The following is a 72,089-nucleotide window of genomic DNA, read 5'->3' on the forward strand; positions in this document are numbered from 1 at the left end:
CTACCATACCATTTTCGGACGTTCCGGATCTGATTTTCTACTTATTTTTATCAAATAAGGACTCTTTAAACATGTTTTGAAACTTTTATATTTATATGTCTTTTTATAACATGTTTAAAATCACTTAATCTTGTAAAATGGAACTGGGCTACTACATTCTCCCCCTACTTAAGATATTTTGTCCTCGAACAATCTTAAGTATTGAATGCAGTAAAATATTGAATAAAAATATTTTATCCAAAATGATTCATTTTACAAGTTACAATCTGAAAATACAACAATTCAAAATAGCTCTGGATAATCTGTACGCATATGACTCTCAAGTTCCCAAGTGGCCTCCTCAATGCCAATATATATTTATATCTATCTCATAAATTGAGATAACACCTGAAATGAGAATACTGATTATCCTGCCATGGATAATAACTTCTTTGCTGAATTTTGACTTGCGCTACTAGTTGAAAAAAACTGTTTCATCCTTATTTGGAATGTCCTAAAACCAATACAACCTAGAAAATCCATTGAATCGATCTCGTCGAATCTAACATATCAATGATCTAAAGCATCCAATAGACATTTCGGAAAATTGGTGACAACAATCCCGCAGGACCAGATAACCTTAGATCTCAGCTGCTATCCTTTTTCCATGTCTGAACACTTGATGTTATCCTGTTAGTATCCATTAAAATTCAAACGCTTGATAGATCAATTTCTGATACTGAAGTCCCAGAATTACTGCAAATCATTCCTGAGAACTAAATATCAGAGTACTATACTCATCTTATCAGTCTACTAAAAAGTGAACAATTTCAATTCATTCTTTATGCAAAAGAATATTTAGCTCCCCATCACGGGCTATAACATTTGTATTTACCTCAGACAAATAGTTGCAAATAGTCACTGGGCACCAAACTTGTACCAATTTAACTAACCATTTCAAAACATACATGAACACCTAAGTGCTCATCTTTCCACTATCCAAATGAATTCTTATATTGTCGTATCCATGCTGTAACTTAGCAGGCTCATGACATCGGTCAATTACTAACTAGATAAATTATCTTCAAATTATTACACAGAAACTTACCTAAGTAAACTCATCACTTAGAATTTCCTGTTCATCTCGTAATCAAGATCCTGATCACTAATTATACCTCTAATAGAATCAGACAAAACCCTCCTGGTTCTCCCCCAGTATCATGTGCGAGAACTACCCGTCTAGAATATTCACTTGTCAAGGAATCCTTTCCAAGACTATTCTGACAACGGAAACTAAAATCTGTATCTCTGATAAAGTCAGACGACAACGTTCAAATCTCTTGGCACTAATCCAGTACCAATATCAAATTCATAAAAAAACATTCATTTTGATAATTATACCCTTTGCTATAACTGTGCAAAATATCAAGACTCAGGTAGCCTCCCGCAATAGCCTATCTGGAATAAACTTCCCAGAAAACACTGGCGTAGGTCGCGCTTCCTATCTCGTTTTGAACAACCCAGCACACTCCTCAGCACCTGGTATAATCTATCACTGAATCTATGATGAAAATCCAGCATCAATAACCAATGACCCTGACACCGAATCTCTGAGGAAACAATTCAAATCTGGCACTATATCAAACCACTGACTTTTTGAATCATAGGAAAAAGCCTAGAACTGATCATCTGAAAACTAGCACAACTCTAACCCCTGGTTATGCAAATATCTATCATACTAAAATGCCTACGATCATCATGGAAATGGTGATGAAAACCCGACAATGCTCTCGATTGTCCTGATCACCCCAGCGTCCACCCACGCTACTATGGCTACTTTCATCACCAAGTCCCGCCATCTATACGATGATCAAAATGTAAAACCCAATTCCAACAATCTAGATCCCAATATTACTATGCATGCTCTGATACCATAAATGTAGTGACCCGCGCTGTGATCGCCTACTAATCAGAAGCTTAAGCATGCATTTAACTTAAATAATAAATCATTAGAATTAACAGCGGAAAAGCATAAATAAATCCCCAAATAAAAATACAACCAAATCGAATGTCTAAATGTAATAAACCAATTACATTAGAAAGAAAAGCCTAGACAAAGCCCTGCTGGTCATCAATCGTCTAAGCTCTCCTGGAACCAACCGCCTCATCCAGCCGCAGACCTGCCCCATGGAATAGGGTGTCTAGATACAACAAGTACGGGACATGAGCATGATAAGCTCAGTATGAGAGTATGAGTATACAATATTATATGTGCATGTATGCAAGTAAACTATGTACCAAGACACGAGGTCAAGAATATCTGATCAAGAACAAACTTGGGTCCTGGTAAGTGCCACGCTGATCCGTCGCTACAGGAGGTGACCAACATACTCAGAATCCCTGATGGTGACCTAACACAAGTACACGTGTCCAACCAAATATCAGTGACCTAACACGATATCTGTGTCCAACTGATTTTGGTTACCTAACACGTGTCTCTGTGTCAAACCATCTACATACAGGATAAATATCCCAATACCAGATATCGCAAGGATATAGGTTCAATATGCTCATTTATGCAACATACAGTCATGACATGTTGTATATATAAAGGCATATAAAACATGCAATCACATAATCCATGCAAACACATAATACATGCATACTCAATCTGGATTTCTCGAATAATACTTCCGTACCTTACTAAGGCAGATCCTAGAAGCTCTCATCTAGGTCCAAGCCTACCATGCAACGCTACAACATAAATAACCATGCATTACCTAGCATGCCAAACATCACCTACTAGGCTCTAAAATCCTTAATTAAATTATAACCTACTCCCTATTTACTATAGGGAACCAAAGTCATACCTTCGTCCATCGTTAGCCCGCTGATGACACATGCTCCAGAGCCTGGGCATAGCCTAGCTACGACCCCTGGACGTCTCGCCAAAGCTCTGCCGCCTAGCTGCTACTGCAGACACTGTCCGCTATAAAAATATACTATTTCCTACTCCAACTCTTAAAGAAAGAGTCCTGAAGCCCTTAAATAGAGCGATTACCGGGAGAGGAGAGGAAAAACTGCACTTCAAAATAAGGAATTCGGACCCCTATTTATAGGCGGAGGTCGGACGGTCAGAACTGGGTTCGGACGGTCCGAACTGCCACTTGTCCGAGACTTTTTGACACCTGGGCTCTGCTGAGTTCGGATGGTCCGAACTCGGGTTCGGACGGCCCAAAGTGGTTTGGAGGGCCCGAAGTGTTTCGGAGGGCCCGAAGTGGTCCGGGTGCTCCGAACTGTTTTGGTCCTTCTGAACACATTTGTTGACCCTTGGGGCCTACCCTACCATTTTCGGACGTTTTGGATCTAATTTTCTACTTATTTTTACCAAATAAGGAATCCTTAAACATGTTTTGACACTTTTAAAATTATATGTCTTTTTCTAACATGTTTAAAATCACTTAATCTTGTAAAATGGAACCGGGCTACTACATTTGTTGATTGAACTCTTTTTATTAATTGAATTATGGTTTAATGCATTGTGTTTTATATATACATTCATCTCGAGCCTAAATCTTTGATTTTAGTGGGATGTACGGCCTTTTAGTTTAGATGTTTTGGAACTATATTCGAGTGGCTTGGGTTGTAGAAGTTCACCTAGTGTGAGCATACTCCTTATAGTCGCACCAAATTCTAGAGGATGGAGATACGTGACACCACTTTGATCGAGAGAGTCGGTGAGTTGTTACGTGATCTCATCCTTGGGATCCCAATAGAATAATAGAAATTCCTTCGATTATCAGAGTTGATATCCCGGTTTTAAAGACATGCGTTACATTCGTATTAACATTGAATATGTTGTCTTTATATCAAGTTATTGATATATTTTTTGTTATTGCATGTTATGTTGCTTTTACTGGGAATATCATTTTCACCGGAGTTATCCGTTTGTTGCTTTGTTTTGTATGTGTACTTGGCAACAGGTGGGACAAGATCGAGTCAGAGGAGACTTGGTTAGCATCGAGATCGAGGGATAAAAGTGGGAATGCGGTTTAGGAACTATTAGTATGTTGAACTTTTGTTGTATTTGAAAGCATGTTTAGAATCCGAACTTTGTTTGGAATTATGTTGTATCAAATAATGGAATTTGAGGTTGTATGTTGATGATGCATGTTTATACCTCACCTTGTATTGAATGGATTTCGAGTTGGATTTTGGATTATAGACTAAAGGCTGGATTTTTATTTCATAACTAGTCTTGATCGAGCGGGGGTTTGAGCTCGCTCGAGAGAGCGTAGTATTGTATGCGAGGCAGAGCTTTTCTTGATTGAGCCTGGTTTTCGTGCGCTCGAGCGAGGACTTTTTTAAATTTCGGACAGAGTTTTGCTCGCTCGAGCGGGCATTTTCCACCGCTCGAGCGAGGCACTGTTCAAATGATTTTTGTTTATTTACTGTTTTTCTATCTTGGCTCTCGTTTGTTAATTGAATGGGTTATTCTTGATTAGATGTTTAGAATCGAGGTCTCAGATTAAGTGGTATCAGAGCGATAAGTTCTTGGTTTTGAACTAGAAGTGAGCGGGGTAGATCGAGTCCGCTTGTATTGGCTTCTCGCATGTGATTGAGTTATTTAATTGATTATTTGAATTCCATGCTAGCATGCTTTATTATTTGAGAATTATTTGAATTACATGATTATGTGATTTAATTTATAAAGCATGGACTACTTGAGATATAACTGTATTTTATTCTCGACTTGTATCCGAATTCCTAAGAGGTTGAAGGGCACCAAATTGTAGAAATTGAGATATCTTATGTCCTAACCCTTTGATTATCATATGGGTCCTTGAAACAACCCGAACTCAACTTTTAAATTAAACTAAATAAAATACGAATTTTCAAAAATTTTCAACATGACCTCTCTATTTATATTACAACCCACCTGTCACAGACACAGTCAAAAATAAAACGACCAACAATACTAAATAATTCAGACAGAGAAACGAACGAAGACCTGAGAAGAAGATACGACAATTCAACCATCAAAATAATTAACACTTTGATATTTCCATGCCCAAAGACAATCAATGAATCTTTACGTTTACATTAATCCAAGAAACAGAATAAAAGACTATGAAATGTTAAAATAAACTTTTGCGGAAGACTAGCATAGGTCGGAGGGATGTGCCGTGCCCGCATCGCAGTCCGCTCGATAGTCTTGCCCCTCAATCTCTATGAAATACTCCTCACCTGAAAACAATAAGTGTAGTGAGTTTAAAAGACTCAGCAAGAATATGGGGGGGGGGGGGATAACGAGTACTATGTAAATACAAACAAAAGCAGATTAAAAATAAATTGATAATAAAATACTTTGTGCCCTTAATTTGAATAAAATAGACTTCTAAAATGAGAGAACATGAATATAACATATGCATAGCTAAGTCATAAATAATCAATGTAACTGCCTATACTGAACTGAAACATAGTTATATAATTTCTGTGAACTGTAACTGTGAAATTAGATCCTTGATTGTGACTCTGTGATTTCGATCATGATCATGGGTGCAGTGCACTATGCCGCAAGGAGGTCAAGATAAAACCCAACTCAATCTTGCCCTGAATTGGTAAGGGAAGCCAAGATACCTCTCAGCCCCACACGAACACATGCTAAGGTAAGGAAACCCATAATGATTTGGTAAGAGAGGCCAAAACTTCTCTCAGCCCCACACAAACACATGCTAAGGTAAGGAAACCCATAAATGTAGTCACAATCATCTCACTTCGTTCAAAATATTTTCTTTCCTTTTTGAATATGGGACTTATCATGCATATTTAAATATGACGTACATGTAAATGTTAATCAATAATCATGCATATGACTCACACATGGATGATCGGGATGGTGATTTAGGAACTAAACCAAAGGATGAATATTTAACCAATGAATGTAGATCTTAAGACAAATTGGAGGAACGTCCGTAAAATCCATAACTCGCCTAATTCTTATTTAAAATGAGTACCGCTTGAAACCACTACACCACGACACTTAGAACTAAGTAGGGAGGTCATCCTCGGGATTTATTTCCTAAGGGATCATTTTTCAAAAGAACAATTTCCGGGCAGCAGCCCCTTAGCCTCAAATATATTTCTGCGTCTTAACAACTAAAAAATCTAAACTCGACCTAAACTTAACCGAAATGATTCCCGCTTGAACCAAACTATCACCAACATCCTAGGCTAGTTCCAGACCCGAGCCCTCGGCCAAAACCCAAGTTTAACCCCTGTTTAAAAAGTAGTTTCCGGACAGCAACCACATCGCACTTAAATTCTGCACCTATCCATTTCAATGTATAAAACTCGACCAAGACTTAACCAAATTAATTTCCGCTTTCACCGACATATTCCCGACAACTAATACAAACTCCAGAATCGAGACCATAACCAAACTTTGATTTTAACCCAGCCTTAGCCCTAAATTTCCGGGCAGCCCACAGCTTTACTAAAATTCTGCTCCAATCCTAGCTTTTACTCAACCAACACTTAGCTATTTGACTCCCAATTTCCAAGATAATAAACTTAGGACCAAGACCATCCTTCAACCTTATTTCCAGCCCCCACAACTCACCTTGAATCACCTTAAAGCTAGCTCGAAGGCAGCCCACAGCCCCCTACTAAAACCGAGCCCCTTACTCCCAAAATTGAATACATCTCCCATCAAACCTACAAGCCAACTTCAACCATCCTAGAAGCTACCACGTGAACTACATATCACCTGTGGTAGCCCCTAAATCACCAAAACAGTCCACCAGTCAACACAACACACAAAATTCCAAAAAATGCCAACCAAGAGGATTTCTGAAATTTTGAGCAGCTGCCAACACGCTTACATTTGCATTTCAAAGCATTAAAATCATTCATTCCTCACATATGAACGTGCTTAGATCGGCTTAACATTCAAAAAAATCCCAGAAACTCACACGTGAAAATCGAACAGAAGCAGGGCACACACATTTATAAGATTTTCGAAAATGAGCTATTCAACATCTAATACCAATCAAAGCATTCAATAATAATCTATAAGTTAAGGAACGAAACCATAATCTTGCCTAATTTACAGAAAAAACGAAGGGTAGGAGCTCGCTTGAGCTGAATTCGAAACAAGGAGGAATGGGGTTGCACGTCGCACGAGCTGAAGTCGAGCTGCCTAGGGTAGACCAGCTTGATCAGCCCGCCGCAGGGGCGTTTTGCCGGAGACAAGTGGTGGCTGGTGGCGGTCGAGCTTGAAGAAGAGAAGATAGAAGCCGACGGGTGTGCTATGGAGATGAAGGGGAAAATATGGAATCGTTTATGTGAGTGTGTGTTTTAGGCGAGATGTGTGTGTGTAAAGAGTGAGATTTTGGGTGAAAATGAGAGTGTAAAGTTTTGGAGGCTAGGGTTAGATTTAAGTTTAAGGATAAGGTTAAGTGTGTATGTATAGGTGTATCTATAGGAAATGTGAGTGTATGAATTTTAGGAAAATGTGCTACACACTTTTAAGAAATGCTAGACCAAACTTAGCAAGTAAGACTATGAATTAAAATGCACTAAATAAAACACAAGCTTGAAAATTCTAAGAATTAAACACTTTAAATATTTCGATGTCACGGCAACTAGTAAAATATTTAAATATCAAGCAAAGCGATTTAAAATAATTTAAACAAACGAGACTAACGTTTAAAAGCAATTTAAATAAATACACAAGAGAAAATGAAAAATCTTTAAAATGATTTGGACAATTAAAAAGGATTTAAATAAATATGCTAGACATTTAAAATAATTTAAAATAACTGATCACTAAACTAAGGCTATTTAAAATAAATAAGTTGGACACTCGAAATTATTTAAACAAATAAACTACACAGTTAAAATCATTTAAAAGGATAAACTAAACAATTAAAATTAAAATCATTTAAATATTCAAGCTTAAACCTTTAAAATATTTAAAACAATTAAATCGCACAATAAAAGCATTTAGACAAATAAACTTAAACAAATGAAAACATTAGTTAAATAGTCAATAAAACAAAATCATTTGAATAAATAATAAAATATTCTATTAACACATAATTCACATAAAGAATTTAAATCAAATAAACTTAAAAATAAAAATCCTAATATTTATTAAATTTAATGCATGCGATTTAGTAAGTTGGATTTTAGGCGTCACAATTCCTCCCCCCCCTTAAATGGAATTTCGTCCTCGAAATTCAAGATTCACTAATTATGCTCGGGTACCTTAGACCAGATCAACACTAAGTTTTCCAACTTTGTAGCTACAATAGTTGGCCCAAATCAGCTTTCGTTGCACACTCTGATGATTACTGATATATATCATCAAGGACCTGACTAACTTTCATTCCATTATAAAAGTTACAATTCTTATATCTTCCTAAGTGGTCTTATCCTCAAGGAAATTTTATCACTCCTCAAATTTACTTCCGATCTTAATTTACAAATTCAGAAACGTCATCTTACTACAACTGATAAGTTCTCCATCCTAAAAATTCTTAGATCTTTAAGTTATGGCACAACTTACATCATGCTAACCTTATATTCTACGCCGGAATTTCCAAGCAACAGAGCCCATATAAACAATAAATAATTTATTTCGACCTCGACCATAACTTAAAAACTTTCTAACAACAAGGCTATGCTTAATGTTTATTTACCAATTAAACTTAACTCATATAATATACAACTTGAATTCTTAAGAAATTCACAAGTTCACAAAATACCTAGCAAGTAACACTAAACTTTTCTAAATAGGATAGCTAAATGACTATTTAATTCTAACTCCTTAGTGTTAGAACACGCGTTCTCTGATCACACGGATGTGATACCCGGAGCAGCGGAAGTTTAAAAAAAAAAAATTTTCGATATGAAACGATTCCATATCGTGGGTATCAAATCCTAACGATTAAAATCTTGCAAGTAAAAATATAAATTCACAATTAAATATTTTTACCTCTTCAAGCTAAGGCTTGATTATGGACTCCAACAGAATTTAATCTGCTTTTCTTGTAAATCCCGGGAACCGATGACTATCACGATCAACCTCCGGAATTAAGTACACGAATAGAAAACTAAAACCCTCTGATTGATTGCACTAGAAATCAATCAGATGTTTATCGAAGAGAATAAATAGATTTGATCTGTCAATTCAGAATGTAATTTTTCACAAAAATTACAGACTGAATTATCTCAAAAAGGAGCAGAGGAATTTGAAAATTCCCCTTGAAATATTATGCAGTATTTTCGAAAATTTCAAGAGTGAATGCTATGTAATTTTCAAACACTACACATGTATTTATAGATAATTTATAAACTAGATTAAGTTATAATTATATTAGGACACTAACTTCTTAGGGCCCACAATCCATAACTTAAGCCCAATAAGCCAAGCCTGTTATTATAGAAATTAATATAAAATTCATCGTGACTCCGATTGATAAACTGATTTTACCAATGTGCACAGAAACCATTTCTGCATCTTTTAAAGTCAAGATAATTTTTCTGAATCCGAATTCAGTGATTTCCAAAAATGTCCATCTCTATGTCATTTTAGGAAATTCCACTCCCTTTTAGTTAAGAAGTCCAACTTCTCTTTCATTAAATTTAACTCTTTAAATTTAACTATCTCAACGGGGTTTAGTAATTCATTACTTGTGTGACCCTCAATGGTTCAGGGATACAGCTAGCCGTGGGCTCACAACTCCTTGTGACTCGGAACAACAATTTCCGACTTACCCATCGAATCATGGTAAGAGCGCCTAGCAACATCGCCCCATGATTCCCTAGGTATCACTGATAGTGCCTGCAAGAACCAGTAGATTTTGGTTGGCGTACAGTACGGTCCCTTCATCCATATATCCCGATCGAATCAACAACCATTGGTGCATCGAGAGTCGTTCGAGATTCGATAACTATGCAATACATCTTGGAGATCAAATAGTGACATCGCATGTGTTACTAGGAAAACCGAGTAACCTAAAACATATCATGTACTTTGGCTAGAGATTCGTCACACTAATATCTCCTCAGATCGCATAGGATATCCACACTCGCAAGTATGTGATGAATCCTTGACAACAAAGCATCGACTCCTATATGTGTGGTAACTATACCCAATCCCGACACCTGATGACCCCAATAGAGTCGGTAAACGAGTCAAAGTATAGTACTAGCATATAGAGTCTCAATTATGTTTCAAGTAGTAAGTACTAATGGTGTACAACCAAAACCGTGGACTTATCCACTCAAATAATAATAACCACTTAGAAAGTCCGAATAGGGTAGTTCGATCATTCATCATATGAATATCCATTTGCATGCTTTGAACATCTCCATGTCCATTACCAATGAAACGTGGTACTTGGCATCACAAATGCTAGTCTCAATCTTGAGCGATCTTTATCCTTATTAGCGGATGGCTCAATTGACTAGGAACTATTTAGAATATACAGTGACTATAAGATGTGTTTCATAATAGTGATCTCTCTTTATTCACTATCTCATCTTACTTACACTATAGTATTGTTGGAAAACGGTGTTCAGATCAATTAGAATTGATACCCGGTGCAGCGGAAGTTTAAAAATTTATTTTATTAATATGGAACGATTCCATATCTGGGTATCAAAACTTTTATGATTAAATTGTGTAAGTAAAGTAAATAATCACAATTAAATATTTTACCTTAAAATCTCGAAGCGAGATTATGGACACCAACAGAATTTAATCTGCTCTTGTTGTATATCCCCGGAACTGATGAACGAACGTTTCTTCAATCAGGTCCACGAATAGAAAACAAAACCCTCTGATTGACTGCACTAGAAATCAATCAGAAGTTTGCGTAGAGAATAAACAGATATGATCTGTTAATTCAGATTGTAATTTTTCATAAAAATCACAAGCCGAATTTTCTCCGAAAGGGACAGAGGATTTCGAAAATCCCCTTCAAATATTTAGAGTGTAATTTCGAAAATTATAAGACACAATGTATTTGATTTTCGAACCCAACACCTCTATTTATAGATAATTTCTAGTTATAATTGTATCAGGACTCTAACTCCTTAAAGCCCACAATCCATAACTTAAGCCCAACAAGCCAAGCCCGTTGTTATGGAAATTAATATAAAATTCATCGTGACTCCGATTGATAAACTGATTTCACCAATGTGCACAGAAGCCATTTCTGCATCTTTTAGAGTCAAGATAATTTTTTTGAATCCGAATTCAGTGATTTCCAAAAATGCTCATCCCTATGTCATTTTAGGAAATCTCACTCCCTTTAGCTAAGAAGTCCAACTTCTCTTTCATTAAATTTAACTATCTCTATGGGGTTTTAGCAATCCATTACTTGTGTAACCCTCAATGGTTCAGGAATACAGCTAGCCGTGGGCTCACAACTCCTTGTGAATCAAAACAACAATTTCCGACTTACCCATCGAATCATGGTAAGAGCGCCTAGCAACATCGCCCCATGATTCCCTAGGTATTACTGATAGTGCCTGCAAGAACCAGTAGATTTTGGTTAGCGTACAGTACGGTCCCTTCATCCATATATCCCGATCGAATCAACAATCATTGGTATATCGAGAGTTGTTCGAGATTCGATAACTATGCATTACATCTTGGAGATCAAATAGTGACATCGCATGTGTTACTAGGATAACCAATTAACCTAAAACACATCATGTACTCTGGCCAGAGATTCGTCACACTAATATCTTCTCAGATCGCATAGGATATCCACACTCGCAAGTATGTGGTGAATCCTTGACAACAAAGCATCGACTCCTATATGTGTCGTAACTATACCCAATCCCGACACCTGATGACCCCAATAGAGTCGGTAAACGAGTCAAAGTACAGTACTAGCATATAGAGTCTCAATGATGTTTTAAGTAATAAGGACTAATGGTGTACAACCAAAACCGCGGACTTTATCCACTCGATAAGTGATAACCACTTGGAAAGTCCGAATAGGGTAGTTCGATCATTCATCATATGAATATCCATTTGCATGCTTTGAACATATCTATGTTCCATACCAATGAAACGTGGTACTCAGCATCGCAAATGCTAGTCTCAATCTCGAGCGATCCTTATCCCTTTTTGCGGACGGCTCAATTGACTAGGAACAGTTTAGAATATACAGTGACTATAAGATGTGTTTCATGATAGCCATCCCCATGTGCTACCACATCGTACATACACTATAGTATATTCAAGGTCTTTATCAAAACAACAATATTATATCATAATATAACAATATGAAGAAAGATAAAGTCAATACCATTATAAAAGTGTAAATTATATTAAACAAAAGATTGTTTTACATAGATTCATAAAAGCCCTTAGCCACAAGTTGGCTAACCGGGCACCCAGTCTTTCAATCTCCCACTTGCCCTAAAAGCCAACTAGTCATACTACGTAATCCCATTTCTTCGCGATGTTTGTCAAACAATGGTCCTGGTAAGGGCTTAGTAAGCGGATCAGCGATATTGTCTGTAGAGGCCACTCTCTCGACACTGATGTCTCCTCTTTCCACAATCTCCCGGATGATGTGGTATTTCCTCAGTACGTGTTTGGACTTCTGATGAGACCTTGGCTCCTTTTCCTGAGCAACGACACCCGTGTTGTCACAGTACACCGGGACTGGACCAACAGCTTCAGGAATTACACCCAACTCTTGGATGAATTTCCTTATCCAAACCGCCTTTTTAGCAGCAGCTGATGCTGCAATGTATTCTGCCTCAGTGGTGGAATCCGCTGTGGTGTCCTTCTTGGAACTCTTCCAAGATACAGCACCACAATTGAGCACGAATACAAATCCAGAGGTTGATTTCGAGTCATCCACGTCACATTGGAAGCTAGAGTCGGTATAGCCTTCCAACTTCAATTCTCTCCCTCCATAACCAATGAATAAATTCTTAGTCCTTCGCAAGTACTTAAGAATATCCTTCACGTCTTTCCAATGCATTTGACCGGGATTGGCTTGGTATCTGCTCGTGACGCTCAGAGCATAGGCCACATCTGATCTGGTAGATATTATCACATACATGATACTACCTATGGCTGACGCATATGACACGTGTGTCATCTTCTCTATCTCTTCGTCAGTCTAGGGACACATAGACTTGGATAGAGAAACTCCATGACACATAGGTATATGTCCTCTCTTGGACTCATCCATAGAAAAACTTTTCAATATGGTGTCGATGTAGGTTGATTGAGTGAGTCCTATCATTCTTTTAGATCTATCTCTATAGATCTGAATTCCTAGAATATAGGATGCCTCACCTAAATCCTTCATCGAGAATCTACCTGATAACCATATCTTTGTTGACTGCAACATCCCTACATCATTCCCCATGAGTAGGATGTCATCAACATAAAGTACTAAGAATGTTACCGCATTCTTAACTACTTTCTTGTACACGCATGGTTCCTCCGGGTTCTTGATGAAACCAAAATCCTTTATTGTTTCATCAAATTTCTGGTTCCAACTTCTTGATGCTTGTTTGAGACCATAGATTGATCTCTGAAGCTTGCATACCTTATGCTCGCTTCCCATGGATGTGTATCCCTCAGGCTGCGTCATATAGATCTCTTCCTTAATGTTTCCATTAAGAAATGCAGTCTTTACATCCATTTGCCATATCTCATAGTCATACCATGCTGCTATGGCAATAAAGGATTCTTATGGACTTGAACATTGCGACTAGTGAAAAGGTTTCATCATAGTCAACTCCTTGTCTTTGAGTATAACCTTTTGCCACCAATCGTGCCTTGTAGGTCAATACCTTTCCATCAGGCCCAAGCTTTCTCTTGTAGATCCATTTGCACCCAATTGGAACAATTCCATCGGGAGGATCTACTAAAGACCAAACTTGGTTAGAATGCATCGAGTCTATTTCCGATTGCATAGCTTCAAGACATAAATTTGAATCCGCATCAGAAATTGCTTCCTTGAAGTTTCTTGGATCACATCCAATGTCGGGTTCACTTTGATCCCCTTCAAGAAGAAGACCATATCTAATAGGAGGCCTAGAAGTCCTCTCGGATCTCCTAGTAGTAGGCGTTTCTTGTGATGATTCTTGAGGTGTAGGATCGCTATTTTGTATCTCGGGTTCTTCTCGAATTTCTTCGAGTTCCATCATCTTGCCTTTCTTATCCAATAAGAACTCCTTCTCCAAGAAGGTGGCATTCCTTGAAACAAACACTTTTGTTTCATTAGGATGATAGAAATAATATCCGATTGAATTCTTCGGATACCCCACAAAATAACATAAGGAGGATCGACTATCCAACTTATCTCCCACTGTCTGCTTCACGTAAGCAGGACATCCCCAAATCCTCAAGTACGAATACTTAGGAGCTTTTCCATTCCATAACTCGTATGGTGTTTTATTTACTGCTTTAGTGTGGACGTTGTTTAACAAAAATAGTGCCGTTTCAAGCGCGTAGCCCCAAAACGAAGGTGGGAGCTCAGTGAAGCTCATCATGGATCGAACCATGTCCAACAAAGTTCGATTGCGACGCTCCGAAACATCATTAAGCTGAGGTGTCATAGGAGGAGACCACTGAGAGAGAATCCCATTCTCTTTCAGATAGTCCAAAAACTCGGTACTTAAGTATTCTCGACCTCGATCCGATCGAAGTGCCTTAATACTTTTACCTAGTTTGTTTTCTACTTCAGCCTTGAATTCTTTGAACCTTTCAAATGCTTCAGACTTATATTTCATTAAATATAAATACCCATACCTAGAATGATCATCAGTAAAGGTAATGAAGTAGGTGTTGCCACATTTAGTACCAATCCTAAATGGACCGCAAACATCTGTATGGATCAAATCCAACAGATTTTGACTACGCTCAGGTTTCCCTTTGAAAGGAGATTTAGTCATTTTTCCCTTTAGGCAGGACTCACAAGTAGGTAGAGAGTTAATATCAGACATATCAAACATGCCCTCTCCCACTAGCTTGTTCATCCTCCTTGAGGAAATATGACCTAGCCTAGCATGCCAAAGGTTTGCCGGGTTTTGACTATCGTCCTTCCTTTTAATTGTTGTTACCGGTTTATCAACATAATTAATTGGAACGTCTTTTAATTTTAAGCTATATAGATCGTTTTCAAGTTGTCCATTTCCAATCAAACATTCATTCTTGTAAATATTGAAAATCCCATTTACAAAATTGCAAGAAAAACCATCTCTATCAAGCATAGAAATAGATATAATGGTTTTGACCAAATCCGGAACATATAAAACATCTCTCAAAAATAACTTAAAATTTTTCTGCAAAACTAAATAAATGTCTCCTATAGCTTTGGCTTCGACTCTAGAACCATTCCCGAGCCTTAGCTGGGTCTCACCCATCCTTAGCTTACGACTTCTTGTCATCACCTGCAAATCATTGCAAATGTGAGATCCACATCCGGTATCCAATATCAAAGAAAAAGTATTAAGCGAAACATTTATTTCAATGTAAAACATACCCTTTGCAGTTCGCAACTGTTCGAGGTATTCCTTGCAGTTACGTTTCCAATGACCGGGTTTCTTGCAGTAATGGCAAACGTTTTCATCTTTTATTCCAATTGAAGTCTTAGCCTTTCCCTTCTTATTTGGTACAATCTTCTTGGGCGGGGCAGAACGTTTCTTACCCTTTCCACTTGGTCCTTTCTTAGAGTTAGAAGAGGAGCCAACCAAGAGTACCGGTTTATCCTTCTTTAGTGTGGCTTCATAAGTCACAAGCATATTGACCATCTCTTCAAGGGTGGCCTCTATCTTGTTCATATTGAAGTTCATCACAAAGTCGTCAAACGACGAAGGAAGTGAAAGAAACAACAAGTCCGCATTGAGTTCATGCTCTAATGTCAGTTCGAGTTTTACCAACTTTTCAATGAGCCCAATCATGTGTACCCCATGCTCACGGACCGAAGTCCCATCTTGCATGCGGCATGTCATGAGCTCTTTGACAGTCGCAAATTTCTCGGCCCTTGACTGAGCTCCAAAAAGTTCCTTGAGTGCGCTGTGAATGTCAGCAACATTCCCCGCATCCTCAAATCGCCTCTGGAGTTCATCAGACATTGATGCTAGCATATAACTCTTTGCCTTGACATCATGGTCCCACCAATCGTCAAGCTTTTTCAACTCTTCCGGACTAGTGTTAGCCGGGGCTTCCTTCGGAGGACGCTTCTCTAACACGTAGAAAGCCTTCTCCGAATTTAGAATGATTTTTAACTTACGGAACCATTCCGTATAGTTTGCGCCAGTCAATTTGTTTTGTTCGATAATTGAAAACAGTGGATTGCGTGGATTCATCGTAATATAATATTGAAGAGAAAACAGACAATAATCAGTGATTTGTTTAATTAATTTACTAAGACATAAAATATGGCGAATTTTATTTTATGAATTACACTCCCACTATTTTAATGATTTCACTACCCTCTAGTGAAAACGGAAAACTGTTTTCCTTATTGAGAACATGGAGTCCAATTGACAAATCATGATCCCGAATAATATCAGCCAACCATAATTTTCAAAAGGTAGAGCCCAATTACTTCCAAAGTAACCCCCATGTTTTTACCTCATGTCCAATAAGGGCCCAATAATATGACGCCATTTATTGTGACATGTCAAGATGACCCATCAATATTAAGTTGTGATGGACGGTCGCCATGTGGATCCCCAATAATATGAGCCAATCCCTTGGGAGTTCCACCCAACTTACAACATGTGTCGATCCAATGTACAGCTTTCCAACGAACGGGCCCCCCCAATAATATGAGCCGGACCGTATCCGCGGGTAGCATCACATACATTGATCGTTGATGGAAGGTAGGAATATTTAAACAATATTTAAAATTCCTTTTGTTTATCTTGATATTAATTTTAAATCATATTTAAAATGAGGGATTTTATTTTGAAAATTTGTCTCATCATGCAATTTATGTATGCTTGCGGGATTCATACAATTTTGTCTAAACATGCATACATCAATAATATCATATATTATTTAAGGATGATCGATCCCATTAACTAATCGACCCGTGGTTGCCAATCACGAGTCTAAGTCCAATCCTAGGTGATATGTAAGTATGCAATGCAATCCTATTATATTGTGCTTCCAATTTATATTTTTTCGGTCTTCATTGTCTGCTGGGCCCACCATTTATTCAAATCTTTGTCTCCCACTAAGTCTAATAAATTTACAATAAATTTCGATGACAAATATGGGATACATTTTAGGGGTGGGAACGGGCCATAAACCAGGCCCACTTTTATTACATATGACAATCATATTGGGCTATAAACCAAGCCCATTAATAAACACCAACAACAATAAGACAAATGTAAATCACCTAACATACACCTAAAACATTGGTCATGGCAATCAATCATCCTTTTATCCAATAATTAATTCAATAATTAAAATAATTGGATAAACATGCAATGACATCATAATTAAAAGATAAAATCATATTTTATCTTATCCATCCATAAGATCATATCTTATCATCAATTGTACCAAAATAATTAATTTTATAAAATCTAATTTAACGGATAAAATTTATAAATTTTTCAAAAATTCAAATTTATCCAAAAATCAATTTTAAAAATTTCGGACTCGGACAATTCGATCCGATGCCTCTTGATCTAATCAAAAACAATTTTCGATCGGATCAAACACTAGAATTTCAAAAATTCAAAATTTTTTCAAAAATTAAAATTTTAATTTTCCGGGATGCCCAGGAAAATCCCGGGCAGCCCGTGCCCCGATCGGGGCTCGGGCTGGGCAGCCCTATGGGCAGCGACAATCGCTGCCCCGGGCAGCGATCCGATCGTTGCCCGTGTTTTGCCCGTCAAAAATATAATTTTTAAAAATTTGTTTTGTTTCAAAAACCGAGGCTTAAAAATTTTGTACAATCGATTAATTTAATAGTTTGATCTGAGCAACTTGGCTCTGATACCATTGTTGGAAAACGGTGTTCAGATCAATTAGAATTGATACCCGGTGCAGCGGAAGTTTAAAAATTTATTTTATTAATATGGAACGATTCCATATCTGGGTATCAAAACTTTTACGATTAAATTGTGTAAGTAAAGTAAATAATCAAAATTAAATATTTTACCTTAAAATCTCGAAGCGAGATTATGGACACCAACAAAATTTAATCTGCTCTTGTTGTATATCCCCGGAACTGATGAACGAACGTTTCTTCAATCAGGTCCACGAATAAAAAACAAAACCCTCTGATTGACATTACTAGAAATCAATCAGAAGTTTGCGTAGAGAATAAACAGATATGATCTGTTAATTCAGATTGTAATTTTTCATAAAAATCACAAGCCGAATTTTCTCCGAAAGGGACAGAGGATTTCGAAAATCCCCTTCAAATATTTAGAGTGTAATTTCGAAAATTATAAGATACAATGTATTTGATTTTCGAACCCAACACCTCTATTTATAGATAATTTGTAGTTATAATTGTATCAGGACTCTAACTCCTTAAAGCCCACAATCCATAACTTAAGCCCAACAAGCCAAGCCCGTTGTTATAGAAATTAATATAAAATTCATCGTGACTCCGATTGATAAACTGATTTCACCAATGTGCACAGAAACCATTTCTGCATCTTTTAGAGTCAAGATAATTTTTTTGAATCCGAATTCAGTGATTTCCAAAAATGCCCATCCCTATGTCATTTTAGGAAATCTCACTCCCTTTAGTTAAGAATTCCAACTTCTCTTTCATTAAATTTAACTCTTTAAATTTAACTATCTCTACGGGGTTTTAGCAATCCATTACTTGTGTAACCCTCAATGGTTCAGGAATACATCTAGCCGTGGGCTCACAACTCCTTGTGACTCGGAACAACAATTTCCGACTTACCCATCGAATCATGGTAAGAGCGCCTAGCAACATCGCCCCATGATTCCCTAGGTATTACTGATAGTGCCTACAAGAACTAGTAGATTTTGGTTAGCGTACAGTACGGTCCCTTCATCCATATATCCCGATCGAATCAACAATATATCGAGTGTTGTTCGAGATTCGATAACTATGCATTACATCTTGGAGATCAAATAGTGACATCGTATGTGTTACTAGGATAACCAATTAACCTAAAACACATCATGTACTCTGGCCAGAGATTCGTCACACTAATATCTCCTCAGATCGCATAGGATATCCACACTCGCAAGTATGTGGTGAATACTTGACAACAAAGCATCGACTCCTATATGTGTCGTAACTGTACCCAATCCCGACACCTGATGACCCCAATAGAGTTGGTAAACGAGTCAAAGTACAGTACTAGCATATAGAGTCTCAATGATGTTTCAAGTAATAAGGACTAATGGTGTACAACCAAAACAGCGGACTTTATCCACTCGATAAGTGATAACCATTTGGAAAGTCCGAATTGGGTAGTTCGATCATTCATCATATGAATATCCATTTTCATGCTTTGAACATCTCTATGTTCCATACCAATGAAACGTGGTACTCGGCATCACAAATGCTAGTCTCAATCTCGTGCGATCCTTATCCCTTTTTGCGGACGGCTCAATTGACTAGGAACAATTTAGAATATACAGTGACTATAAGATGTGTTTCATGATAGCCATCCCCATGTGCTACCACATCGTACATACACTATAGTATATTCAAGGTCTTTATCAAAACAACAATATTATATCATAATATAACAATATGAAGAAAGATAAAGTCAATACCATTATAAAAGTGTAAATTATATTAAACAAAAGATTGTTTTACATAGAGTCATAAAAGCCCTTAGCCACAAGTTGGCTAACCGGGCACCCACTCTTTCAAGTATATTCAAGGTCTTTATCAAAACAACAATAGTATATCACAATATAACAATATGAAGAAAGACAAAGAAAATGCCATTAATGAATGTAAATTATATTAAACAAAGATTGTTTATACATAGAGTCATAAAAGCCCTTAGCCACAAGTTGGCTAACCGGGCACCCACTCTTTCAATCTCCCAATTGCCCTAAAGCCAACTAGTCATACTACGTAATCCCATTGCTTCGCGATGTTTGTCAAACAATGGTCCTGGCAAGGGCTTAGTAAGTGGATCAGCGATATTGTCTGTAGAGGCCACTCTCTCTACAGTGATGTCTCCTCTTTCCACAATCTCCCGGATGATGTGGTATTTCCTCAGTACGTGTTTGAATCTTTGATGAGACCTTGGTTCCTTTGCCTGAGCAACGGCACCAGTGTTGTCGTAGTACACCGGAACTGGACCAACATCTTCAGGAATTACGCCCAACTCTTGGACGAAATTCCTCATCCAAACGGCCTCTTTAGCAGCAGCTGATGCTGCAATGTATTCTGCCTCAGTGGTGGATTCCCCTGTGGTGTCCTGCTTGGAACTTTTCCAAGAGACAGCACCGCCATTGAGTATGAATACAAATCCAGAGGTTGACTTCGAGTCATCCACGTCGCTTTGGAAGCTAGAGTCGATATAGCCTTCCAATTTCAATTCTCTTCCTCCATAAACCATGAATATATTCTTAGTCCTTCTCAAGTACTTAAGAATATACTTCATGGCTTTCCAATGCATTTGACCGGGGTTGGCCTGATATCTGCTCGTGACACTCAGAGCAAAGGCTACATCCGGTCTGGTAGATATCATCCCATACATAATACTACCTATGGCTGACGCATATGGTATGTGTGTCATTTTCTCTATCTTTTCGTCAGTCTTGGGACACATAGACTTGGATAGAGAAACTCCATGACACATAGGTATATGTCCTCTCTTGGACTCATCCATAGAAAACCTTTTCAATATGGTGTCGATGTAGGTTTCTTGAGTGAGTCCTATCATTCTCTTAGATCTATCTCTATAGATCTGTATCCCTAGAATATAGGAGGCATCACCCAAATCCTTCATCGAGAATCTACCTGATAACCATATCTTTGTTGACTGCAACATCCCTACGTCATTCCCAATGAGCAGGATGTCATCAACATAAAGCACTAAGAACGTCACCGCATCCTTAACTACTTTCTTGTACACGCACGGTTCCTCCGAGTTTTTGATGAAACCAAAGTCCTTTATTGTTTTATCAAATTTATGGTTCCAACTTCTTGATGCTTGTTTGAGACCATAAATTGATCTCTAAAGCTTGCATACCTTATGCTTGCTTCCCATGGACGTGAATCCCTCGGGCTGCATCATTTAGATTTCTTCCTTAATGTTTCCATTAAGAAATGCAGTCTTCACATCCATTTTCCATATCTCATAGTCATACCATGCTGCTATGGAAATAAGTATTCTTATGGACTTGAACATTGTGATTGGTGAAAAGGTTTTATCGTAGTCAACTCCTTGTCTTTGAGTATAACCTTTTGCTACAAATCGTGCCTTGTAGGTTAGTACCTTGCCATCAGGCCCAAGTTTTCTCTTGTAGATCCATTTACACCCTATTGGAACAATTCCATCGGGAGGATCTACTAAAGACCAAACTTGGTTTGTATGCATCGATTCTATTTTCGACTGCATAGCATCAAGCCATAAATTTGAATTCACATCAAAAATTGCTTCCTTGAAGTTTCTTGGATCACATCCAATGTCGGGTTCACTTTGATCCCCTTCAAGAAGAAAACTATATCGACTAGGAGGTCTAGAAGTCCTATCGGATCTCCTAGATGTAGGCGTGTCCACTGAAGGTTCTTGAGGTGTGGGATCGTTATTTTGTATCTCAGGTTCTTCTCAAATTTTTTCGAGTTCCATCATTTTGCCTTTCTTATCTAATAAAAACTCCTTCTCCATGAAGGTGGCATTCCTCGAAAGAAACACTTTTGTTTCAGTAGGATGATAGAAATAATATCCGATTGAATTCTTTGGATATCCTACAAAATAACATAAGGTGGATCGACTATCCAACTTATCTCCCACTGTCTGCTTCACGTAAGCAGGACATCCCCAAATCCTCAAGTACGAATACTTAGGAGCTTTGCCATTCCATAACTCGTATGGAGTTTTATTCGCTGCTTTAGTGTGGACATTGTTCAACAACAATACCGCCATTTCAAGCGCATAGCCCCAAAACGAAGGTGGGAGCTCAGTGAAGCTCATCATAGATCGAACCATGTCCAACAAAGTTCGATTGCGACGCTCCGAGACACCATTCAGCTGAGGTGTCATAGGAGGAGTCCACTGAGAGAGAATCCTATTCTCTTTTAGATAGCTCAAAAACTCGGCACTTAAGTATTCTCCACCTCGATCCGATCGAAGTGCTTTAATACTACTACCTTGTTTGTTTTCTACTTCAGCCTTGAATTCTTTGAACTTTTCAAATGATTCAGACTTATATTTCATTAAATATAAATACCCATACCTAGAATAATCATCAATAAAGGTAATGAAGTAGGTGTGACCAAATTTAGTACCGATACTAAATGGTCCGCAAACATCTGTATGGATCAAATCCAACAGATTTTGACTACGCTCAGGCTTTCCTTTGAAAGGAGATTTAGTCATTTTTCCTTTTAGGCAGGACTCACAAGTAGGTAGAGAGTTAATATCAGACATATCAAACATGCCCTCTCCCACTAGCTTGTTCATCCTCCTTGAGAAAATATGACCTAGCCTAGCATGCCAAAGGTTTGCCGGGTTTTGACTATCATTTTTCCTTTTATTTGTTGTTATCAGTTTATCAACATAATTAATTGGAACGTCTTTTAATTTTAAGTTATATAGATCGTTTTCAAGTTGTCCATTTCCAATCAAACATTCATTCATGTAAATATTGCAAATCCCATTTACAAAATTACAAGAAAAACCATCTCTATCAAGCATAAAAACAGAAATAATGTTTTTAACTAAATCTGGCACAAATAAAACATCTCTCAAAAATAACTTAAAATTGTTCTGCAAAACTAAATAAACGTTTCCCACTGCTTTGGCTTCAACTCTGGAACCATTTCCGAGCCTCAGCTGGGTCTCACCCATCCTAAGCTTACGACTTCTTATCATCACCTGCAAATTATTGCAAATGTGAGATCCACATCCGGTATCAAATACCCAAGAAGTAGTATTAAGTGAAACATTTATTTCAATGTAAAACATACCCTTTGCAGTTCGCAACTGCTCGAGGTATTCCTTGCAGTTACGTTTCCAATGACCGGGTTTCTTGAAGTGATGACAAACATCTCCAGATATGTTCACGTTTGAAGCTTTTGTCTTGCCCTTCTTCTGTGGTACAATTTTCTTGGGTGGGGCAGAACGTTTTTTACCCTTTACATTTGGCCCCTTCTTAGAGTAAGAAGAGGAGCCAACCAAGAGTACAGGTTTTTCCTTCTTTAATGTAGCCTCATAAGACACAAGCATATTGACCATCTCTTCAAGGGTGACCTCTATCTTGTTCATATTGAAGTTCACCACAAATCCATCAAACGATGAAGGAAGTGAAAGAAGCAATAAGTCCGTATTCAATTCATGCTCCAATGTCAAATTGAGTGTTACCAATTTCTCAATTTGCCCAATCATGTGTACCCCATGCTCACGGACAGAAGTCCCATCTCGCATGCGGCATGTCATGAGCTCTTTGACGGTGGCATACCTCTCCGACCTTGACTGAGCTCCAAAAAGTTCCTTGAGGTGCATGTGTATGTCAGCAGCATTCATGACATCCTCAAATCGCCTCTGGAGTTCATCAGACATTGAAGCTTGCATATAGCATTTAGCCTTGACATCATGGTCCCACCATTGATCAAGTTTTGCCAATTCTTCCGGACTTATATTAGCCGGTGCTTCCTTTGGAGGATTCTTTTCTAACACGTAGAAAATTTTCTCCGAGTTTAGAACAATCTTTAATTTACGGAACCATTCCGTATAGTTTGCGCCAGTCAATTTGTTTTGTTCGAGAATTGAGTATAGTGGATTGCGCGAATTCATTGTAATGAAATAATGAAAAGAAACAGACAATAATCAGTTATTGTTTAATTAATTTACTAAGACATAAAATATGGCGAGATTTAATTTTATGAATTTCACTCCCACTATTTTAACGATTTCACTACCCTCTAGTAAAAACGGGAAACTTGTTTCTTTAGTGGGAACATGGAGTCCAATTGACAAACTATAGTCCCGAATAATATCAGTCAACATAATTTTCAAAAGGTAGAGCCCAATTGCTTCCAAAGCAACCCCCATGTTTTTACCTGTGAGACCTCGATTCTAATCATCTAATCTCAGAATAAACAATAATTACGCATACAAGATCTAAGATTAAAAGCAAAGTTTTTTTTTTTTTTTTTTTTTTTACACAGGGTGACGCGTGGGCGCGCCACCCGAGGCGCGGGCGCGCATACAGCCCTGCCCGGGCCTCCGAGAAAGGGAGCAGAACGCGCAGGCGCTCCTCACCAGGCGCGGGCGCGCATGGCCTGCTGTTTTAGCTCAAAATAAGGCTCCAAAAGTGCAATCCAACACCCGGAAAGGCTCCGACATGATCCAACTAACACTTTTCCAACAACGAAGTATTCAATTACAAGAAAGAGTAGAACATGCATCAATTCTAAGTTCCAAAATCCAAAATACAAATCGAGTTCGAATACAATCTAAGTTCGATTTCAAATTCGACTTCTACAATAACAAGGCCTCACTCTATCAACTCATTCACCTAGCCATGCGATCTCTGACTCGGTCTTGCCCCACCTGTTGCCAAGCACACATACAAAGACAAGACAACAACCGGATAATCCGGTGAGAATAATATTCCCAGTAAAAGAGACAAACATGCAATATCATAAAAACATCTCAAACGAAATGCATCATCTTCTACATATTAAAATAACAACCATGCAATTCCACAAGCATGTCTAAAACTCAATTCATATGCATAAATGCAATGCATGTCTTTAAATCTGAGATTATCAAGTCGGATAATCAAAACATTTCAGCTTTTGCTTTTGGGATCCCGAGGACGAGATCACGTAAACAACTCACCGACTCTCCCGATCGAGGTGGTGCTACGTATCTCCATCCTCTAAACTTTGGTGCAACTATAAGGAGTATGCTAGCACTAGGTGAAACAGCTACACCCAGGCCACTCACAATATAATTCCCAAAACGTCTATCATCAAAAGGGCCGTCCTGCCCGCTATTCAAATCAGGGTTCATATGCTCAATATGAATGCAATGCAACATAACTCAAATAATCAATTAACATGCAAGTATGTGATTTTTCCGGAACACTCGAATCAAGTCGGATTCGAGTCATTCGTTCCATTCCATTCCAAGTCATCTTATACCTCTTTTCAACAACGTCGATGCTCCAAACCTGGAAACAACATCGATACAAGAATTCCAAATCAAAATTCCATTCCAAATCAAGTTCAATGATAAAGATAATTCAATTCAACTTTCGAGGATGGATCAACTCGATACCAAACCTCGATCAACTCTTCAACGATTCGAAAGTTGCCAATTTGGAACTCCACGATCTTCAACTAATCTGCGGAGATAAAATCAATCCAATATCAATCCATTCAAAACGAGCAACTCCCAAAAACTCAAACGAATCTCCAATTTCCAAAATCTCAAACCGGCGGCATAACGGCTATAAATTCAACTAACCGAAAATGCAAACAGCATAATATCACTCTAAGCAACTCATATCAATCAACATTCAACCAAAACAATCCAATTCCAACAAATCACAAAACTCACTTTTTCGAAAATCCCTTCAAAAATTCATAACAAATCCGAACGTCGCTCTAATTCAAAACTGACAGATAATAAACGATCAGAACTCCGCCAGGAACAACATACTAGAATCTAAATCGATTCTAACCACCTCCGAAAAACAAAACATATCCGATCGGAGAAATACTTACGGTATAACGAAGCTCTCTCAGCCGTGATCGCTAATCTGCCTTCAGAAATAATTTCTAACGGACGATTCGAGCTCGGACTGAAATCCAAAAGCTTGAAAAGCTTATCTCACGCCTTCAATGGAGGAATCGGTTGGGAGAGAAGAGGGTGGAGTGAAGGAGGAGTCAAAACAAGGTATAAATATCTAATTAAGTCCATATTTGCGTTTTAGTCCCTGAAAAATCCGAAATTTGCAAAAAGGACCCTGATCAAAATCAAGTCGGCTCTTGAACTCTGGAATCTCCGATTATCTTAAATAAAGTCGATTAAGATAAAATCGGGGCGTTACAATTCTCCCCCACTAAGAAAAGATTTCGTCCTCGAAATCGACACGGTTCCAACACGAACTCTGTTCTCCAAACTACTCCTTCAAGTTTGTCAATCAAAAGTCGACTCCTTCTCTACAGAAAATCCTCCTAAGCTCAGTCACAATCAAATCATCTCCGGTTTCAACTCAAGGCATAACATCCAAAGTTTGACTCGTCTAATCTGGCTGTCCGTCATTCTGAGGATATCGAACTGAAAAAGTTGAAATCAGGCAACAAAATCTCATCGAAGTCCTTGCCGAAAGAATGAGCGCATCAAGGATCTCTGTCTAAACTAACCGACTTCGGCCAAACATGACATCTGACGACCTCTGACAAGATCTCAATCCTCTAATCTTGAATGAAAGTCATCCATTACAGAAAATAATAGCAGATTCCAGCAATAGGTCACTCTAATTCAGATAGTAGATAAAATAAGAACAGTTCAAAACATCGGTTGCTGCATAAAATTCCTCAGATAAAGATTCGCAGTCAGAATCTCAAACAATCTAATCTTCTTTTCTGTCTCCAAATCAATTTCATCTGTGAAAACAATTTCTCCAACTCCAAATATTATAACAGATCACGTAAATTTCCTCATAAGACAAAAGATAACAGATCTTCAAATCAATAAGATCGCTGCGAGCTCGAAGTCCAGATTCAGACATTGAGTCTCGAGTGTCTTCAGCTGTCTCGATGCATCAAGCTAATAAGTTATTCTTCTGAACAAGAATACATCCCGTAAATTTCGATAAGAAGAGATCGCTGATCGATAGAAATTCCATCATCAAATCATACAATCGAAGAAGACCATTCGATTCAATGAATTCGGACATCGAAGAAAACATACAACTGCTCGGCACAAACATCTGCTATACGATTCTCAAAATTTCCGAAAGATCAGTATAATTCTCATTCCACAAGATAAGAAATCAACGATAAGAATTCATAACCTCTACTAATTCTTCTGAAAGATCCGGTTAACAGAAGTTAACAACACTACTGGAGTATTCATCAATTCGAACGATTCAACAATTTAAAAGAGGCACGTTAAACATGTACAGATTCTTCAATAAGAAGGCAAGAGATTCGCCAGTATCTAACAGTCCAATAAGAATAGGAAACTCAATATCGAACGTTACCTGATCTGTCATTATCGGGTGCAGCCTGAGTCTGCGGATCCTCAGACAGAGCAAAAACTCGTGCCTGCTGTCTGGGAGGCTGGCTTGCATACTGATTACCTTCCTGCACATTCTGTTGCTGAGGTTGGAAAGAGTGAACGGAAGGTGCTTGCTGCTGAGGCTGAGCTGTCTGTCTCAAGAATTTTCCACTCTGTGCTTGCTCAGGGACACGCTGAGGACACGTTCTCGCAAAATGCCCCGCCTGGTTACAAATATGACAGCTTCCAAAAATACCTCTACACTGATCACTGGAGTGACGACCTCCGCAATTTGCACAAGACATGCCTGACTGTCCCGAACTCTGTCCCGATCCATACTATCTCGAACCACTAGAGCTCGAAGAACTGGTTCCGTGCTTCTTAAACTGCTTCCCTTTCGGATGATAGTATTCCTTCCTATTAGCTCCACTGCTACCACCTTCAAAACTCGATGGTTGATTCTGAAATTGAAAAGGTTGTGCCTGAAACTGTCCTTGCTGCTGCTGAGGCACAAACTGATTTCCTCTTTGTCTCCACAAACCTGCTTCTGCTCCCTTTGCGTGATTCATGGCATCCGCAAAGTTGTTAGGCCTGTTGGTATTTACCAACGTGAAGACGTCAGGGTTCAAACCATTGATGAACTGATCTGCCTTAGCTTCTTCATCTCCGGCAATTAGCGGTGCAAAACGCAACAGACTATCGAACTTAGCCACGTACTCTTCAATGTTCAGATTCCCTTGCCTCAGGTTGGCAAACTCTGCTCCCTTCTCTTTGCGATACGAGATAGGGAAAAACCGCTTATAAAATTCCGATTTGAAAAGAGTCCAAGTAACTTCCGTACCTCTATTCTCCATTGCTTTCTTCGTCATGATCCACCAACTCTTAGCAACCCCACGAAGCTGATGAATGACTAACCTGATTCGACGGTCATCTGAGTAATCGATGGAATCGAACAACTGATCGATATCATCCAACCAACTCTCACAGTCAACTGGATTTTCTGAACCCATCAACAATGGCGGATTGAACGACTGAAACCTTTTCAGCAAGGTTTCCATAGGCGTCGCTGAAGCATCCATCTCTACCCTTTCAGTACTAGCTTGCTCAGTAGCAGGAATAACTGGTGGTGGGTTCCTGTTAATAACACGTCGAGGACCCATCTGATTATCAAAGGTTAGGACACAAGATAACTCAATCGCTGCAATCGGTGCCCTTGCAACCTCTCAGAATTCCGGATACAGGTGAATTACAGTTCATATCTCAAATAATTCATGCTTTAAAATTCAATCACGTAATCATGTAACTCAGATAATTCTCAACAAATAAAATATGCTCGCATGGTATTTAAATAAATCGATTTAAATAACTCAATCACATGCGAGAATCAATTCATGCAGACTCGATCTACCCCGCTCACTTCTAAATTCAGTCCAAGAATCTTATTGCTCTGATACCACTTAATGTGAGACCTCGATTCTAATCATCTAATCTCAGAATAAACAATAATTACGCATACAAAATCTAAGATTAAAAGAAAAGTTTTTTTTTTTTTTTTTTTTTTTACACATGGTGACGCGCGGGCGCGCCACCCAAGGTGCGGGCGCGCATACAGCCCTGCCCGAGCCTCCGAGAAAGGGAGCAGAATGCGCGGGCGCTCCTCACCAGGCGCGGGCGCGCATGGCCTGCTGTTTTAGCTCAAAATAAGGCTCCAAAAGTGCAATCCAACACCCGGAAAGGCTCCGACATGATCCAACTAACACTTTTCCAACAACGAAGTATTCAATTACAAGAAAGAGTAGAACATGCATCAATTCTAAGTTCCAAAATCCAAAATACAAATCGAGTTCGAATACAATCTAAGTTCGATTTCAAATTCGACTTCTACAATAACAAGGCCTCACTCTATCAACTCATTCACCTAGCCATGCGATCTCTGACTCGGTCCTGCCCCACCTGTTGCCAAGCACACATACAAAGACAAGACAACAACCGGATAATCCGGTGAGAATAATATTCCCAGTAAAAGAGACAAACATGCAATATCATAAAAACATCTCAAACGAAATGCATCATCTTCTACATATTCAAATAACAACCATGCAATTCCACAAGCATGTCTAAAACTCAATTCATATGCATAAATGCAATGCATGTCTTTAAATCTGAGATTATCAAGTCGGATAATCAAAACATTTCAGCTTTTGCTTTTGGGATCCCGAGGACGAGATCACGTAAACAACTCACCGACTCTCCCGATCGAGGTGGTGCTACGTATCTCCATCCTCTAGACTTTGGTGCAACTATAAGGAGTATGCTAGCACTAGGTGAAACAGCTACACCCAGGCCACTCACAATATAATTCCCAAAACGTCTATCATCAAAAGGGCCGTCCTGCCCGCTATTCAAATCAGGGTTCATATGCTCAATATGAATGCAATGCAACATAACTCAAATAATCAATTAACATGCAAGTATGTGATTTTTCCGGAACACTCGAATCAAGTCGGATTCGAGTCATTCGTTCCATTCCATTCCAAGTCATCTTATACCTCTTTTCAACAACGTCGATGCTCCAAACCTGGAAACAACATCGATACAAGAATTCCAAATCCAAATTCCATTCCAAATCAAGTTCAACGATAAAGATAATTCAATTCAACTTTCGAGGATGGATCAACTCGATACCAAACCTCGATCAACTCTTCAACGATTCGAAAGTTGCCAATTTGGAACTCCACGATCTTCAACTAATCTGCGGAGATAAAATCAATCCAATATCAATTCATTCAAAACGAGCAACTCCCAAAAACTCAAACGAATCTCCAATTTCCAAAATCTCAAACCGGCGGCATAACGGCTATAAATTCAACTAACCGAAAATGCAAACAGCATAATATCACTCTAAGCAACTCATATCAATCAACATTCAACCAAAACAATCCAATTCCAACAAATCACAAAACTCACTTTTTCGAAAATCCCTTCAAAAATTCATAACAAATCCGAACGTCGCTCTAATTCAAAACTGACAGATAATAAACGATCAGAACTCCGCCAGGAACAACATACTAGAATCTAAATCGATTCTAACCACCTCCGAAAAACAAAACATATCCGATCGGAGAAATACTTACGGTATAACGAAGCTCTCTCAGCCGTGATCGCTAATCTGCCTTCAGAAATAATTTCTAACGAACGGATCGAGCTCGGACTGAAATCCAAAAGCTTGAAAAGCTTATCTCACGCCTTCAATGGAGGAATCGGTTGGGAGAGAAGAGGGTGGAGTGAAGGAGGAGTCAAAACAAGGTATAAATATCTAATTAAGTCCATATTTGCGTTTTAGTCCCTGAAAAATCCGAAATTTGCAAAAAGGACCCTGATCAAAATCAAGTCGGCTCTTGAACTCTGAAATCTCCGATTATCTTAAATAAAGTCGATTAAGATAAAATCGGGGCGTTACATTACCTCATGTCCAATAAGGGCCCAATAATATGACGCCATTTAATGTGACATGTCAAGATGACCCATTAATATTAAGTTATTATGGACAGTCGTCATGTGGATCCCCAATAATATGAGCCAATCCCATGGGAGTTCCACCCAACTTACAACATGTGTCGATCCAATGTACAGCTTTCCGACGAACGGGTCCCCCCAATAATATGAGCCGGACCGTGCCCGCGGGTAGCATCTCATACATTGATCTTTGATGGAAGGTAGAAACATTTAAACAATATTTAAATTCCCTTTTGTTTATCTTGATATCAATTTTAAATCATATTTAAAATGAGGGATTTTTAATTTTGAAAATTGTCTCATCATGCAATATTTGTATGCTTGCGGGATTCATACAATTTAGTCTAAACATGCATATAACAATAATATCATATATTATTTAAAGAATGATCGATCCCAATCAATAATCGACCCGTGGTTTCCAATCACGAGTCTAAGTCCAATCCTAGGTGATATGCAAGTATGCAATGCAATCCTATTAAATTGAGCTTCCAATTTACATTTCTTCGGTCTTTATTGTCTGTTGGGCCCACCTTTGTCTTCAAATCTTTATCTCCCACTACGTCTAATAAATTTCGATGACAAGTAGGGGATACATATTTAAGGGTGGGAACGGGCCATAAACCAGGCCCACTTTTTATTACAAATGACAATTCAAATTGGGCCATAAACCAAACCCATTAATAAAATCAAACAACAATAAAACCAAATGTAAACAACCTAACATACACCTATAATATTGGTCATGGCAATCGATCATCCTTTTATCCAATAATTAATTAATTAATTAAATATATGGATAACATGCAATGACATCATAATTAAAAAGATAAATCAAATTTTATCTTATCCTTTCATAAGATCATATCTTATCATCAATTGTACCAAAATAATTAATTTTATAAAATCTAATTTAACGGATAAAATTTATAAATTTTCCAAAAATTCAAATTTATCCAAAAATCAATTTTAAAAAATTTCGGACTCAAACAATTTGATCCGATGCCTCGTGGACCAATCAAAAACAATTTTCGATCGGACCAAAAACTAAAATTTCAAAAATTTCAAAAAATCCAAAAAATCAAATTTTAAAATTTCCGGACTGCCCGGGACATTCCCGGGCAGCCCCGCCTCCACGTGGGACAAGGCTGCCCACGTGGAGGTGGGCAGCGACGCTCGCTGCCCGATTGCCCTTGTTTCCTTTCAAATTTAATTTTAAAAATTTTTCGTTTTGTTTCAAAAACCGAGGCTAAAAATTTTGTACAATCGATTAATTTTAATCGTATAATCAAAGTTTACGAGCTGGCTCTGATACCATTGTTAGAACACGCGTTCTCTGATCACACGGATGTGATACCCGGAGCAGCGAAAGTTTAAAAAATTTTGTTTTTCGATATGGAACGATTCCATATCGTGGGTATCAAATCCTAACGATTAAAATCTTGCAAGTAAAAATATAAATTCACAATTAAATATTTTTACCTCTTCAAGCTAAGGCTTGATTATGGACTCCAACAGAATTTAATCTGCTCTTCTTGTAAATCCTGGGAACCGATGACTATCACGATCAACCTCCGGAATTAAGTCCACGAATAGAAAACTAAAACCCTCTAATTGATTGCACTAGAAATCAATCAGATGTTTATCGAAGAGAATAAACAGATTTGATCTGTCAATTCAGAATGTAATTTTTCACAAAAATTACAGACTGAATTATCTCAAAAAGGAGCAGAGGAATTCGAAAATTCTCCTTGAAATATTATGCAGTATTTTCGAAAATTGCAAGAGTTAATGCTATGTAATTTTTGAACACTACACATGTATTTATAGATAATTTTTAGACTAGCTTAAGTTATAATTGTATTAGTACACTAACTCCTTAGGGCCCACAATCCATAACTTAAGCCCAACAAGCCAAGCATGTTATTATAGAAATTAATATAAAATTCATCGTAACTCTGATTGATAAACTGATTTTACCAATGTGCACAGAAACCATTTTTGCATCTTTTGAAGTCAAGATAATTTTTCTGAATCCGAATTCAATGATTTCCAAAAATGCCCATCCCTATGTCATTTAAGGAAATTCCACTCCCTTTTAGTTAAGAAGTCCAACTTCTCTTTCATTAAATTTAACTTTTTAAATTTAACTATCTCAACGGGGTTTAGTAATTCATTACTTGTGTGACCCTCAATGGTTCAGGGATACAGCTAGCCGTGGGATCACAACTCTTTGTGACTCGGAACAACAATTTCCGACTTACCCATCGAATCATGGTAAGAGCGCCTGGCAACATCGCCCCATGATTCCCTAGGTATCACTGATAGTGCCTGCAAGAACCAGTAGATTTTGGTTAGCGTACAGTACGGTCCATTCATCCATATATCCCGATCAAATCAACAACCATTGGTGCATCGAGAGTCGTTCGAGATTCGATAACTATGCATTACATCTTGGAGATCAAATAGTGACATCGCATGTGTTACTAGGAAAACCGAGTAACCTAAAACACATCATGTACTCTGGCCAGAGATTCGTCACACTAATATCTCCTCAGATCGCATAGGATATCCACACTCGCAAGTATGTGGTGAATCCTTGACAACAAAGCATCGACTCCTATATGTGTCGTAACTATACCCAATCCCGACACCTGACGACCCCAATAGAGTCGGTAAACGAGTCAAAGTACAGTACTATCATATAGAGTCTCAATTATGTTTCAAGTAGTAAGGACTAATGGTGTACAACCAAAACCGCGGACTTATCCACTCAAATAATAATAACCACTTGGAAAGTCCGAATAGGGTAGTTCGATCATTCATCATATGAATATCCCTTTGCATGCTTTGAACATCTCCATGTCCATTACCAATGAAACGTGGTACTTGGCATCACAAATTCTAGTCTCAATCTCGAGCGATCCTTATCCTTATTAGCGGACGGCTCAATTGACTAGGAACTGTTTAGAATATACAGTGACTATAAGATGTGTTTCATAATAGTGATCTCTCTTTATTCACTATCTCATCTTACTTACACTATAGTATATTCAAGGTCTTTATGAAAACAACAATAGTATATCACAATATAACAATATGAAGAAAGATAAAGAAAATGCCATTAATGAATGTAAATTATATTAAACAAAGATTGTTTATACATAGAGTCATAAAAGCACTTAGCCACAAGTTGGCTAACCGGGCACCCACTCTTTTACTTAGATCTCAAGATACGAGGTAGATCTGACCCATTTCTATAAATAAATCTAACACAATCCTTGATAAGAAAATATAACCATAAAATGAACTGTTGTTCAGTCCCAAGGTAATAACCGATAATATATAGAATCCAAATAGGTGACTAAACAGATCCCAATTATCCACTCACCAAATTATAGGCTCATCTCTAGAATATTTGATTTTACCAAAAATTCAACTCTTGATTAAAATTTCCCGACAGATTTATCCACCTTCTCTATTTCAGACGCAACGACTAAGAAATCCATAATTACACTTCAAGTCAAAGTATACTATGAGCTATTAATTGCTTATGGAAATAGATCGTCTCCAAGTACTAAATAATTCTCACGTATCGTCTGAAGACATATCTCAAATCTCTAGTTCAACTTGCCAGCAAGTCTGAAAATCCAAAAATTCCCAAATCACTATATGCACAACCCGAATTCATATTTTTAGAACTTAATATATAATTGGACACCTTGAAGAGTTTGTAACCCGATCGTAATTTCTTTCTAACTGTTCCTCCAGTACCTTAGCACTTCACCGATAAGTAAGTCTACAGCTTATCCAGAAAACTTCCTAAATATTTTGTTCATCATTCTACGCCCATAGTTGGTGCATCAGTCATACCGGTAGACATTCACAAAATCTTAGAATGCTAATATAAAATACCCAAAAGCCTCTAAGGACAACTCTATTTCCTGCCTCGTAACTGTTCACCCATTCAGATTACCAAAATCACTTGTTTACTCTTAACGATCCTATTAAAAATTGAAACATCCATTCAATTAATTTACTAACTAGCAGTCTTATCGTTAGAACTAGATATAATTAGTAGTCGTCATTCCTCAGAACACAACGATAACTTAGGATTTTATCTATTATTAATGCTAAATCCCAACGGTCTCAACTCTCACCGCGCAGTTACGAGCCAATTCTTTACACAGAAATCGAATTGATAATTGAAACTATGATCCACCAAAATCCTCATCATGATGGATCATGAAAGGAAACAAACATACAAGTAATGATGCTTAATATGAAATGAAATGAATCAAGCATTACAAACAAACGAGCTGAAAATAAAAATCTAGATAAGTGAAAACAACTCACTCATAATTCAATTCTAGGGGTGAATGAATAATAATGGAGGCTCCATGAATAACGAATATGAGCCAACAAGATACAAATCTCGTGATCATTCATCCATAAGTAATGAAATCATGCTCAAACAAGCAAAGAACGATTAAGAACAATCGGCGTGACTTCAGTCGAGAGAAGTCCACACAAGTTAATAATCAGGGAAAACAACGGTCTCAAAATAAAATCAAATGTCAGCCACATCATAAGTAGATCACCAAAAAGTAAGTCTAGGTGAATCCCACTCACATCAACATGAGGCTCTAGAACCGAAGGAAATTTTCAAGAAATGTGAAACATTAACAAAATTTTGCTAAAAAGTTCCACCAATGCCAAAGTGGCAGGATTCAACGCTGATTGATATCATATGAATCCATAAATGCCCAAAGGAAGAGCTAAGAAATTTTGGACAATCAAAAATATATGTTGCCACGGATTTGAGAACAAAAGATAAAAAATGAAATAGTGATCGGAATAATAGTTCACAAAATTGAAAGGCTCATAGTAACCGACTCACTATTTCAAAAATCATATTTGCCCAAATAAACAAAGAAAACTCAAACTATCCCTAAATAATATAAAACCAAGTTCGAAACCCAAGTCTTCACACGAGTTCGATTCACTAACTTCACTAACAAACATGCGTCTATCAGTTCATAAGAGTATTATGCACTTAGTTTTATCCGACTAAATTCCATCCATAAGAGAATAAATCACAACAAGAACGCAACGAATAATATTTCCTTAATGCACAAGTTTAATATTTTCCAGCAACCTCCTACAAACTCATCAAAATTATTAGTACTACCTAATAACTCAAACAACATCCGCGTACTGCCCAAAACTGGATATTGATACACCAACTCCGTTTAACTTGGAATCGCATGTTATAAAAATAAACAGTCAAATAGTACACTTTAAACTAATAGAAGAAATTTTTAAACTAAAATAAATACTAAACTACGCACTTAACCAAATTAAACATCTAGTTTTGAGAATATATATATATATATATATATATATATATATTAAAAGGATGACATCAAAAAATTTAAAGTATTAATTCATATATGACTAACATATAAAATTATTTAAAAACTTACAGACTTTGAGGCAAGACTTCTCGAGTTTCTTCCAACTGGCAATAGGCACAACCCAAACCAGAACCATGCTCTGATACCAACTGAAATGACCCGGACTCAACTTTTAAATTAAAATAAATAAAATACGGATTTTAAAAAAATTTCGGCATGACCTCTCTATTTATATTACAACCCACCTGTCATAGATTCAAGTCAAAAATAAAACGACCAACAATACTAAATAATTCAGACCGAGAAACAAACGAAGACCTGAGAAGAAGATACGGCAATTCAACCATCAAAATAATTAACACTTTGATATTTCGATGCCCAAAGACAATCAATGAATCTTTACGTTTACATTAATCCAATAAACAAAATAAAAAACTATTAAATGTTAAAATAAACTTTTGCGGAAGACTAGCATAGGTCGGAGGGATGTGTCGTGCTTGCATCGCAGTCCGCTCGATAGTCTTGCCCCTCAATCTCTATGAAATACTCCTCACCTGAAAATAATAAGTGTAGTGAATCTAAAAGACTCAGCAAAAATATGGGGGGGATAACGAGTACTAAGTAAATACAAACACAAGCAGATTAAAAATAACTTGATAATAAAATACGTTGTGCCCTTATTTTGAATAAAATAGACTTCTAAAATGAGAGAACATGAATATAACATATACATGGCTAAGTCATAAATAATCAATGTAACTGCATAAAATGAACTGAAACATAGTCAAATAATTTATGTGAACTGTAACTGTGAACTTAGATCCTTGATTGTGACTCTGTGATTTCGATCATGATCATGGTTGCAGTGCACTATGCCGCAAGGAGGTCAAGATAAAACCCAACCCAATCTTGCCCTTAATTGGTAAGGGAGGCCAAGATACCTCACAGCCCAACACAAACACATGCTAAGGTAAGGAAACCCATAATGATTTGGTAAGGGAGGCCAAAACATCTCTCAGCCCCACACGAACACATGCTAAGGTAAGGAAACCCATAAATGTAGTCACAGTCATCTCACTTCGTTCAAAATATTTTCTTTCCTTCTTGAATATGGGACTTAGAATGCATATGTAAATATTACGTACATTTAAATGTTAATGAATAATCATGCATATGACTCATACATGGATGATCGGGATGGTGATTTAGGAACTAAACCAAAGGATGGAAGATTTAACCCATGAATGTAGCGCTTAAGACAAATTGGAGCGGTTCGTCCGTAAAATCCATAACTCGCCCAATTATTTTTCAAAATGAGTACCTCTTGAAACCACTACACCAACACACTTAGAACTAAGTAGGGAGGTCATCCTCTGGATTTATTTTCTAAGCGATCATTTTTCAAAAGAACAATTTCCGGGCAGCATCCCCTTAGCCTAAAATATATTTCTGCGTCTTAACAACTAAAAAATCTAAACTTGACCCAAACTTAACCGAAATAATTCCCGCTTGAACCAACCTAATCCCAACATCCTAGAATAATTCCAGACTCGAGCCCTTGGCCAAAACCCGAGTTTAACTCCTGTTTAAAAATTAGTTTCCGGAAAGCAACCACATCGCACTTAAATTCTGCACCTATCCATTTCAATGTCTAAAACTCAACCAAGACTTAACCAAATTAATTCCCGCTTTCACAGACATATTCCCGACATCTAAGAAAAACTCCAGAATCAAGGCCATAACCAAACTTTGATTTTAACCCAGCCTTAGCCCCAAATTTCTGGGCAGCCCACAGCTTCACTAAAATTCTGCTCCAATCCTAGCTTTTACTCAACCAACACTTACCTATTTGACTCCCAATTTCCAAGCTAATAAACTTATGACCAAGACCATACTTCAACCTTATTTCCAGCCCCACAACTCACCTTGAATCACCTTAAAGCTAGCTCAAAGGCAGCCCACAGCCCACTATTAAAACGGAGCCCTTTACTCCCAAAATTGAATACATCTCCAATCAGACCTACAAGCCATCTTCAACCATCCTAGAAGCTACCATGTGAACTACATATCACCCGTGGTAGCCCCTAAATCACCAAACCAGTCCACCAGTCAACACAACACACAAAATTTGAAAAAATGCCAACCAAGAGGATTTTTGAAATTTCGAACAGCTGCCAACATGCTTACATTTGCATTTTAAAGCATTAAAATCATTCATTCCTCACATATGAACGTGCTTAGATCGACTTAAAATTCAAACAAAATCCTAGAAACACACACATGAAAATCAAACAGAAGCAGGGCACACACATTTATAAGATTTTTGAAAATGAGCTATTCAACATCTAATACCAATCAAAGCATTCAATAATAATCTATAAGGGGAGGAACGAAACCATAATCTTGCCTAATTTACAGAAAAAAACAAAGGGTAGGAGCTTGCTTGAGCTGAAATCGAAACAAGGAGGAATGAGGCTCCACGTCGCACGAGCGGAAGTTGAGCTGCCTACGGTGTACCAGCTTGATCAGCCCGCCGCAGGGGCGTTTCGCCGGAGACAAGTGGTGGCTGGCGGCGGTCGAGCTTGAAGAAGAGAAGATAGAAGCCGACGGGTGTGCTATGGAGAGGAAGGGGAAAATATGGAATCGTGTATGTGAGTGTATGTTTTAGGCGAGATGTGTGTGTGTAAAGAGTGAGATTTTGGGTGAAAATGAGAGTGTAAAGTGTGGAGGCTAGGGTTAGATTTAAGTTTAAGGATAAGGTTGAGTGTGTATGTATAGGTGTATCTATAGGAAATGTGAGTGTATGCATTTTAGGAAAATGTGCTAAACACTTTTAAGAAATGCTATACCAAACTTAGCAAGTAAGACTATGAATTAAAATGCACTAAATAAAAAACAAGCTTGAAAATTCTAATAATTAAACACTTTAAATATTTCAATGTCACGACAACGAGTAAAATATTTAAATATCAAGTAAAGCGATTTAAAATAATTTAAACAAACTAGACTAACGTTTAAAAGCAATTTAAATAAATACACAAGAGAAAATGAAAAATCTTTAAAATGATTTGGATAATTAAAAAAGATTTAAATAAATAAGCTAGACATTTAAAATAATTTAAAATAACTGACCGCTAAACTAAGACTATTTAAAATAAATAAGTTGGACACTCGAAATTGTTCAAACAAATATACTACACAGTTAAAATCATTTAAAATGATAAACTAAACAATTGAAATTAATATCATTTAAATATGCAAGCTTAAACCTTTAAAATATTTAAAATAATTAAATCGCACAATAAAAGCATTTAGACAAATAAATTTAAACAAATGAAAACATTAGTTAAATAGTCAGTAAAACAAAATCATTTGAATAAATAATAAAATATTCTATTAACACATAATTCACATAAAGAATTTAAATCAAATAAACTTAAAAATAAAAATCTTAATATTTATTAAATTTAATACATGCGATTTAGTAAGTTGGATTTTAGGCGTCACAGTCCTCGTCGAGTAATTAACAGAAACCCACTGCCAGTTACTCCTTCGAACGAACAGACTAGTACCGAAACTGATCAAATGGACGTCACAGTGATGCCTATTGAAACCTTACTGAAGACATTTCAGTCGTTCAAACCGCCAACCTTGTAGGGTTCTGAGAATGGTATTGACTGTGAGAGTTGGCTGGAGGACATTGAACAGTTGTTCGATTCTCTCGACTATTCAGATGAGCGCCGAATCACGTTAGTGATTCATAAGCTGCAGGGTGTTGCAAAGAGCTGGTGGATTTCGATGAAAAAAGCTTTTGAGAATCGAAGTACAGTTGTCTCATGGAGTTTGTTCAAGATGGAATTCTATAAGTGTTTCTTTCCAGTGTCTTATAGAAAGGACAAATGTGCTGAATTTACCACTCTGAAGCAAGGGAACATGAATATTGAGGAGTATGTGTCTAAGTTTGATAGCTTGCTGAAGTTTTCACCGCACTTCGCCGAAAACGAAGAAGCAAAATCCGACCAGTTCATTAATGGCTTGAACCCCGAGATCTTTGCGTTGGTAAACACTACTAGGCCTGATAATTTTGCGGATGCTATGAATCATGAAAAGGGAGCTAAAGCAGGTTTGATGAGACAGAGAGGAGCTCAGTTTGTGCCTCAGCAGCCGAGACAGTCTCAGAACCAACCGTCTCAGTATCAGAACAAACCATCTCAGTATCAGAACGAACCGTCTCAATATCAGAAAAAACCACCAAGGTTTGAAGGAGAAAGAGCTGGTGGTAACAGAAGAGATCACTTCAGAGCAAAGGGGAAACAGTTCAAGAAGCCAGGGAGCAGTTCTTCTAGCTCCAGTGGCTCCAAGCAGTTCGGTTGAGGATAGAGTTCTGGATTTTCATCTATGTTTTGCAACAAGTGTGGAGGAAGACACCCCAACGAGCAATGTAGAGGAGTTTTCGGGAACTGCAATATCTTTCAGCAGCCAGGACACTTTGCTAAGGTGTGTCCTCAATGAGGTAATGAACAAGCTCAGAGTGGGAGTTCTTCTAGACCGACAGCTCAGCCTGAGAGGCAGACTTCTGCGGTTCACTCCTTCTAGCCTCAGCAACAAAATAGACAGGGAGGTAACCCGAATGCGAACAAGCTATTGAGACAGCAGGCACGAGTTTTTGCTCTGACTGAGGGTCAGGCTCAGGCAGCACCTGATGATGTTATAGCAGGTAACTGTTCGATTTTTGATTATTCTGCTCATGTATTGATAGATACGGGTGCATCTCATTCTTTTATATCTGAGAAATTTGTTTTGATGCATTCCTCACCTACTGAGCTTTTTCCTGATGTAGTAGTTGTTACTTTACCTTTGGGTGGGAGAATTGTGTCCGTAAGATTGGTTTGGAACTGTGAACTACGTTTCGAAGGTAATGTGATTAATTTAGATTGTATTGTGCTTGTGTTGTCAGATTTTTACTGTATTATCGGTATAGATGCTTTGGCCTAGTACAGGGCTACCGTTGATTTTTTTCAAAAAGAAGTCCGTTTTAGACCGGAGATGGTAGAGGAGTGGAAATTTTTTGGTAAGGGTTCTCGATCCAGAATTCCAGTAATATCTGTTTTGTTGATGACTCGTTTGTTAAAAAAAAAAGCAGAGGGATTCTTGATATATGCAGTGGATGTCCTGAAATCTAGCCCAAAATTGGTTGATATACCAGTGGTTAGAGAGTTTGCTGACGTCTTTCCAGATGAGATTCCTGGATTGCCGCCTATTCGTGAGATCAAATTCAGCATTGATTTATTGTCAGGTACTCTACCAATTTCCAAAGCTCCTTATTGTATGGAACCGGTCGAATTGAAAAAATTAAAAGAACAGCTCGAGGATTTGATTGCCAAGGGATACATCAGACCTAGTGTGTCCCCTTGGGGTTCTCCTATTCTCTTTGTGCGGAAGAAGGATGGAACTATGCGGCTCTGTATTGATTACCGTCAACTGAATCAATCGACGGTAAAGAACATGTATCCTTTACCTCGAATAGATGACCTTTTTGATCAACTGCAGGGTTATTCTGTCTATTCAAATATTGATCTGAGGTCGGGATATCATCAGCTGAGAGTGCAAGAGGAAGATATTCCTAAACCGCATTCAGAATGAGGTATGGTCATTTTGAGTTTATAGTCATGTCATTCGGTTTGACTAACGTTCCAGCAGTTTTTATGGGTTTGATGAACCGTATCTTTCAGCGTTATTTGGATGAGTTTGTGATTATTTTTATCGATAATATTCTTAACTATTCGAAGAACCATATTGACCATGCAGAGCATTTGAGAATCGTCTTGCAAATTTTGCGGGCTGAACAGTTGTTTGCCAAGTTGTCTAAGTGTGAGTTATGGTTGGATCGAGTTGTCTTCCTTGGTCACATTATTTCTTGAGATGGGATATCTATCAATCCCAGCAAGATTGAAGCGCTTATGAATTGGCCTAGACCGACATCTGTGCATGAGATTCGAAGTTTTATGGGTTTAGCGGGTTACTATCACAGATTTATCGAGGGATTCTCATCTATTTCAAAGACGATTACTCAGCTAACTCAGAAGAATGAGCCTTTTGTCTGGACTAAAGATTGTGAGGCCAGTTTTATTGATCTGAAGAGGAGACTGACCAATGCTCCGATTTTATCTATTCCATTAGGTACTGGAGGTTTTAGCGTTTATTGCGATGCTTCTCACCAAGGTTTGGGATGTATTATTATGCAGAGGAAGTATGTGATAGCTTATGCATCGAGGCAGCTGAAGCCGCACGAGACTCGATATCCGGTTCATGATCTTGAACTCGCCGCAATTGTATTTACTTTGAAGATCTGGCGTCACTATCTTTATGGTGAGTCTTTCAAGATCTTTTCTGATCATAAGGGCCTTAAGTATTTGTTTTCACAGTCAGAACTGAATATGAGACAGAGGAGATGGTTAGAATTGTTGAAGTATTTCAACTGTGAAATCAAATACTATCCGGGAAATTCGAACGCAGCTGCAGATGCTTTGAGCCGGAAGCTTTGTGCTTTATCTCTTTTTACTATCGGTTTTTCTCAGTTGATTGATGATTGTTGCACTTTTGGTTTAGAGTTTGAAACAGATAAGTGGTCTATCAGAGTTTTTTCCATTCAAGCCAAACCAGAGTTGTTTATCAAGATCAGAGAGGCACAAAAATCCGATCCGAGTATTCAAATTTTGATAGAGAAATCCAGAGCTGGACATCAGTCTAAATTCCAGGTTAGAGATGATTCTTTGTTTGTGAATAATCGTATTGTTGTGCCCGATGTTTCTTAGTTGAGACAGTGAATCCTACGAGAGGCTCATTGACATAAATTTAGCATTCATCCTGGAGGTCGAAAGATGTACAATGATTTTAGAAATCACTTCTGGTGGAAAAAGATGAAGAGCGATGTTACAAGATTTGTTATCCCGATGTTTGAACTATCAACAGGTGAAAGCAGAGAGGAAGCAATCGGGTGGTTTGTTGCACAGTTTATCTGTTCCTGAATGGAAGTGGGATCACATTTCGATGGATTTCGTCATGAATCTACCGCGATATGTTCGAGGATGCGATGTTATTTGGGTAGTAATCGACAGGTTGACAAAGTTTTCTTGCTTTATTCCTTACAGGATGTCGTATCGTCACGATCAGATGACTGAGTTGTATGTTAGCATTGTTGTGAGATTGCATGGTGTGCCAAAGTCGATAGTTTCAAACCGAGACCCTAGATTCACTTCAAACTTTTGGCACAGTCTTCAAGACGCACTTAGTACCCAATTGCATTTGAGTACAACATATCACCCTCAGACCGACGGACAGTCAGAGCGGACTATCCAGACTTTAGATGATATGCTACGAGCAGTAGTGCTAGACTTTTGCACTAATTGGCAGAATTCTTTGCCTCTTGTCGAGTTTTCTTACAACAATAGTTATCAAGCGAGTATCGAAATGGAACCTTTTGAGGCTTTTTATGGTAAGAAGTGCCGATCTCCTTTGTTTTGGTACAATGTGTCCTAGTCACCTGTTTTAGGACCGGATATGCTTCGATACATGGTAGAGCAAGTAAAGATCATTTAGACGAGAATGAAGTCAGCTCAGGATAGACAGGCAAAGTATGCAAATATCAGACGTAGACCTCTGAGTTTCGATCAAGGAGACTGAGTATTCTTGAAGTTTTCTCCTTTCAAAGACACTTTTATATTTGGAAAAAGTGGGAAGTTATCTCCGAGATTCATCGGACCGTATGAGATTCTCGAGAAGTTAGGAGATCTTGCTTACAGACTTGCACTTCCTCCATCTTTATCTGGTATTCACGACGTTTCTCACGTCTCTATGTTGCGGAAATATCATTCAGATCCTTCTCATAATCTTCAGCCAGATGAGGCCGAGCTTGACGAGACTCTGAGCTACTTTGAGCGACCGATTCACATCCTTGACCAAAAGAAGAAGCAGCTCAAAACCAATTCGATACCTTTGGTGAAAGTTCAGTGGAGCCATCATGGAGTCGAGGAAGCAACTTGAGGGACAGAATCTGACATGAGACAGCGATTTTCAGAATTATTCTGATGATGTAAGTTATTAATTCTATCTTATGTGATTGATTATTATTGATTTCGAGGACGAAATCTATTCTTAGAGGGGAAGAATTGTAACGCCCCAAATATATCTTAATTAAGTTTATTTGAGTTAATCGGAGATTATAAAATTCGAGGGCCGATTTGTTATTGATCAGGGTCGTTTTACGATTTTCAAAATTTCAGGGAGTAAAATGCAATTTTGGATTTTTTACTAAGTCCTTATTATAATTAGAGGCATGACTAGGTGTCTCCTCTCTTATTCCTTCTCCGCCAGAACGCCTCTCTCCCTCCATTGAAGAACAAAAACACCATTTTCAAGCTTTGGGATTTCTGGTTTCGCTCGATTCGTCCGATAGAAATTAATTCTAAAGGCAGATTTGCGATCACGGCAGCGAGAGCTTCGTTCTATCGTAAGTATTTCTCCGATCAGTTATACTTCAATTTTTGGATGTTTTTAGAATAAAATTAAATTCGGATATGATATTTTTGAACTAGTTCTTATCGTTTATTCTTAGTCGGATTTGGAAAAGAGCGTCGTTCGGAATTGTTATGAATTTTTGAAGTGTTGTTCGAAAATGGAGTTTTTTGATTTGTTGTTATTGAATTGTTACTGAATATTTGGTATTGTTATGAGTTGGTTTCGATGTTTTACTGTTGTCTGTGTTTTCGGTTGATCAGAATATAGTCGTTATGCCGCCGGTTTGAGTTTTGGGTTATTGTTTGGTTTGAATTGATTGAACCGTGTTAGTTTGGGTTTGATTGTCGTTTTTGATCCTCTATTGCCTCCGTACAGATTGGTTTGAAGATTGTTTAGCCCAAATTTAACAGAATTCAAATCGTTGAAGAGTTAGTCGAAGAGCGGTAAAGAGTTTTACCTTGATCGTTTGAATTATTGGTTGAATAGATTTTGATATAAATCTTTTATTGTAGCTTATCCAGACTTGGAGCTTTTGAATCGCAAAGGTATAAGCAGACATCGGTTAAGCGGGATAGAACACTCAAGATAGATGGTTCTTGAGTTTCCCCTAAATCACATACTTGCATCAATACTTTTTCTAGAGTGGGGAACTTGTATTTTGTTAATTGAACTCTTGTTATTAATTGAATTATGGTTTAATGCATTGCATTTTCTATATGCATTCATCTCGAGCCTAAATATTTGATTTCAGCGAGTTGTACGAATCTTTTAGTTTAGACGTTTTAGGGGCTATATTCGGGTGGACTGGGTTGTAGAAGTTCACCTAGTGTCAGCATACTCCTTATAGTCGCACCAAAGTCTAGAGGATGGAGATACGTGACACCACCTCGATCGGGAGAGTCGGTGAGTTGTTACGTGATCTTATCCTCGGGATCCCAAAAGAATAGCAGAAATTCCTTCGATTATCAGAGTCGATATCCCGATTTTAAAGTCATGCATTAAATTCTTATTAACATTGAATATGTTGTCTTTATATCATGTTATTGATATATTACTTGTTATTGCATGTTATGTTACTTTTACTGGGAATATCATTCTCACCGAAGTTATCCGGCTGTTGCTTTGTTTTGTATGTGTACTTGCCGACATGTGGGGCAGGATCGAGTCAAAGGAGACTTGGTTAGAATCGAGATCGAGGGACAGAAGAGGGACTTCGGTTTAGGAACTATTAGCATGTCGAACTTTTGTTGTATTTGAAACCATGTTTAGAATCTGAACATTGTTTGGAAGTATGTTGTATCGAATAATGGAATTTGAGGTTGTATGTTGATGATGCATGTTTATACCTCACCTTGTATTGAATGGATTTCGAGTTGGATTTTGGATTGTAGACTAAAGGCTGGTTTTTTATTTCAGAAATGGTCTCGCTCGAGCGGGGGTTTGAGCTCGCTCGAGCGAGCGTAGTATTATTTGCGAGGCAGAGCTTTGCTCGCTCGAGCGTGGTTTCCGTGCGTCGGAGCGAGGACTTTTTTAAATTTCGGACAGTGTTTTGCTCACTCGATCGAGCGTTTTCCACCGCTCGAGCGAGGCACTGTTCAAATAAAAAAAAAATTTATTTACTGTTTTTCTATCTTGGCTCTCGTTTGTTAATTGAATGGGTTATTTTTGATTAAATGTTTATAATCGAGGTTTCACAACCTCGGTTCTAATAATCTAATCAAGAATAACTCATACAATCAACGACAAAGAGTCTGGAACAAAAAGGTACAAATTTTTTTTTTTTAAAAGACAGCGACGGACCCTGTGCACCATCCATGCCCGGGTCTGTGCATTAACATGTAGCCAAAGGTTCGAAGACTACAAAATACACGAAACCTGTGCACCCTCTGTGCATGGGTCCGTGCAAAACTAATGAACTAAAAACCCAACTCTTTGTTCTATGCACGGACCCCGTGCACCCTCTATGCTCAGGTCCGTTCCCAACATTTCAAAATCACAAAGTTTTAGCCTCAAACATTGTTCACACGGACCCATGCACTGATGCATGTCCGGGGTCCGTGCATGAACAAAATCCAACCTTTTCAATATGCGAAGGTACATCAACCCCCACACGGACGTAGGCACAGGGTCCGTGCCTTGCTAAAACTAAAAAAAAAAAAACACAAGCAGCAGGACATGCATTACAAATCCAACCTCAAAATCTTCAATTCTCAATATACAACATGCATTAAAACCATTAATCTAACCTCATACAATACATGAAGTTCTAAAGTTGATTATAAACTCGGAAAAGTGAAACAAGCATCTTAAGAAACTAGTTCAATCTCCATAATTTACATAACATGTTCAATGGAGTTTGTACAACAAAACGACTCTAAAACCAAGTCCTCACTTCTATCATCACAATCCCAGACTAGTAATGCTGCCTCTGACTCGCACCTGTCCCATATGTTGCCAAGAACACATACAAAGACAAGACAAAAGCCGGATAATCCGGTGAGAATAACATTCCCAGTAACAGAGACATAACAAGTAATTCCACATAATATATCAAATCATGATATATATATATATATCAACAAGACAATAAATTCAAGTAGTATATCAACAACTCAATTCGAAATGGAATGCATGTCTTTAAAACAAGATTATCGACTCGAAAAATAAAGAATCTATTTTCTTATTTTGGGATCCCGAGGTCAAGATATCACATCAACTCACCGACTCTCCCGATTGAGGTGAATGATGCATATCTCAATCCTCTAAACTCTTGAGAAATTATAAGGAGCCTTGGGCTAATGGAGTGACTGGACGACAAATGACACTCGATTATAGTCCCCAAAACATCTAATTAAAACTTGAGCGACTCGGCCCTTTTAAATCAATCATTTTAGCTCAGTATGAATGCAAATGAAATCATAATACATTCAAGTAATTCAACTCAATGCATTTAATCAATCATAACGGGTAATCATGCATGTAAGTGATTTAGGTACTTGACAATCAGTCTAAACTCGAGTATTCGTCCCTTTTCGATTCGATGTCGTCTATTACCTTTTTCTTTGGTTGGACGTAGCTGCAATCCGGACAAGCTACAAGAACAAGAATTCTAATAAGAATCCATTCAATCGTACTTCAACTATTAAGTCAACTCGTTACCGTTTCTCGATCAATTCTTCAACGATACGAAAACTGCTAATTCTGAACTCCACCTTCAATAAAATCTGTACGGAGATATAAAAGAATCCAAATATCAATCAATCCAAAAACTCAATCAAACTTCTAAAATCCAAAAATCTCAAACCGACGGCATAACGGCTATATATTCGACTAATCAGAAGTGCAAACATCATTATATCAATACAATCAACTCAAAAAAACAATAATTTATCCAATTCGATCCAATTCGAACAAATCCCAAAACACTCATTTTTGAATTAACTTCCAAAAATCATAAAAAATCCGAACGGCGTTCTTTTTCCGATCCGACTGCAAATGAACGATCTATGCTAGCTCAAGAACAACATATCCGAAAATAATCAAATTCTAACGGCATCAAAAAATTGCACATAGCCGATCGAAGAAAAACTTACGGTAGAACGGAGCTCTCTCAGCCGTGATCGCGAATATCCCTTCGGATTGAATTTTTACCGGACGGATCGTGCGAAATCAAAATTCAAGAATCTTGAATGGGGCGTTAATGGTGGTGGCATGAAGAAGAAGAAGAAGAAGAAGAAGAAGAAGAAGAAAGAAGATTCCATCACATGCCTCATTCACCTATTTAAGTCAAAGACTTAATCAAATTGGCAAAATTTCACTTTGGTCCTTGAATTCTCAAAAATCGCAAATCAGACCATAATCACTTATCAATCAAATCTTCAAATTTCCTAATCTTCGATAATCTCAATTAATCTCCTATAATCTTGATTAGGCTAATTGTGGGGTGTTACAGGATGAGTATGTTGGACGAAAGTAGTGGTAGTGGTAGTAGGAGTACAAGTAGGAAGGTGGATGATTTTGAGGATGGTGATGAGAGTTTTGATGAAAATTGGGATAGGGAGAGACGAGTACATGAGGGTAAGAATAGGTGAGAAGCAGTGCGTGGGAAATACACCGAGGGGAATAGAGAGGATGGAAATATTAGTAGCATTAAGATGAAAATTACAACGTTTCATGGGAAGTCTGATCCGGAGGCATATTTGGAATGGGAGAAACATGTGGAGTTTGTGTTTGATTGCCATCACTATTCTGATCTTAAGAAAGTTAGGTTGGCAGTGGTTGAGTTTGTTTACTATGCATTAAAATGGTGGGATCAATTAGTGACCACTACAAGGAGGTGTGGAGAGCAGTCTATTGAGACGTGGGATGAGATGAAACGTGTCATGAAGAAGTGGTTTGTGTCTAACCATTATTATCGTGATATGTTAAGGTGTTTATAAACTTTGAAGCTGGGGTCTTGGAGCGTGGAGGATTACTACAGGGACTTGTAGACCACGATGATCCGGATCAATCTTGAGGAAGATAATGAAGCTACAATGGCTCGATTTTTGTGTGGCTTGAATAGGGAAATCCAAGACCAAGTGGATCTTCGTCACTGTTTTGATTTGGATGAGATGGTGCAGATGGCCATGAAGGTGAAGCAACAACTCAAGAGGAGAGGAGCTGGTCGAGTACCTACTAGTGGGGGGTCGTCGACTTCTTGGTGTCCAAACATTGCAAAACGGGAGGATAACAAGCCGGTGTCCAAGCCAAAATCTAACACCAAATTGGAGGCACCAAAGCAAATAATAAAAGGTACATCTGAAACTTCTAATGCTCGGTATAGAGATATTAAATTTTTTTTGTCAAGGTATTTTCCATATTTCTAGCCAATGTCCAAATAAGAAATTGATGATTATTAATGCTTGTGGTGATGTGGAGTCTGAAAGTGATGGGAGAGAGAAAAATTATGATGGTATGCCTACGTTTGGTAGATCCTGATGATGATGATGGGTTTGGGGCTGTTGTTGATGAATTATTTGTGACTAGGGGTGCAAACGAACCGAATCGAACCGAATAATGGTAAAATTTTAAGGTTTGAATTTGGCTCGATAAGAGTATATTCGAGTTCGAGCTCGATTCGAAGTTCGATAATTTCAAATATTTTAGCTCGAGTTCGGCTCGAAATGAAGTTCGAGTTTGAGTTCGGTTCGAAATATTCAAACCTATTCGTGAACTATTCGGATATTATGGTTCAAAAGCTCGAAATGTATATATATTATAATATAATTATATTATATTAATTAAATATTAAGGCTCGCGAACTATTCGCGAACTATTGAACAGAGTAATTTCGGCTCGAGCTCGGCTCGAAAAAAATTTCGAACATGTTCAAATTCGGCTCGAGTTCGATAAGCTCGAATACGAATCAAATTTTTATCGAGCGGGATCGTAAAGCTCACGAACATGTTCGGTTCGTTTGCACCCCTATTTGTGACTAGGAGAATATTAAATGCACAACCTAAGGAGAAGGTAGAGAGTCAGAGGGAAAATCTTTTTCATACTCGTTGTTTTGTGAATGGGAAGGTGTGCAGTCTTATTATTGATGGGGGTAGTTGTACAAACGTGGCGAGTTGCGAGCTTGTGGAAAAATTGGGGTTGCCTATTATAAAGCATCCTCAACCATATAGGTTGTGATGGTTTAATGACTCTGCAGAGGTGAGAGTTAACAAGCAAGTTGTGGTGCCAATTTCTATTGGCAAGTATGTTGACGAGGTTTTGTGTGATGTAGTTCCTATGCAAGCGTGTCATATTTTATTGGGTAGACTGTGGCAGTTTGATAGGAGAGTGATGGAAGATGGTTTTAAAAATAAATATTCTTTTGTAATGAAAAAAGAGTCTATTGTATTGTTGACTATAAATCCAAAGCAAGTGTTGGAGGATCAAATGAAAAAGAAAAAGAGAGATGAGGCCGAAAAAAAGAGTGAACAAAAAAGTGAGATGACCTTAGAAAAAAAATGATAAAAAAAAGATGACAAGAAAATTGAGCGAAAAGAGGCCGAAAAAATATACATGGCCCAAAAGAGTGAGTTGAGAGATGTCTTGAATTCTCATGTTCCACTTGTGTTGATGTTTTATAAGGAGGTACTACTTAACACAAGTGATATAGCCGGAAATCTTTCGAGCATTGTTATTTCTCTCTTGCATGAGTTCGATGATTTATTCCCGGTGGAACTACCTCAAGGATTACGACCTTTGAGGGGTATTAAGCACCAAATCGACTTGGTACCCGAAAGTGCATTGCCGAATCATCCAGCTTATAAGAGCAACCCGGAGGAAACTAAAGAGCTACAACGGCAGGTAAGTAAGAATTTAGATAATGGTTTTGCGCGTAAGTCGATGTCACCATTTGATGTACTTGTGTTGTTAGTACCTAAGAAAGATGGATCTTGGTGTATGTGTGTTTATTTTAGGGCTATAAATAACATTACCATCAAGTATAGGCATCCTATTCCTAGACTGGATGATATGTTAGATGAGTTGCATGGTGCTAGTGTGTTTAGCAAGATTGATCTTAAGAGTGGTTATCATCAAATTAAGATGAAAGAGAGAGATGAGTGAAAAGCTACGTTCAAAATAAAGTATGGTTTGTATGAATGGATGGTTATGTCTTTTGGTTTAACTAATGCACCTAGTACTTTTATGCGTCTAATGAATCATGTTTTGCATGCATACATTGAAAATTTTGTGGTGGTGTATTTTGATGATATATTGGTGTATTAAAAACTTGGATGATCATGTGGGGAATTTGAGAGTTGTATTAATCACATTGTGTACTGAATATTTATATGCTAACCTGAATAAATGTGTGTTTTGTACAAAAGAACTCGTATTTCTTGGTTTTGTTGTGAGTGCACAAGGTGTGAGAGTTGATGAAGAAAAGGTAAGAGCCATTCGAGATTGGCCGACGCCTACGTCAATTGGTCAAGTTTGGAGTTTTCATGGGCTTGCAAGTTTTTATAGGAGGTTCGTGAAAGATTTTAGCACATTGGTGGCACCCATGACTGCGGTTATCAAGAAAAATGTTTCATTCCATTGGATCGAGGAGCAAGAGAAGTCTTTTAATATCATTAAAAAAAAGTTGATTAATGCTTCTTTACTTGTTTTGCCTGATTTTACTAACAATTTTGAGATTGAATGTGATGCATCAGGTGTAGGAGTTGGAGGCGTCTTGACGCAAGGGGGAAAGCCAGTAGCGTATTTCAACGAGAAGTTGATTGGAGAGTCCTTAAATTATCCTACCTATCATAAGGAGTTTTATGCGTTGGTGAGGGTACTCGATACATGCAACACTACTTGAGGCCAAAGAGTTTGTGATTCATACGGATCATTAATCCTTGAAGCATCTCAAGGGGCAACATAAATTGAATAAAAGACATGTCAAATGGGTAGCGTTCGTGGAGACTTTCCTTATGTAATAAAGTTGATGCGAACATGGATAGCTCGCATGTGGATCGAGTGGCAAGGGGAGTTCGTGTAGTAACCCGTATCCAGAATTAACGATTTACAAGTAATTAATAATCCGATCATGTTTAGATGAAATAAAACATGATTAATGGAGTCCCAGATGGATTAACAGAGTTCGGAAATGGATTCAGAACGCTCGATAATGGTTAGAGGGTCGTCGGGTTCGGAGGCTCCGTTGGTGAGTTCGGACGGTCCGAAGTCCAAGTTCGGACGGTCCGAAGAGTGGTTCGGACGCTCCGATCGTGCTACCGATAGTCGTCATGTATGACGTCATTATGATGATGTAAGCAATGATGTAATATTGGGTTCGGACGATCCGAAGTCCAGTTCGAACGATCCGAACGTGTTCGGAGGCTCCGAAGTCCAGTTCGGACGATCCGAACTCCGTCTATAAATAAGGGGTGCCGAGCTCACATTTGAGTGCACCAATTCCTCTCTTCTCTCTCGATTCCTTAGCCTTCCAGCTCAGATCTAGGGAATTCTAGGCGTCCCGTTGGAAATCCGGAAGTGGCATAGCAGTCCAGGCATTGTAGCGAAGCTGTGGCCTAGTTTTGAGGCATTTGACAGCAAAGGGCTAACGACGAACGAAGTTATAGATTTTGCTTCCTAAAAATATTTAGGAGTATGCTTTAGCTTAGTTAAGGCTTTTAGAGCGCTATAATGATGGTAGTATCATTTGGCAGTGTAGCGCGGATTATAGGCATGGACCTAGGGATGATAGCACTTGCTATTTGAGGTACAAAAGTACTGTTCGAGATATCCTAACTGAGTATGCATGTATTATGTGACTGCATGGTTTATATGCCATTGATTTATGCTGCATTCATTTGCATATTGAGCTATCTCATTTGAGATGTCTGTTAGTATGGTTTTTCCCTATCCTGTTCATGGATGGACTTCCATCGATTTGAGTCCGGCATATCCACTGGTATTTTGGTATGGGAGCCACCTCCTGAAGCGACGGCACAGCGTGCTACATATCAGGGCCCAGTCTGTCTCTGTTATCTGATCCTTAACCTTGAGTTTATAGGGAGTTCACTTTGCATGCATGTATACTCATACTCTCGTGCTGAACGTTTTATGCTCACGTCTCGTACTCTGTGTTTCTAGACACCGTATTACATGGGGCAGGTTTGCGATTGGACGAGGCGGGTGGATCCAAGAGGGGCTAGGCAGTGGTCGATCAGCTGGAGCTTTGTTTAGGTTTTTATTCTGTTGTTTTTGGTTTATACAGCTATTCGATTTGGTTGTATATTTTTGGATATTTATAGATTCCTTTTCTTGGGATTGCATAAATGTTATGGTTTCCGCAGTTGTATTTTGATTTCTGTTTGATTAAGTTAATTGCATGCCTAAGTTTTGTTTAATAGGTGATCCGGGTAAGGGTCACTACAGTTCGAGATCCACTAGAGTTGCCACGTGGACCAATAACGAGGAGCCGAGCAAACAAATTCAAGAAGGCACTTCAAATGTTGATGTTAAATTATCAAGATGGAATTGGAGCACTTGAAGATCAATTTGGGAGTAGTCTATGCATCCTTGAAGTGTTAGAATCAATAGGAATGAAGAAAATAAATTTTGGACAGAGACCCTCTCGCCCGAGCGCACTTTGTTGTCGCTCGAGCGAGCTGCATAAACAATTTTGGGGTAGAGGACTTCTCGCCGAGCGCACTTCTTGCCCGCTTGAGCGAGCTTGGGAAATTGCGAGACCCGAGGGCTTCTCGCTCGAGCGCGGGTTGCGTCCGCTCGAGCAAGCGAGATTTTCCGGAAATTTACACACACTTCGGCGTGTTGTGTGTGTGTGCGGTATTTTGATATTTTGATGTTATTTTCCTATTTTTGAGAGTTTTAATTATACTAGGAAACTTTCTAGATGATATCTTTAGGCTATATTTTGCGTTATATTTTATTTTTGATTGTAAACTATAAATACTTTTGTTATTTTCATTAATAATAATTCATATTCAATTTATACAAAAATTATTGAAATTATCTCTAGAATTTTATTCAAAGCTTTGCTTTGGCTTTTTCAAATAAAACTTACTCAGTTAATTACTTGGAAACGTTTGTCAATTGATTTCTCACTGGAGATTGTCAGATACAAGTTATCTGAAGGTTTTCTTTGGTTTCGATTGTAGTGATTTCTGTTGTTAATCGTTCCGTCGATTAAAGGTGGAAGTCCAAAATTCTATCAATTTTACTTGTTTCAAAGATTGGGAAAAACTCTTTGGATCTTTTGATTATTGGTTAGAGGGTGCGATTTAATTTATAATCATGTTTGCTAATCTTACTAATCAAGATTCATATCACAAGTACAAGCAAGGTAAGAAAAATGTGGTAGTGGATGCGATGTCATGAAGGTACGTGCTCTTAACTACTTTAGATTCTAAATTTTTTAGGTTTGAACACGTTAAAGAGTTGTATGCGAATGATGTTGATTTTGGTGAGATCTATGAATCGTGTATGCATGGTCCAAAGGATAAGTTTTATATGCATGATGGCTATTTTTTTAAGGAATATAAATTATGCATTCCTAGGTATTCAATTAGATAATTACTTGTTAGGGAATCGCATAGTGGTGGTCTAATGGGACATTTTGGTGTGGCTAAAACATATAAAAATTTTCATGAACACTTTTATTGGCCACATATGAAGCATGATGTTGAGTAAATGTGTGAGCGGTGTGCGACTTGTAAGAAAGAAAACTCTAAATAACAACCACATGGGTTATATACTCCACTTCCAGTACCTAATGAACTGTGGGTAGATATTTCTATGGATTTTGTTCTTTGGGTTACCGAGGTCTAAGAAGGGGAGGGATTCTATTATGTAGTGGTTGATAGGTTCTCTAAAATGGCACATTTTATTGCATGTCAAAAATCAGATGATGCTTCTCATGTTGCATATTTGTTCTTTAATGAAATTGTGAGGTTGCATGGAATGCCTAAAAGTATTGTTTCTGATAGGGATACTCGATTTTTGAGTTACTTTTGGAAAACATTGTGGTGTAAACTTGGAACTAAGTTGTTATTTTTTACTAGTTGTCATCCTGAAACTGATGGACAAACAGAGGTAGTTAATAGGACTTTTGGGACATTGTTATGCTCTATCATTATAAAGAACTTGAAAAATTGGAAAGATTGTTTGTCATTTATAGAGTTTTCTTATAATCATAGTGTACATTCTACTACGAGTTATTCGCCATTTGAAGTTGTTTATGTTTTTAACTCATTGACTCCGTTGGATTTAATATCTTTACCTATGATTGAAAGGGTTAGTATGGATGGGAAGAAGAAAGCTGAATTTGTGAGGAGCTTGCATGAGAAAGTACGAGAAAATGTAGAGAAAAATAATTTGCAGTATACTAAGCAAGCGAACAATGTAAGAGAGAAGGTTGTATTTGAAATCGGTGATTGGGTTTGGTTGCACTTAAGAAAAGAGAGATTTCCGAAGAAGTGGCTTTCAAAGTTGTTACCTCGAGGAGATGGTCATTTACAAGTCGTGGAGCAAATCAATGACAACGCCTACAAACTAGATTTGCCAGGTGAGTATAATGTGAGTACTACATTTAATGTTTCTAACTTATCTTTTTTTGATGTAGGAGATGAGCAAGATTTGAGGACAAATCATTTTCAAGAAGGGGAGGATGATGTGATCATGGATAGCTCGCAAGTGGATCAAGTGGAAAGGAGAGTTCGAGATCCATTGGAGTTTTCACGTGGAACAATAACGAGGAACCGAGCTAACAAATTCAAGAAGGCACTTCAAATGTTGATGTTAAATTAACAAGATGGAGTTGGAACACTTGAAGATCAGTTTTGGAATTGCCTATGTTTCATTGAAGTGTTAGAAGTTGAAAAGAGAAAAGAAATTAATTTTTTGGACAGAAGACGTCTTGCCCGAGCGCCACATTCTTCCGCTCGAGCAAGCCACATAGAGAAATTTGGGCAGAGAAGTTCTCGCTCGAGCGCGGGTTTTGTCCGCTCGAGCGATCTCAAAAGAAGGTGCGGGACAAAGTATTCCTCGCTCGAGCAAGGTTTCCTTCCGCTCAAGCGAGCGAGAATTTTCAAGAAAAAATACACACTTCGGCGTGTTGTGTATGTGTGTGTGGTTTAAGTCAAATTTTTTATATTTTGTCTATTAAGTGTTTTAGATATACTAGGAAACTTTCTTGATGATATCTTTGATATCTTTAGGCAATATTTTGCTATATCTTTTATTTTTTTGTTGTAAACTATAAATAATTTGTTTATTTTCATTAATAATAATTTAGATTCAGTTTATACACAATATTGAAATTCTCTCAAGAATTTTCTTCAAAGCTTTGCTTTGGTTATTCAAATCAAACTTTTAACAGTTTAATTACTTGAAAACGTTTGTCAATTGATTTTCCATTGAATATTGTCAGATACGAGTTTTCTGAAGGTTTTCTTTGGTTTCGATTGTTCGTGATTTCTTTTGTTAATCGTTTCGTCGATTAAAGGTGGAAACCCAAATTTTATCTTTTGTTTATCTTCGATATTTTTCAGTCAGTTCTACTTGTTTCAAAGATTGAGAAAAACACTTTTAATCTTTTGTTTATTGATTTGATGGTGCGATTTAATTTATAATCGTGTTTGCTTATCATTCTCAAGAGGATTCATATCATATATAGTGCCAATCTATTATTCCAATATCCGTAATTAGTACCATTGAAAAGAGGAGGACGATTTGTAGATTTTCCTTGATCATAATCACTTGCTAGATCGGCCAAAAAAATATTTTGAAAAATAAAATCAAAATATGGCTTTGATACCACTTGTTGGAACCTAAGGGTGTTGAATTAGGTTCCTTGGCCTCTTTAGCGATTTTAAAATGATTTTGCAAAAATGCAAGCGGAAGAATTTTGGAAATCAAAAGAATAACAAAACTTAAAGTAAATAGAATGACATAAATTAAATAAATTAGTAAAAGAGAGAAGAGATGTTTATGGAAGTTCAACAAAGAATTGTCAATGTCTCCCCTTTCTGGCTAAGATCAATTAACTGAGGTATCACTAAAACTGTAAGAGTGGGTGCCCAGTGAGCCAACTGTGTGGCTATGGGCTTTGTTGACTCTTTGTATAAACAATCTTTTGTTTAATATTATTTACACTTTTATGGCAATGACTTTATATTACTTCATATTGTTATATTGTGATATACTATTGTTGTTTTGATAAAGACCTTGAATATACTATAGTGTATGTAAGATGTGGTAGAACATGGAGATGTCTATCATGAAATACATCTTATAGTCACTGTATATTCTAAAACCGTTCCTAGTCGATTGAGCCGTCCGATAATAAGGATAAGGATCGCTCGAGTTTGAGACTAGCATTTGCGATGCGGAGTACCACGTTTCATTGGTAGGGAACATGGAGATGTTCGAAGCATGCAAATGGATATTCATAGGATGAATAATCGAACTACCCTATCCGGACTTTCCAAGTGGTTATCACTTATCGAGTGGATAAAGTCCGCGGTTTTGGTTGTACACCATTAGTCCTTACGACTTGAAACATCATGGAGACTCTATATGCTAGTACTGTGCTTTGACTCGTTTACCGACTCTGAGGGGGTCATCAGGTGTCGAGATTGGGTACAGTTACGACACATATAGGAGTCAATGCATTGTAGTCAAGGATTCACCACATACTTGCGAGTGTGTATATCCTATGCGATCTGAGGAGATATTAGTGTGATAAATCTCTGGCCAGAGTAATTGATGTGATTTAAGAAATGGTTTCTTAGTAGCACATGCGATGTCACTAATTTGATCTTCAAGATGCATTGCATAGTTATCGAATCTTGAGCGACTCTCGATATACCAATGGTTGTTGATTCGATCGGGATATATGGATGAAGGGACCGTACTGTACGCTAACCAAAATCTACTGGTTCTTGTAGGCACTATCAGTGATACCTAGGGAATCATGGGGCGATGTTGCTAGGCGCTTTACCATGATTCGTTGGGCAAGTCGGAAAGTGTTGTTCCGAGTCACAAGGAGTTGTGAGCCCACGGCTAGCTGTATCCCTGAACCATTGAGGGTCACACAGTGTAATGGAGTTTTAATCCCCGTTGAGATAGTTAAATTTAAAGAGTTAAATTTAATGAACTAAGGAGTTGGACTTCTTAAATAAGAGTAAGGGAGTAGGATTTCCTAAAATGACATAGGGATGGACATTTTTGGAAACCACTGAATTCGGATTCAGGAAAATTTATTTTGACTTTAAAACGTGCAGAAATGGTTTCTGTGCACATTGGTGAAATCGTTTCATCAATCGGAGTCACGATGAATTTTATATTAATTTCTGAACGAGCGGGCTTTGCTTGTCGGGCCCCAGCTTATGACTAATGGGCCCTAAGGTGTTAGTGGCCTGCATTATAAATAAGTTATTTCAGTACAGAAATTACACACAACAGGTCATTATTTTGAGAGCAATTTTCGAAAACCCTACCCTCTCTCTCAAACATATTTCGGCCGCCCCCTCCTTGCTCTGCCCGAGAAATTCCGGTCTGTGATTTTGAATCGCAGTAAGGAATAACGAATCAAATTCGTGTATTCTCTTCGCAGAAAACTTCTGATAGATTTTCTAGTGCAATCTATCAGAGGGATTAAACCTCTGTTCGTGGACCTGATTGAAGGCGTTCATCGGTTCCAGGGAGAGACAACAAGAGCAGAATTGTTCTGTTGGTGTCCATTAATCTCGTTGCGAGATTTGAGGTAAAATTTATTTAATTGTTATTTAAATTTTACACACACGTAATTCAATCGATGAACGGTTGATACCCATACCATGGAAACGTTCCATGAAAAAAATTTTAAACTTCCGCTGCACCGGGTATCAATCGCTATTGGTCTGGGAACTCGCCAGTTTTCCAACAGTGGTATCAAAGCCAGGTTGCTCAGATCAATCGATTGAATAATCAATTGTACAAAATTTTTGAGTCTCGGTTTATGAAACAAAATAAATATTTTTAATAAAAAATTTTTTTTTTCGGGGCAAAACCCGGGCAGCGATTGGATCGCTGCCCGGTGGGGCAGCAATTGTTGCTGCCCCGGGCGGCGCACGGCGCCGCCCAAAGGGGGCGCACAGCGCCGCCCAAGGCGGCGACCGTCGCCGCCCAGGGCGGCGCACGGCGCCGCCCAGGGCAGCGCTGTGCGCTGCCCAGCGCAGCGCTGGGCGCTGCGCAGGGCAGCGCTCGGCGCTGCCCAGGGGCGGCGCTCGGCGCTGCCCAGCGCAGCGCTGGGCGCTGCGCAGGGCGGCGCTCGGCGCCGCCCAGGGCAGCGCCAGGCGCTGCCCTAAGGGGGCAGCCGGGCTGCCCCCGGCCCGCGCCCCGGGTGCGGGCCGACCCGGGAGTGTCCCGGGTGGCCCGCGGGAAAAATTAATTTTTAATTTTTTATTAATTTTAATATTTAAAATTTTATTTTTGGTCCGGTCAAAAATTGTTTTTGATTGGTTCACAAGATTTCGGATCGAATTGTTCGAGTCCGTAAATTTTAAAATTGATTTTGGATAAATTTGAATTTTTGGAAAATTTTAATATTTTATCCGTAAATTGAATTTTGAAATCAATTATTTTGGTACAATTGATGATAAGATATGATCTTATGATATATTAGATAAAATATGATTTTATTTGTAAAATTGGATTTTATAGATAAAATATGATTTTATTTGATATGGAGATAAAATATGATTTTATATGTGAAATGTGATTTTATATATAAAATATGATTTTATCTTGTTTAAATTTGAATTGCCACAGCATGTTATCCAATAAATTAATTTTGAATTAAATGTTATTGGATAAGGATGATCGATTGCCATGACCAATTTTGTAGGTGTATGTTAGGAATTTACATTTTGTCTTTATTGTTGTTGGTTTTATTAATGGGCCTGGTTTATGGCCCGATATGAATGTCATATGTAATAAAAGTGGGCTTGGTTTATAGCCCGTTCCCACCCCCTAAAAATGTATCCCCTACTTGTCATTGTTATTTAATTGTAAATACATTAGATTTAGTGGGAGATCAAGATTTGAAGATGGTGGGCCCAGCAGACAATGAAGACTGAAGAAATGTAAATTGGAAGCATATGTAATAGGATTGCATTTGCATACTGCATATTACCTAGGATTGGACTAAGACCCGTGATTGGCAACCACGGGTCAATTAGAAATGGAATCGATCATCCTATATAATATGTGATATTATGATTGTATTCATGTTTAGACATAAATTGCGTGAATCCGGCAATGCATGCAATAAATTAAAAATGATGAGACAAATATTTTTATAAATAAAATCCCTCATTTTAAATATGATTTAAAATTTATATCAAGATAAATAAAGGAAATTTAAATATTGTTTAAATGTTCCTACCTTCCATCAACGGTCAATGTATGTGATGCTACCCGCGGATACGGTCCGGCTCATATTATTGGGGGGGCCCGTTCGTCGGAAAGCTGTACATTGGATCGACAAATGTTGTAAGTTGGGTGGAACTCCCATGGGATCGGCTCATATTATTGGGGGATCCACATGGCGACCGTCCATCACAACTTAATATTGATGGGTCATCTTGACATGTCACTTTAAACGGCGTCATATTATTGGGCCCTTATTGGACATGAGGTAAATACATGGGGGTTGCTTTGGAAGCAATTGGGCTCTACCTTTTGAGAATTATGGTTGGCTGATATTATTCGGGACCATAAGTTTGTCAATTGGACTCCATGTTCTCACTAAGGAAAAAGTTTCCCGTTTTCACTAGAGGGTGGTGAAATCGTTAAAATAGTGGGAGTGAGATTCATAAAATTAAATTCGCCTATTTTATGTCTTAGTAAATTGTTAAACAATCATTGATATATGTCTGTTTTTCCTTTTCAGTATTTCATACAATGAATTCGCGAAATCCTTTATTCTCGATCCTCGAACAAAACAAGCTGACTGGCGCCAACTATACGGAATGGTTCCGAAAGTTGAAGATTGTCTTAACTTCGGAGAAAATGCTCTACGTGTTAGAGAAAGCACCTCCGAAGGAAGCACCAGCTGACATAAGTCCGGAGGAATTGGCCAAACTTGATGCATGGTGTGACCATGACATCAAGACCAAATGCTATATGCAAGCCTCGATGTCTGATGAACTCCAGAGGCGATTTGAGGACACGGTGAATGCTGCTGACATTCACACGCAACTCAAGGAACTTTTTGGGGCTCAGTCGAGGGCTGAAAGGTTCTCTACTGTTAAGGAGTTGATGACGTGCCGCATGCGTGAAGGGACTTCGGTCCGTGATCATGGGGTACGAGTGATTTGGCTCATACAGAAGTTAGCGACCCTTGATTTGGTGTTGGAGCATGAACTCAATGTGGACTTGCTGCTTCTATCTCTTCCTTCTTCATTTGATGGATTCGTGATAAATTTTAATATGAACAAGATAGAGGCCACCCTTGAAGAGATGGTCAATATGCTCGTTACATATGAATCCACACTTAAGAAGGATAAGCCAGCTTTCTTGGTGGGCTCCTCATCTTCTGCTAAGAAGGGGCCAAGTATGAAGGGCAAGAAACGTTCTGCCCCACCCAAGAAAGTGGAACCCGAGAAGAAGCAAAAGACAAAGGCTTCAAACGATGGAAAATCCAAGGATGTTTGCCATTACTGCAAGAAGCCGGGTCATTGGAAGCGCAACTGCAAGGAGTATCTTGAGCAGTTGGGAACTGCAAAGGGTATGTTCTATATCGAAATAAACATGTCACTTAATACAACTTCTTGGGTATTGGATACCGGATGTGGTTCTCACATTTGCAATGATTTGCAGGTGATGACAAGAAGTCGCAGGCTTAGAATGGGTGAGACCCAGCTGAGGCTCGGGAATGGTTCCAGAGTTGAAGCTACGGCCATTGGAGATGTTTGTTTGATTTTGCAGAATGGTTTTAAATTATTGTTGAGAGATGTTTTATTTGTGCCAGATTTAATTAAAAACATTATTTCTATTTCTATGCTTGATAGAGATGGTTATTCTTGTAATTTTGTGAATGGGATTTGCAGTATTTACAAGAATGAATGTTTAATTGGAAATGGACAACTTGAAAACGATCTATACAATTTAAAACTAAAAGACGTTCCAGTAAATTGTATTGACAAACCGCGACAACAAACAAAAGGAAAATCGATAGTCAAAACCCGGCAAACCTTTGGCACGCTAGACTAGGTCATATTTCCTCAAGGAGGATGAACAAGCTAGTGGGAGAGGGCATGTTTGATATGTCTGATATTAACTCTCTACCTACTTGTGAATCCTGCCTAAAAGGGAAAATGACTAAATCTCCTTTTAAGGGGAAGCCTGAACGTAGTCAAAATCTGTTGGATTTGATCCATACAGATGTTTGTGGACCATTTAGAGTTGGGACTCAATATGGCCACACCTACTTCATTACCTTTACTGACGATTATTCAAGGTATGGGTATTTATATTTAATGAAATATAAGTCTGAAGCATTTGAAAAGTTCAAAGAATTCAAGGCTGAAGTAGAAAACAAGCTAGGTAAAAGTATTAAAGCACTTCGATCGGATCGAGGTGGAGAATACTTGAGTACCGAGTTTTTGGACTATCTAAAAGAGAATGGGACTCTCTCTCAGTGGACTCCTCCTATGACACCACAGCTTAATGGTGTATCGGAGCGTCGTAATCGAACTTTGTTGGACATGGTTCGATCCATGATGAGCTTCACTGAGCTTCCACCTTCGTTTTGGGGCTATGCGCTTGAAACGGCGGTATTGTTGTTGAATAACGTCCACACTAAAGCAGTGGACAAAACACCATACGAGTTATGGAATGGCAAAGCTCCTAAGTATTCATACTTGAGGATTTGGGGATGTCCTGCTTACGTGAAGCGGACAGTGGGAGATAAGTTGGATAGTCAATCCAGCCTGTGTTATTTTGTGGGGTATCCGAAGAATTCAATCGGATATTATTTCTATTATCCTGCTGAAACAAAGGTGTTTGTTTCGCGGAATGCCACCTTCTTGGAGAAGGAGTTCTTATTGGATAAGAAAGGCGAGATGATGGAACTCGAAGAAGTTCGAGAAGAACCCGAAATACAAAATAACGATCCCACACCTCAGGAACCATTGCTGGACACGCCTGCACCTAGAAGATCCGAGAGGACTTCTAGACCTCCAGTTCGATATGGTCTTCTTCTTGAAGAGGGTCAAGATGAACCCGACATTGGATGTGATCCAAGAAGCTTCAAGGAAGAAATTTCTGATGCGGATTCGAATTTATGGCTTGAAGCTATGCAGTCAGAATTGGATTCGATGCATACTAACCAAGTCTGGACTTTAGTGGATCCTCCCGATGGAATTGTTCCAATAGGGTGTAAATGGATCTACAAAAGAAAGCTTGGGCCTGATGGTAAGGTATTGACCTACAAGGCGCGATTGGTGGCTAAAGGTTATACTCAAAGGCAAGGAGTTGACTATGACGAAACCTTTTCACCAGTTGCAATGTTCAAGTCCATAAGAATCCTTATTGCCATAGCTGCATGGTATGACTATGAGATATGGCAAATGGATGTGAAGACTGCTTTTCTTAATGGAGACATTAAGGAAGAAATCTATATGAAGCAGCCTGAGGGGTACACATCCATGGGAAGCGAGCATAAGGTATGCAAGCTTCAGAGATCAATTTATGGTCTAAAACAAGCATCAAGAAGTTGGAACCAGAAATTTGATGAAACAATTAAAGACTTTGGTTTCATCAAGAACCCGGAGGAACCTTGCGTGTACAAGAAAGTAGTTAAGGATGCGGTGACATTCTTAGTACTTTATGTTGATGACATCCTACTCATTGGGAATGATGTAGGGATGTTGCAGTCAACAAAGATATGGTTATCAGGTAGATTTTCGATGAAGGATTTGGGTGAGGCATCCTACATTCTTGGGATACAGATCTATAGGGATAGATCTAAGAGAATGATAGGACTCACTCAATCAACCTACATCGATACCATATTGAAACGGTTTTCAATGGATGGGTCCAAGAGAGGACATCTACCCATGTGTCATGGAGTTTCTCTATCCAAGTCTATGTGTCCCAAGACTGATGCAGAGATAGAGAATATGACACATGTACCATATGCGTCAGCTATAGGTAGTATCATGTATGGGATGATATCTACCAGACCGGATGTAGCATTTGCTCTGAGTGTCACGAGCAGATATCAGTCTAATCCTGGTCAGATGCATTGGAAAGCCGTGAAGGACATTCTTAAGTACTTGCGAAGGACTAAGAATATGTTCATGGTTTATGGAGGACGAGAACTCAAACTGGAAGGCTATACCGACTCTAGCTTCCAAAGTGATGTGGATGACTCGAAGTCAACCTCTGGATTTGTGTTCATGCTCAATGGCGGTGCTGTCTCTTGGAAGAGTTCCAAGCAGGACACCACAGCGGATTCCACCACTGAGGCTGAATACATTGCAGCATCAGCTGCTGCTAAAGAGGCCGTTTGGATGAGGAATTTCGTCCAAGAGTTGGGCGTCATTCCTGAATTTGTTGGTCCAGTCCCGGTGTACTGCGACAACACGGGTGCCGTTGCTCAAGCAAAGGAACCAAGGTCTCATCAAAGATCCAAACACGTACTGAGGAAATACCACATAATCCGGGAGATTGTGGAAAGAGGAGACATCAGTGTCGAACGAGTGGCCTCTGCAGACAATATCGCTGATCCACTTACTAAGCCTTTGCCAGGACCATTGTTTGACAAACATCGCGAAGCAATGGGTCTACGTAGTATGACTAGTTGGCTATAGGGCAAGTGGGAGATTGTAAGAGTGGGTGCCCAGTGAGCCAACTGTGTGGCTATGGGCTTTGTTGACTCTTTGTATAAACAATCTTTTGTTTAATATTATTTACACTTTTATGGCAATGACTTTATATTACTTCATATTGTTATATTGTGATATACTATTGTTGTTTTGATAAAGACCTTGAATATACTATAGTGTATGTAAGATGTGGTAGAACATGGAGATGTCTATCATGAAATACATCTTATAGTCACTGTATATTCTAAAACCGTTCCTAGTCGATTGAGCCGTCCGATAATAAGGATAAGGATCGCTCGAGTTTGAGACTAGCATTTGCGATGCGGAGTACCACGTTTCATTGGTAGGGAACATGGAGATGTTCGAAGCATGCAAATGGATATTCATAGGATGAATAATCGAACTACCCTATCCGGACTTTCCAAGTGGTTATCACTTATCGAGTGGATAAAGTCCGCGGTTTTGGTTGTACACCATTAGTCCTTACGACTTGAAACATCATGGAGACTCTATATGCTAGTACTGTGCTTTGAATCGTTTACCGACTCTGAGGGGGTCATCAGGTGTCGAGATTGGGTACAGTTACGACACATATAGGAGTCAATGCATTGTTGTCAAGGATTCACCACATACTTGCGAGTGTGGATATCCTATGCGATCTGAGGAGATATTAGTGTGATAAATCTCTGGCCAGAGTAATTGATGTGATTTAAGAAATGGTTTCTTAGTAGCACATGCGATGTCACTAATTTGATCTTCAAGATGCATTGCATAGTTATCGAATCTTGAGCGACTATCGATATACCAATGGTTGTTGATTCGATCGGGATATATGGATGAAGGGACCGTACTGTACGCTAACCAAAATCTACTGGTTCTTGTAGGCACTATCAGTGATACCTAGGGAATCATGGGGCGATGTTGCTAGGCGCTTTACCATGATTCGTTGGGCAAGTCGGAAAGTGTTGTTCCGAGTCACAAGGAGTTGTGAGCCCACGGCTAGCTGTATCCCTGAACCATTGAGGGTCACACAGTGTAATGGAGTTTTAATCCCCGTTGAGATAGTTAAATTTAAAGAGTTAAATTTAATGAACTAAGGAGTTGGACTTCTTAAATAAGAGTAAGGGAGTAGGATTTCCTAAAATGACATAGGGATGGACATTTTTGGAAACCACTGAATTCGGATTCAGGAAAATTTATTTTGACTTTAAAACGTGCAGAAATGGTTTCTGTGCACATTGGTGAAATCGTTTCATCAATCGGAGTCACGATGAATTTTATATTAATTTCTGAACGAGCGGCTTTGCTTGTCGGGCCCCAGCTTATGACTAATGGGCCCTAAGGTGTTAGTGGCCTGCATTATAAATAAGTTATTTCAGTACAGAAATTACACACAACAGGTCATTATTTTGAGAGCAATTTTCGAAAACCCTACCCTCTCTCTCAAACATATTTCGGCCGCCCCCTCCTTGCTCTGCCCGAGAAATTCCGGTCTGTGATTTTGAATCGCAGTAAGGAATAACGAATCAAATTCGTGTATTCTCTTCGCAGAAAACTTCTGATAGATTTTCTAGTGCAATCTATCAGAGGGATTAAACCTCTGTTCGTGGACCTGATTGAAGGCGTTCATCGGTTCCAGGGAGAGACAACAAGAGCAGAATTGTTCTGTTGGTGTCCATTAATCTCGTTGCGAGATTTGAGGTAAAATTTATTTAATTGTTATTTAAATTTTACACACACGTAATTCAATCGATGAACGGTTGATACCCATACCATGGAAACGTTCCATGAAAAAAATTTTAAACTTCCGCTGCACCGGGTATCAATCGCTATTGGTCTGGGAACTCGCCAGTTTTCCAACAAAAACTTATTCTTGTCCTTGAAGGCTCCATGGATAGTCTTTACAACAACACTCTTGTTGTGTCTACTTAGCCTTGAGGGCTCCAAAGATAGCCTTTACAACTCGATCACAACTTTCAAAGATACAACAATCACGATCACGATCACCATACTTATAATTTTTTATAGAAGAATATATTAAAAGACACAAGAGAAGAATGTTTTGAGAACTAGTGTTGTCTCTTCAAATGTCTTCAAAATGGCCATTTTATAGTGGTGAAAAATCGAGTGATTTCGGACCTTTTGAACCCTGTTCGGAACTACCGATATTCTTTAATCAAATCCCATGATTGCTGCTTCAGGATCAAAACCTCCGATCTTCTCTTAGGATCTACTGAAATGCATAGTCTGCTCAAATTCAAAATTCAAATCTGATGTGCATGAAAACATTCAGAACCACTGATCCCACTTATGATCTACCGAACTGTCTTCAGAATCAATTATTCCGCATTTCATTCAATTGATTGATCTTGAGGATTGGACCAAGCGATCTCGTCTTCGGAATTTCAGAAAAGTGCACTTCATTGCCTTCGAACTCCTTCGGATGGACGTTTCTTGAGAGTGTGTTCGGAACTTCCAAACTCTGCACTTCGCTGCATCCGAACTACTTCGGTAAGGAAAAAATAATTATGTTCGGAACTTCCGAACTCCTTTCGGAACATCCGAACTCAACTGGAAAAAATCTTTTTATCTGCACATTGTTATTTTATATGATTAATTACAATAAATCGAGTTTTGTAATCATCAAAATACAATTTTTGAGATATGTTAATATATTAAAAACATTAATCTCACACTTAAGATTTATATGCATTTAAGGCATAACAAATTCTATTATTAGCATGAAAAACTGAATTCTCAAATGAAATCCCAATTGAGATATAAAATTCATCAAATTCTTGTGATTTGAATTCAACAACATTATCAAAGCGAATTGCCATGATTGAGTGATCGGAGAACTGAGCTCGCAATTTAATAATTTGCCCAAGTAGTCTTGCAAAAACTATATTTTGAGTTGCAACCTAACTAACATGTGACCACCTAGTTTTGGCATCAATCAATACCATGAAGTATTGAAATGGTTTACGTGGTGGGTGTATAGGCCCATATATATCCCCATGAACTCTCTCCAAGAATGTTGGAATTTCAACATCAAATTTGTTTGGGGAATGTCTGATAATTAGTTTGTCTTGTACCCACACATAAAAATTAATCATTTAAAAGAATATATTGGTTCTTTAAGGGACGTCCATGGAATAATTTATTATTATTTGAATCATTGGACTCCCAGAGTGATCAAGTCAGTCATGCCATAATATGAAACTTTCTTGTCAACAAAATTTTTGGTTGTAACTGTATTTTCCTCAATTGATTCTATTATTGTGCAATACATCCCAGAAGAGAGTGCACATAATCTTTTTTTTATCTACTTCTGGCCACATTTCATTGATGTAATACAAATGTATTCAACATTGTTTGCATTCAATGTTTCAAAATGATATAAAATTTATACTGGATTTGCTAGCATAGAGTGCATTTTCAATATATAGGCTCGTCTCATTTCGTAAAATGATTATTGTTTTTCCATGACCTTCAATAATTTTTGATGCACCCGATATTGTTATGACATTATTTTCAGCTAATTTTAATTCAAAAAAATACATTTTTCTTTTAAGGATGATGTGTGTTGTACCACTATCAGCTAGACATGCGTCTTGATATCCCTTCATTAATCTAAAAAGTAAACGCATAATAGGATAAGTTATAAGTCCAAGTTTCGTAAAAGAAAACTGTATTAAGTAATGTTCTCAAATTAGTAACAACCATTACAACTTAAAATAATATTGAACTTTGGAAAACTTAAACTAAAAGGCAATAATTCGGAAATTCTAGATAAGACATTGATAACTAAAAACACTGGACTTAAAGAAATGAAAACACTAGAATCAGAATTTGATCATTCTATTATTTCTAGCACACCATGTCGTAACCTGACTTTTTTTAATTAACTAAAATGACAAAGCATGTTTAAAGTATTAAAACATGATTAAGAATTCATTATTTGTGAAAAATAAGTAGAAAAATTAGATTTAGGATGTCCGAAAATGGTCCGAAAGAACCCAGGAACCCGAGTAGTTGGGAAGTTCCAAACTCAAGCCAAGGGAGTTTGGAAGGTCCGAATGATAGTCCGAAGGCAGTTATGACATGTACATTAGTGAGGTTTCAAGTGTGTACAAACATGTGAGTTTTCATGCAATTTGGAACGTCCGAAGTGAGGATCGGAGCTTCCGATCAGTGGCTTTCCAAGACATGGCAAGCATGCGAGTTCAAAATGTCTGAACTAGGTTTCAGACCGTCAGAACTCCCTCTATAAATAGGCCGATAATTTCTCATGTTTGGTGTGTGTTTGGAGGTGGAATTGTGTGATTGATAAGTACATTTTGTATGCATTAGTTCGTGATAGTTTTATGTCTATTTTGTGTGCATTCATATATTTTTTTTATGTATTTTTATGTGTTTTAGTGCATTCTTGTGTATTTCACTCCTCGGGTTAATTTTGTAGGAAAATGAATTGTTGAAGAGTGAATTAGGGAGCACTTTGTTCAAAAAATCAAATTTTATTTCAGAAAGAACCAAATCCAATCTCCTCTATTCAAAATGAAGTTCAAGATGTTTTGAATCTTCTGTCCAAATTTTGTCTCGATCCAACGGCTATAACTCGAGATATGATTTTTTCAAGAAAACTGTGCGCTGGCACATATGTATGCACGGACCCATGCACGGAGGGGGCACGGGGTCCGGACATGTCGCGAGGAAAAAAATAATTTGAGGCAGTGGGCACCCGGACGTGGGAACGGACCCTTATCCAGGGTCCGTGCATGTCGCAGAATCAGAAAAAATAAAAGTTTTGGAACTTAAAATTCCTAACTTGCCGGGTTTTATTTTATGTGCTTTAAAAGACATATAAGTAAGAGAGTTCAGAATATGATTAAGGGGGTTCGAAGACGCACACATAGATCGAGGCGGCTAGGGCGGAGATTGAAGATTTGAAGAACGCTCAATCTTATTTTCTTTTTTCTTCTTCTTTATTTTGTTTGAATATTATTTTCAATTATTGTGTAGTTATTCTTCAACCAAGACGGCGAGATTGGGCCGAACAATTTTATGTTGAATATGTGGATTTTGATTTGAGATTTTTAGGTCTTTTATCAATTTATTGATTATTGGATTTAAATTCTATCTTGTGAATAACCTGATCAATTATTTGCTTGATTGTTAATTAATTCTGAGTCGAAAGGTTTGGAATTGATTTTGATCACTCCAATAATTGACATATGGTTAAACCGACTAGAAATAGTATTCGGTTTCAGTATGCGGTTTTAGGTGAAAATCGAATTATCACAAATATTGAATGCATTCATGTTTGATTAGAATTATGAAAATTAATCCATCATAACTTGAATAGGTTTAACATGTTCTAAAAATAGACTGTTAAACAAGATAGGATAATTCGCCGTGATTTAAGATTAAATTTGGTTCTTAGATTTGCCACTTGTTTGCATAAATTGTTCGGTACCTTCGTGTTTCTTGGTTGTCTCAATTTAATTAAATTTATCTTTCAGCTAATTTATTTTTATTATTTTTAATAATTAAATTTTCATTTAATTTATTGCCTCCTATTTATTATTTTTGTCTAGATTAAAATAAATAATTAATTCTTAAGAATTGACTACAGTCCCTGTGGGATCGATACTTGGGCTCTCTGTCCACTTTACTATTACATGACCTAGTGAACTTGCTAGTTGATACCGAATTTAGCGGTCAAGTTTTTGACGCCGTTGCCGGGGAATGTCTAGTTAATATTAAGATAGATTATTTGCTTGAGTCTAGAATTATTTGTATTTTTATTATTATTATTATTAATTTCCTTTTGTTTATTTAATTATTTATTTTACCTTGTGAGGTACTTGGAGATGGTTAATCGACGTATTTTCACAAGGTTTACCCAATAGCTCGCATGCGATGATGAGCCAAAAGTGAATTTTGATGATGAAGATGAATATCAGTTCATGTCGAGTGTTGTTGGAGTGACGAACTTTCAATTTCAATATCACGCCAAGCTTGAGGGCGTAGGAAATCAAGACCCGTAGGTACAGTCGTATGATTCTTACTATGGGCGTCAGCCGCTCTTTGATGACTGTTTCTGCATAGTCGGGCTATAGACTATAATTTTAGCGCTGACTGGGAATCAACCCAGTGTTCTCTTTTCTTTACTTTTATTGTTTTTATTATTATCTTTTGCTAATCCACTGCCTTACCCGTCGCCTTTATATGTGCAGTATGTGGCCCCGCTAAGAAGATGCCGTTGGAATTTTACAGATGGAGGAAGAGGACGAAGCCTAAACCAGGGGAGTGTTTCATTATGTTTTTGTTCATCTTGCATTTGTGTGTTTGTTCATGCATTCTGTTCATTGTTTTTGAAGCATTGAGGGCAATGCTTTTGATAAGTATGGGGGGCAGACTTAGTTTATTGCATTGTTTGTTATGTTTGTGTTGCATTCGTAATCGTTTAGTTTATTTGCATATATTTTGTTTTAGTCATTGTTTGCATTTGTGTTGAGTAGGATGATTAATGGGAGCCAATGATGATATGAAGTTATGAGTTTTGTGAAAAAAATTTTAGTTTTGCTCTTGACTTGACATGAGAAACTGTAGGTTGAACCGTGAATATTTTTAAGCACTCATGTTAAACCAGTGAATTGTAGCGAAGGATTTGATGATGTTTTTTTTACTGCTTGACCATTGCACGACACTAGGTGATTAGGGAACTCGATTGTATTCTTGTGAATTTTGGTGATACTTTAATAAGTGCATTCATGATATCGGATTTATTTTTTGTAACTTCAAAATTGAGTGATTTGTATATGCACTTTGAAAAAAAAAATAATAAAAAAAAACTCCATCCGGGCCA

Source organism: Henckelia pumila, chromosome 1 (assembly GCF_033568475.1).
Source record: "Henckelia pumila isolate YLH828 chromosome 1, ASM3356847v2, whole genome shotgun sequence".
Lineage (NCBI taxonomy): Eukaryota > Viridiplantae > Streptophyta > Magnoliopsida > Lamiales > Gesneriaceae > Henckelia > Henckelia pumila.